The sequence below is a fragment of the Quercus robur genome, chromosome 8 (assembly GCF_932294415.1).
Source record: "Quercus robur chromosome 8, dhQueRobu3.1, whole genome shotgun sequence".
Taxonomy (NCBI): Eukaryota; Viridiplantae; Streptophyta; class Magnoliopsida; order Fagales; family Fagaceae; genus Quercus; species Quercus robur.
The window spans coordinates 62928088-62995589 of NC_065541.1; the positions used below are offsets into that span (position 1 = coordinate 62928088).

A 67502-nucleotide genomic window follows, 5' to 3' on the forward strand; every position below is an offset into this window, starting at 1 on the left:
CTATTTTAGAATAATAATAATAAAAAAAATGAGAAAGAAGAAGAAGAAGAAGGAATGTTACTCAATCACTTCTATAAGAGTGGTTTATCAAAAAACTTCTATAAGAGTGTGCTCATTTGTTACCAACTTATTGGGCTTTTTCCCATTTAAAAAAAAAAAAATATATATATATATATATATTGGGCTTTTTGTTATTAGTAAGACAGAATATAAGAGCATCAATATTGAGCATAAAAAATTTAGCAATTTAGCACCATAAAAATTTATTTTATCTATTTTACCACCTCATTTTACAAAACACCCAATATCATTGGTTTTATTTTAACATTCAACACAATAAAATAATATATCTATTACAATAAACAACAACCACCACCACTAGCACAATAAAATAATATAACTTTTAATAAAATATTTTTTTTACCATCTTAGCTACAATGCACAACCATCTTTTGTTGTGCACTGTAACTCAACAGCCAAATTTTTTAACTTCCCTCCACCATTACAGCATGCTTTTTAGTATTATATTGGTGGTGGCATAGTGTTAAAAATAACAGTATGGCTTTTTAGCACTACCAATGCTAATGCTCTTATAACTAAACAAAAAAAATTAAAGAAAGAAAGTGTGGGGCCAGAGAGTTTGTGACCTCAGCCCATTACATGTTAAGGCCCAAGGCCTGCACCGAGGAAATACAGGGCCGAGGACGCATCATGAGAGTCATGGACGGCCTAAGGAAATGGCCGAGGACGAGCTCCTGCTCGGCATGCCATAAATGCCCCTAAAAGGAAAAGTGATCACAGTGTGGGAACAGCACAAGTAAAAGGCTGCCAAAACTGCAATAAAGCATTCTGCACAGGACAGAGCCATTAACTTAAACTTTCTCAACCACCCCCAACCACTCTGGGTATGGGCTGATGGAACAAGTATCAGTCTTGGAAAAGTCGATCCTACACGTGGACGAAGGATAAAGAACACAGGCTAATATAAAAAGAGGGACAAGCAATTCGGGAGAAGGGGCTGGGAAAAATGGCCAAAAACAAGAGCCTCCCAGCCCGCCTCCAAGAGAAAGATTCCTAGAGCGAACACGATTTAATTATGTATGAACACCACGGAATACCACTGTCTTGTGACCAAGGCCTAGCCTCTCAAACCCACGCTCTATAAATGATATTGTTTGGGCCTTTTTACGTGCGAACCCAACATTATTATGGGTCGTTACAAATTGTGTCCTTACAATTGGCGCCGTCTGTGGGAAGGCTTGTGTCTTGGCACAGGTGGTGGTTTGAGATAATCACTCACATCATTTCCAACAGCCGGGTGTAGTGTTTTAGCGTAAAGTCCCACTAGGGGCTACGTTTCTTCACTAGGGGCTACGTTTCTTCACTAAGGGCTGCGCTTCGTAGCGTCAGCAGCACGGATGGTTCTAGGGGCTTGGCCGAGGAGCTAATCCCCCTAAACAAAGGTCCCGCGCCATAGCCGAGGGGTTAATTCCCCCAACTACTTAAATATTAAGTTTTGGACAGAACCAAGGTATTGCATGGTCCTCGGACTCAAACCTATGGGGAAACCAACTACTTAAATATCAAGTTTTGGATAGAATCAAGGTATTGCATGGTCCTCGGACTCAAACTTATGGGGAAACCAACTACTTAAATATCAAGTTTTGGACAGAACCAAGGTATTGCATGGTCCTCGGACTCAAACCTATGGGGAAACCAACTACTTAAATATCAAGTTTTGGACAGAACCAAGGTATTGCATGGTCCTCGAACTCAAACCTATGGAGAAACCAACTACTTAAATATTAAGTTTTGGACAGAACCAAGGTATTGCATGGTCCTCGGACTCAAACCTATGGGGAAACCAACTACTTAAATATCAAGTTTTGGACAGAACCAAGGTATTGCATGGTCCTTGAACTCAAACTTATGGGGAAACCAACTACTTAAATATCAAGTTTTGGACAGAACCAAGGTATTGCATGGTCCTCGGACTCAAACCTATGGGGAAACCAACTACTTAAATATCAAGTTTTGTACAGAACCAAGGTATTGCATGGTCCTCGAACTCAAACCTATGGGGAAACCAACTACTTAAATATCAAGTTTTGGACAGAACTAAGGTATTGCATGGACTTCGGACTTAAACCTATGGGAAACCAACTACTTAAATATTAAGTTTTGGACAGAACCAAGGTATTGTATGGTCCTCGGACTCAAACTTATGGGGAAACCAACTACTTAAATATCAAGTTTTTGACAGAACCAAGGTATTGCATGGTCCTCGGACTCAAATCTATGGGGAAACCAACTACTTAAATATCAAGTTTTGGACAGAACCAAGGTATTGCATGGTCCTCGGACTCAAACCTATGGGGAAACCAACTACTTAAAAATCCAGTTTTGGACAGAACCAAGGTATTGCATGGTCCTCGGACTCAAACCTATGGGGAAACCAACTACTTAAAAATCCAGTTTTGGACAGAACCAAGGTATTGCATGGTCCTCGGACTCAAACCTATGGGGAAACCAACTACTTAAAAATCAAGTTTTTGACAGAACCAAGGTATTGCAAACCTATGGGGAAACCAACTACTTAAAAATCAAGTTTTGGATAGAACCAAGGTATTGCATGGTCCTCGGACTCAAACCTATGAGGAAACCAACTACTTAAAAATCCAGTTTTGGACAGAACCAAGGTTTTGCATGGTCCTCGGACTCAAACCTATGGGGAAACCAACTACTTAAAAATCCAGTTTTGGACAGAACCAAGGTATTGCATGGTCCTCGGACTCAAACCTATAGGGAAACCAACTACTTAGAAATCAAGTTTTGGATAGAACCAAGGTATTGCCTGGTCCTCGGACTCAAACCTATGGGGAAACCAATTACTTAAAAATCAAGTTTTGGACAGAACCAAGGTATTTCATGGTCCTCGGACTCAAACCTATGGGGAAACCAACTACTTAAAAATCCAGTTTTTGACAGAACCAGGGTATTGCATGGTCCTCGGACTCAAACCTATGAGGAAACCAACTACTTAAGAAATCAAGTTTTGGGCAGAACCAAGGTATTGCATGGTCCTCGGACTCAAACCTATGGAAAAGTCAACTACCTAAAAAGAATTCTAAGTCGCTCAGTCCTCGGACCAAATACCAGAAAGGGTTAAAGCTATAAAAGTTATTAGGAAGATGGCGAAACGCCTTATTACTCAGCGACCTGCAGGGGCTGTACATTTTGGGTTATATATCCTCGGATGATTACTGCCTACATGGCATCGAGCATTCAGCCATCACCTTGTTCAAGTTTGGGGTATACAACCCATTTTCAGGTCGGTCTTATTGTACACGATACCTCTAATAAGTTCATAATGACATCTTTTTTCTTGGTAAGGGATTTCGGCCCTAAGTATTGTTTTCTCAGGTCGGCGTTATTATGTCAGACAGCTCTAATAAGCTCATCATAATATCTTTTCTTTTTCTTCTTAGTAAGGATTTCAGCCCTAAGTATCATTTATTTAAATCGGCATTATTATGTCGAATAGTTTCAATAAGCACAGAGCAAGGTCTTTTTATTAACTGGGATTTTGGCCCTAAGTATCGTTCAGAGTATAAAAATAAAAAAGAAGTTACAGGGTAGTACGTCTATTCATGGCATAACCATTTCAAAAAGAAGAGATAGAATATACGAAATAAAGCAATGATAACTTTTATTAATATAAAGAGGTATTACAGCGTACAATGAAGGGCTTAAACAAGCCCATGTAGGAAACGAATTACAAAAACAATAAAAAACAAAAAACAAAAAAACAAAAAACAAAACAAACAAACAGCCAGAGGTCTTCATAATCTCTGCTCCCAAGTCTTTCCAAATTCTGCCCCAGTAGCACCCATATTGAGAGGAGGACCTTCCTTGGTAGAAGAGGAAGAAGGAAAAGCACCAGGATGGATCTGGTGATGGGAAAGAAGAAGAAGGGGAGGCAAAATGAGGCACCAGTGAAGGAAGAGAGGAAGAAGCAGGGATACTTGTTCCTGCGTCAGTCCTGACTCCTAACACGCTGGTGCCATGTTAGTTATGCTTATAAGAGAGCGGCTGGTACCGATAATGGGTGACCCCAGCTCAGTCGCACCAAAAGTTTGACGCGACAAGCCCCTGCTTCGGATTTTGGCTGAAGGAAGGATGAGAAGTATCTTGAGTCTCTGCCATCCCTGCCCTGACCGAGCTATTTTAAGTTTCAGAAGAACATGGCATTTCTGGGAAGGGTATGGTCCCTTCATTCCCGCTCCTATCTCGAACATATCACAATTCAAGGTGTAAACCAGCGGATAAAGGAAACTCTGGGGGAGGCTAAGGGTTTCAGACTTTAAAAGGATTAAAAGGTCTCTGTGTAAGAGAAGTAACCTCTTACCTTTCTTCTTATATGAAGGGCAAAACGGGAGGCATTCAATCTATCCAAATTTCCAAGAAAATCTGTAAACGAGAATATACCCACTCCACTTCCCCACGCCATCAATAACCGTCGAAATTAAATGGTCTCGTAAAGGGAAGTCATTAAAGGCGCGTTTTGGATAATGAAACGGCAGGAACGCAGCGTGGATGAATTCAGAGGAATGTCTCGTAGTCCGGTGTGTTTCCTGGATAAATGAAGAGACACCCACATTGATGAAGGGCAGATCTAAGCAGACCGCAATAAAGGCGTGGCATCACCCAAAACCGTCCTCTCCAGCCCATTTTGAGGGGCTATTGTGGGGTCAGAGAGTTTGTGACCCCAGCCCATTTCATGTTAAGGCCCAAGGCTTGCACCGAGGAGATACAGGGCCGAGGACGCATCATGAGAGTCATGGACGGCCTAAGGAAATGGCCGAGGACGAGCTCCTACTCGGCATGCCATAAATGCCCTTAAAAGGAAAAGTGATCACAGTGCGGGAACAACACAAGTAAAAGGCTGCTAAAACTGCAATAAAGCATTCTGCACAGGACAGAGTCATGCACTTAAACTTTCGCAACCACCTCCAACCACTCTGGGTATGGGCTGATGGGACAAGTATCAGTCTTGGAAAAGTTGATCCTACACGTGGATGAAGGATAAGGAACACATGCTAATATAAAAAGAGGGACAAGCAATCCGGGAGAAGGGGCTGGGAAAAATGGCCAAAAACCAGAGCCTCCCAACCCGCCTCTAGGAGAAAGACTCCTAGAGCGAACACAATTTAATTATGTATGAACACCACGAAATACCACTGTCTTGTGACCAAGGCCTAACCTTTCAAATCCACGCTCTATAAATGATATTGTTTGGGCATTTTTACGTGCGAACCCAATATTATTATAGGTCGTTACAAATTGTGTCCTTACAGAAAGAAATAAAGAAAAGTTTTAAAACATTGTAGATAATGTACCACAAAACCAAAGGATATTTTTATAAAATGTAAAATTATTAATTTGGTCATCTAATTATAAAATCTCTAATGGTTGAATAAGAGGTCTGAAGTTCAATTCTCGGCTACACCAAAAAACCGATTGGTGTCTTTATTTGATAATAAAGAGCTATCATCAGGAGTGAATGCCATAGGTTGAAACTCTCTTAAAAAGTACAAAAATATTCAACACGATGATAATGATGATATGGTCTTACCTATATAAGTGAGTATTGAGGTGGTCAACTATCAGGGATGGAGCCAGAACTTAGAGTCAAGTGAGGCAGAAGCATAAAAAAAATCATTATAAAGTTCTAAATAAGTATTAATTTAGTATTAACAAACCATCAACAAAGACAAGACATATAATCATTGTTTCATAATACATTACAATGAAATCATTTTACGACAAGGGAACTTGCTTTTTTTTTTCTTTTTTTTTTAATCTTCGAAATCATTTATAATTGAACTTGTACTAATTATTACAACGATGTCCCATTTCAATGAATAACTCCATAGTATCTACAAAAATAAAATTAAAACAAATTAATAAAATAAAAAAACTCATATCTTCCATTTCACTATATGTTCTCTCAGTTAGGTTGCTTTGCCGCATAAGATATAAATAAATAAATATTTATTTATTTATTTATCTTTGATATGTGCATTTACACTGGATAATCTCAAAATTATTTTGTTAAATTTTGTTTAAAGGGTCGAGTTATTTGTTTTGGGTAAAAATGGTTAATTGGGTTTTTTTTTTTTAGCTTTGCTATTGTTAATTTTTGTTGTCATACTATTTTTTTTTTTCTTTGGGTTTGTTAAACTTGATATAAATTTTAGAACTATAAATTTTTTTTATGGGTTTTAAAGGATTAATGATACTGTTAAAGAAGGCGAGTGTAATTTTATTCAACCAAATTGCTAAAATTAGTACCTATAATAGTATTGTTTTTTAATTAAAAAAAAATCTCATTTAACATCAGTGACAATGAAATGGTTTTACATAAGTGGGTGAAATGGTCATCTTGATTTTTGCGCAAACTATTATATCTGGGTCATTTCATACCAAAAATGAAGTAAATAAATATTAACACTTGGAACAAAACTAAACTACAATTATAATATAACTGGACTCAAGTAAATAAAAATTAACACTTGGAAAAAAACTAAACTACAATTATAATATAATTGGATTAAATTTAGATATGATTCATATATATGAACCCACTTTTTCAAAACGCCTATTAGTTTGAGCTGAATTATGTTATGTCAACCCTTCATCCTTATCATTATTACTGAAATTGTGACTTAACTCACACCAATAAACTCAACACTCTCTTTTCTTTTATTTCATTAAGAAAAAAAAAATCTCTTTATTCTAGTTTTTTTTTTTTTTTTTTTGAGATAAAAGGGGGGCGACCATGTGTGACTCACTCCTTTGGGCATAACCATAGGGGCACCCCCTGTTAGAAAATGTTGGATTAAGCCATAGTAATGTAACTGGGTGCCACAGACCTCACCCTAGCACCCCAAGAGAGCTAGCAGTGAGGCACAGCGCATGAGTTCTCCCACCTCCCATCCCCAATACTCGCTAAGGTTAGAACGAGGGATCATTGCACATGTGCGCAGGGTCCTTACCACTAGGCCACCCCTCTTGGGGCCCCTTTATTCTAGTTAAACCTTATAAGAAATGCTAAAACTAAAATCGTGAGTTCAACTCACATTGTCAATTGAAAAAAATTTATGTGCAAGTACAAGTGTGTAACAAACACTTATCCTGCACTACAGTAATCTTTTTTTTTTTTAAGAATGTGCACTATAGTGATCTTGGAAAAAATATCTTCTATCAAACGATACCACATCATCCATATCAAAATCCAATAAATGAGAAACATGTGTTTAAAAATAACTACTCACTAACACATGTCTTTCATTTGTTAGTAAAATAGTTATTTTTTGCTGACACATCTCATACTTATTAGATTGATATTACTGACATGATATTATTTGATACCAAATACCTTCTCTGTGATTTTTCAGGAAAATAATTATAAATTGCATATGCAATGCATATATTCACTAGTGCTCTAATATAAAATCATAATCTAATTATTAAGAATTTAACTGGAAAGAAATATAAATATAATATGATAAAAGTAATTTAATTTTAAAAATTAAAAGATAAAAGTTAGACATAGATTTGTTTCCTAAACAAATAAATAAATAAAGTAAAACAAAACAAAACAAAACTCGAAGTCACGTGTTGAAACAACATTCGTATATGTCTTAAAAGAGGCAGTAGTTTATGACTTTAATCACTTTATGATACTTTTTGGGGATAGATATGGACTTTAAGATAGTACTTGAATTTTTTTTGTTTTTGGTAAACCATGGGATGATATTAAATTAAGAGTCTGTTCAATAATGTTGTTCTAAAAATATTGTTTGTATTTATGATGGGATGAAAAAGTATGTGAAAAGATATATAATATTGTTTAAAAACTGAAAATATATGTTTGCACACATATACCAAACAGAGAGTCCAAATCTTCTGTCCCACTCTTCTTACTCCATTGTATACTACACAAATAAAAACATGTTATATATCCATTTAATTTATTAAATGCTAAATTTATGTCTTCTATTATTTTAATTTTCTAAAATAAATAAATAAATAAATAACCCATCATATTTAGGTAATTAAAATAATAGAAGGCTTAAATTTAATATTTAATAAATTAGATGGATATGCGATATATTTTTATTTATGAAGTATATAATAGAATAAAAAGAGTGGAACAGAAGGAATGCACCTAAGAATTCACAAGTCTCTTACAACGCATATCTAAGAATTCACAAGTCTCTTACAACGCATATCAGCTGTATCCAAAGTTAGAATAGGCTCACAGGCGGTGGATACAAAATACAACAAAATTAGATAAGGCCTGCGCCTCTAGCTTTGCCAATGCACCCGAACACATATATAGAGATTCAACTCAGAAAAGAGCGTGAGACACAACCAGAGATTGAGAGAGAGAGAGATATCAATGGCAGAGTCAGATTTGAGTAGCAAAGTCAGAGGCTCAAGATGGTCTCTCAAGGGCATGACCGCTCTTGTCACCGGTGGCACCCGTGGCATCGGGTCTCTTTCTATTTCTTCTTCTTCTTCTTTCGTGATTCAAATTAAACCCTTTTGTTTGAATTTGGCTTCGTTGATTGAATTAATTAATGAATGAATGAGTGAATATGTGTTTTTTTGTTTATGATCAGACATGCAGTGGTGGAGGAACTAGCTGGGTTTGGTGCATCCGTGTACACTTGTTCAAGGAATGAAGCGGAGCTGAATAAGTGCTTGAAGGAATGGGAAGGAAAGGGTTTTGTGGTATCTGGGTCGGTGTGCGATGCATCTTCACGTGACCAAAGAGAAAAGCTCATCCAAGAAGTAGCTTCTTTTTTCAATGGCAAGCTCAACATACTTGTGAGTCCCTCCCCACCAAAAAAAACCCATTCTTTTTTGTTTTTTAAGGATAAATAGTCCCACAAATAATGTCTTTGAGGTATGAGCTTATATAGTCATAGGCCAATTTAGCTGTTTTGTTTGAAAAGAAAACGAAAATTGGGTTCACTTGTATGTCAAAAATGTTATAGAGAAGCATGAAATGAGTTGGTATTGGCAAGATTGTGTGTGTGTGTGTGTGCGCGTTTTTTTTTTTGCGTCTCATGTTATTAAGATTTAATTTCGATGGTGTGGTACTTTAAATTATCGCTTTTGGGTGAAATTTGTTTTAGGGTTTGTTTGAATAACACTTATTGCTGAAAACACGGTAATAAATTAATTTTTAAACGTGTGAATAGTATCATGAGACCTAATTTCAAAGCAAAATTTGCGTTTTTTGGTATTGCGGGTCTCGTGAATAGTGCACAGGACCAAGGGAAAAATGCCAAACGCAGATGCAGACGTGCAATCCAAACTCAGCTTTAGTGGATGTGGGTTTTATGTTAAATATAATTCTATGTCTCAATTTGAGGTGCATTAGATTTAGTCATAGCATTCTGGGCTGGGGTTACCCAAAGAACCATAGAGGATCTTAATCCAGATAGTATCAAGTTTAAGGTATAATTGAAAATTTGGAATCTGAGGTTAATGAGAAATGTTCTAAACAAATGAATGTGAATTCTAATTAAATTCCTGGTCTATAATTAATCACACATTGCAGTCTGATTTAGGAAGATTTGTTAAGCTTAACAGTTTTAATTAGGTTCACTTACATTTTTTTTGCTTCAACTTCTTAATTTGTGTGACATGGAGACTTTGAATGAAAAGAAATAAACCATTTGACAGCAGCATTATGACCTTAGTCCTCATGTGTAATTATACAAGTATATTGTCATTCAAAGTGCCTGATGCTAAAATCATATTTGCCTTTCGTTAAAGAAACTGTCCAAAATGCAAGAGAGTGAAGTTCCTATGGCTGGTGCATGTATGATGTACCATCATTTAAACTTACCCATTTAACTTTTGACACGCAAATTGTGGACAAACTGCAAAAGGCATTTGATCAACTAGCCATGTAGAAGGCAAACAAAATTGATAAAAATATAATCTAGGATGTTAAACATAGTGTTTCTTGCATATGTCAATGCTATGTTATTGATTTTTAACAAGTGGCTTATTTTGTCCAGAAAGAAATTTAAGCATTCACAAAGTCAAATTGTCTTCTGCTTAATGGCAAATGTTTTATTACAATGTGAATCGTACTATATGGAATTACTCTTATCAAAAATACCATATGGAATTACTGTTAATAATAAAAATATTTAAACAGCCATACCATATTTTTCTTATTGTTACTGAACTCTGAGTGCTTATAGCACCCATTTTATTGAGGTAATAATAACAGTGCATTCTCAAGAATGTTTCTATTTACCAACTGGAAGGCATCAATTTCAAAGGGTTTTTGTATTTGATGGAATTCTAGGATTTTATATCTGTGATGTTGTGGGTGTAGATAAACAATGTTGGGACAAACATAAGGAAGCCAACCAATGAGTACACAACTGAAGAATTTTCTACACTCATGGCTACCAACTTCGAATCTGTGTACCACCTGTGTCAACTTGCACATCCTCTTCTAAAAGCTTCTGGAATGGGAAGCATTGTGTTCATTTCCTCTGTTGCAGGTGTTGTGCATATAGGTTCTGGATCCATCTACGCAGCAAGTAAAGGTGAGTTACGCCCCTGATACATTGTACTTTTGCTTAAGCATGATAGTTAAACATGGTGAGTATGAAAAGGCTAAAATGATTTTCTCTCCTATCTGCGAAACGCAGCGGCTATTAATCAGCTTACAAAAAATTTGTCTTGCGAATGGGCAAAGGACAATATCAGGACCAATTGTGTTGCACCTTGGTATACCAGAACATCACTTGTAGAAAACGTAAGACTCTCCTTTCCTGCTTATCATTGCTTTTGATACTTTAACTTTTAATGTATGATTACTTCATCAGAGAATTTACTTCCATATGGTACTTAAAAAAAGTACATCAACAAATTATTTTGAGCAAACATGTCTTACATATTTGGTAGAAAGTTAGTACATTGTGAAGAATGAATACTGCTATTCTCCTATCCTGTGGTCAAAAGGTTGGCCGACATATGAATCAATGTCATGTATTAGTTACTGATTGTCATTTTTTCATAATCATCATAATGACTCAGTTCTCATACAACAGCATTAATGTACATCTTCTTGGTGCATTTCTTTAATTTGTTTTTGGTTGGCAACTTTGTAGAATGATTGATTTGAATTGTGTAGTGGACTATAAAGCAGATTGGGTTCACATTTTTTAATAGGAAGGGTAAAAAAAAGGGTTTGACATCTGGAGTTTCTTATGTTTGTATGTTATGGTGTGATGTCTCTCCAAAATTGGGGGTTAAGGAAGTCTGCCAACCACCTTTTCCAGATCCTGCAAAAGCAGGAGACTTGTGTATTGGGTACAACATTTTTTATTTTATTTTTTCATGTTATGGGGAAACTGTTTGCAATATGAAATCCACTAGATAGTAAAGATCATCACCAATGTTGTTGATTTATTTTTCCTTTCCTTCGTAGTTTAATTCATTCATAAAGAACACAGCCTAAAATGAATAGTACAAATCCAGAATGTAGGTAACAAGGCTGAAATCGCTCAAATCAACTTCAATTTTACATTCAAAACTCTATCTAATTCATGGTTAAGTATACTTCTCACTGCTTAAGATGATTTTTCCATTCTCACAGATGCTTGCTAACAAGAAATTCTTAGATGAAATGATCTCTAAAACTCCTCTTCGGCGTGCTGCGGAACCAGAGGAAGTCTCATCCTTGGTGGCATTCCTTTGTCTACCTGCTGCTTCTTACATCACTGGACAGGTCATTTCAGTTGATGGAGGAGCGACCGTGAATGCTTTTGATGCAATTGCAGCAGTTGGTTGAGCAATTGCGTCCCCCCCCCCCTCCCCCCTTCCCAAAATAAAAGCACAGCAAGAGACCTCCTAGACTGCGTTGCGTACCGTACTAGTTCATTTCCATATGTTCATAAGCCACAATTTCACATCTGATGTGGGATAATTTTATGATCGTGACTGTTAAAGTTCTTTTGGAATAGTTTGCAGTTCATCTTATTCTTGCATGCAACTGCTTAATACCTGGTTTCTGAGTTGCAATCATTGTTAGTTCTCAATCTAGGTTGCTACGATTAACAGCTTTCTTGGTCATAATCATTGCGATTTATCTTTCCATAAGCATATTGAAAGTGAATAAACTATCACTTGTCTCAAAAGTTTAAGCCAATAAATAAGGGTGAATTAATCATTTAATTGTTATTCTGACAATTTCTCTCATGTGAATTCGTACTCCTCACTAAGTGGGAATTAACAGTTGAAATTCATCATTTTTAATCGGTAAGTTCAAAATCAGATCATCTACTATGATCTTATGATAACCTATAACTAGTCCCAACCAAAAGTTTGAGTTAACAGTGATTGCGTAAGGTGATTTTAATAATTTAGTAATTATTTTAAGAAAAGTTTTGACTAATCAATTTATGGCATTCAACTCGTCTGCCACAATAAAACCTTTAGGGTCCACTTGGATTGAGGGGGAGTAAAGAGGAGTAACATAGAATCGGTTGAGAATAGGTTAATCTTGAGTCAATTTTATCTTGTTTTACTCTACTTTACTATCTCATCATGCTACAGTACATGCTTAGTCAAGTATTTTAAAAATTACATTTTTATATTTAAGTGTGTGCAAGTAGAATGTTGATAACAAATTCCAACAAACATGTCAAAGCGTTCAATTTTGGATTTGGTTATGAAATCAACTAAAAATTCTTAGATTGTTTAATAATCTACAAGAAATCTGATGCTACCCATCCAAAAAGTTGGGAAAATTTTAATGCCATTCTTATTCTCATGTCAAGAGTGACTAGAGATCTTCTTTCCTATTTTCTCAGTAATAATGAAAAAGAAATCTAATGTAAAGTTGTGAACTTTCAGGCTTCAGCTTACATTGTGAAGGAGGATGGGGCAAATGCTATTCTCCTAGGGCATAAACAAAATTAAAAGCAAGGGCCCAATGGGCCATTTCGAATTCCCAAATACTATTACTTTTTATCAAGATTTTGCGTAGTTTCTTCACTTTCATGTAGGGGTGTGCATGAGTTGGGTTGAGGAGATTTTTTGACCCAACCCACCATGGTGGGTCAAAAAAAATTCAACCCAACCCATCACATAAGTCCAACCCAACCTAACCCAACCCACATGGGTCGGGTTGAACCTATGGGTTTGATAATTTTTTTTATTATTATTATTAAATTGAGTAGAAAAAAAATATAAATTTTAATATATTAAAAAAAACCTAAAGATTAGTATCGATATAACTCCTTAAAGGCAAACAACACTAATGACTAAACAACAATAGTAATTTATTAGGATTTGTGTGAACTAATTGGCTTTTATATAGGATAGGAAGAACTGGTTATTTAAAAAAATTTATTAATTATATAATATTATATATATATATATATATATTAAATTAGTATTAGTAGGAGGAACCGAAGAAATGCTGCTCTACAACTGGTTTTTTTTTTAATTATTAAATATATAATAAATATTTAAATATATATATAAGTGCCCTAGAGCTGATTTAAAAAAAAATTATTAAATATATAATATATATTAAATATGGGTGGGTCAGGTTGGGTTTGGCAGGTTTGTAATTTTATGACCCAAACCCAACCCGACCCACTATAAAAAAAAGTTTTTGTAACCCAACCCACCAAGTCTTAAAAACCGACCCAACCCGGCGGGTTGGGTTGGGTCGGGTCAAGTCAATTTGGCGGGTTGACGGGTTTTTTGCACACCCCTACTTTCATGCATAATTGGATCAAAAGGCGACCCAAAAAATAATTAATACATGGATGTATAGAGCCTTTTTTTATTTATTACTTATTTATAACGTGATAGGATTTCAATTTGCGGTCTCATGTATGATAATTGCTCTTTGTTATCAAATCAATATATAAATAATTAAATATCAAAGTAAATGTATTGGTTACAAAAAGTGGGAAGGGGGAATTTAAATTCAAATTCTTCTCTATGAAAAATTGAGTAATATACCATTAAATTACAAAACTCTTCACCAATAAATTTTCTTTTTTAATGGATGGGATTTAAAAAAGTTACCAATTGAATAATTGATTTCCATAGTCTACATATTCTTTAAGAGTAAAAAAAAGTGCAGAACATTATTCTCTTTAATCAAATTTGAATACATAGTTGTATTTACCAATAAATTGTATCTTAGGTTGCGTTTCTTTCACCTAAAAATATTTTCAAGTGTTTAGTTGTGTTCCTGCAAATGTTCTTGAAAATATTTTCAAGCATCTAGTTGCATTTCTAAAAATGTCATGGAAAACATATTTTTTACTATTTTTCCACATTATCTCAGCTCCTAATCACATATATAATAAACAAATTCCAACCCAAAATAATAAAGAATAGAAAGAGAGAATTTTATCCCAAGAAGAGAAAGAGAGGTGGTGACCAGCAATTGGTGACCGACGACGAGAGTAAGGGAGGGTGGTTTGGCTATTGATAGAGAGGGGGGGGGGGGGTGTTGGGGGGGGGGGGGGATATTGGACTGATGAATTTTTGGTGAAGCATAAAATATTAGACCACGAGGCTTAAAACATTTTACGCCAAAACACCCATTATTTTATAGTAAACTAGGAATTATTTTTAGTTTTACCTGTAATTTTAGTCATCCCAAACACTCATTAGTGAGAAAAATATTTTCTGAAAATCAATTTTCATGTGAAACAAATGTAGCCTAAGTTTTATAATTTTTTAAGAATAATAAAACTAACCAAACATTAGGCATGCCAAAATTTTCTCGTCTCATTTTTTCATATATAGCCTTTTTCACCTCAAATGGGATAGGGACAAATTTTGGTCGCCTCGTCCTGTCTTATCCCCCCACACCATCCTGGATGTGTGTAGTAACCCAGAATGAAACAAAAATAAATGATTGATAATTAGAAAATGAAATAAATAAGTTGGTATTGGATGCACAATATCAATACTTTAGAAGCAATATATATATATATATATATATATATGTAGGGACCTGATTTAAGCTCCTAGCCCAACAGGTATATGGACTTAACCCCAAAAAAACTCAAAATAATAAATTTGTAGAGAATGAGTTGGAAAACTAGGCTTTAGTGAATTAGATGATAGACCAATAGATTTTGATGACAAAGAGAGAAAGATAACAGAAGTTTACTAAGGAAAAACGTTCCCGACTGAGTCCGAGGAGACTAATTCTTAAATATTGCTCTTAAAGCTTTGTTACAGGTTTGGTTCCCAGGTTGCTATGATGTTTCTTTCTTTTATTGTTCCCTCTCCCTCTATCAGGGTTTCTCCTTTATTTTATACTATCCTCATTCTTTCATTTCTACCGTCCACGTGTAGATTTAGATTGATAGTGTTGATACTTATCCCATTAGTCCCTCCCTAAAATCTTTGGAAGTAACTGTAAGGCTGAAAAACATGGTTTAGTTAGCTGCAGAGCATTCAATGCGATGGTACCAGCTTTCTCTTAGATATTTTTAGGCCTTCCTTTGTCCTATTCCTTCTTAATACCCATCATCTTCCATGGAATGGTCCGGAATGTTGCTCTTGATGGCAAACCATACCCTCTATCCTCGGCCTTGCCCAGCCGAGGAGGGGTTCTTCCTTGAACCACCCCCAGGATGGCTATGATCGGATTTCATTTCTTCATTGACTAACATAGACGCTTTTGAAAGTGTTTACCCTTCCTCGGGTTGTTTAATGCCCTCGGATTGGGCCCCTGACCCAATATATACATAGATATGGGTTCCTTAGCCTTTCACCCCCACAATATATATATTAATACAATCCTATAAACACTTATTTTTTATTTCTTCGCACTCTCACTACTACTTTTTCTCTTTCTCTTTCATCTTTGTCTTGTTAATATTAAAACCACCTCAATAGGGACCAGGGACGGAGCCAAGACTTAGAGTTAGGGGGGCAGCTTTGCTGCTAGTTATGTGCGATAGCTCTAGCCTTTAACTCTATTGTTTTATCACCAAGGATTTTGTTAAAAAAATTTTAAATGGAAAAGTTGATTGTTTTAGGTAAAATAGATTGATTGGGCTTAATTTTTTTTTTAGCTTTATTATTGGTAATTTTTGTTGTTGGGCTAATTTTTTTAGACTTGTATATTTTGTTTTAGATTTAATACATTAATTTTTATGGCCTTTTAAAGGAGGAAAATGCTAAAAATAATTTTTTTTACAAATTACTAATGTGGTGAGTAATTATTGATAAATAAAAAGTTATGTAAATATGCGAACCAATAAAAATTTATTACCTCCATAGTTTGTAAAAATGTTATAAAAAAATGTATGACTGTAACATTACTCTTAAAAAAATTGATAGCATTATTAAGGGGGGCAAAATGGAATTTTATTAAACAAAATTACTAAAAATACCTATTAATATAGTAAAATTTTAATTAAAAAAAATTGAGGGGAGGGAGGGGGGCATTGTCCCCCTAGTCAGTATATAGATCCGCCCCTGATAGGGACGACAAAATATTTTCAACACATTCTATCATGTTTTTTACTTATCTTACTCGTCTTTATACGTGTTTTCTACCTCCAGAAGAAGGAATATGACAAAAACACTTTATTGTCATTCTTATTAAACGAGAAGATATTTCATAAGAGCTCTTTCTCACATGTAAAATCTTTATCAGTGAAATCTATACATGGTATGATAGAGATGTGTGAAATTACAAAACCATCTCATAAAATAATTGATTTTTTTATGCATCTATGAACTCAAAACTCCCCACACATTTTTTTTCTTTTCAAATAAAAAAATGACCAAAAAAAAGTACTAATAGAAAAGGTACTATACAGCTGCACCATAAAAATATCTAAATGTGGACCATACCTAACTAAAAATAACATAAAATAGTATAATAGTATATGTCCGCCAACAAAGTTAACTTAAATTAGTAATAAATGAGTGGGTTTCAGGTATTTTAATTGATAAAATTTTTTTATGATTGAATAAAAAATTTAAAATTTAATCTTTATTTATACCATAAACCAATTATGTCTGAATTTGATGAAATAAAACTATTATCAAGATGGACACGATAAATTAAAACCTCCTTAAAAAAATGAATAAATAATAATGAGTTGGTGTTAAAATAACGTTGGCAACCTCTTCAAAAAAAAAAAAATAACGTTGGCAAAAAAAGTCCCGGAAAGCCTCGTGTCTCGGACTTTGAACTTTTTGAAGCTCTCTCTTTCTCTCTCTCTCACCCTTACGCTTGCCTTTCTACGTGTCCACCATTAACCATCACTGCCACGTACTCCTCTCTATATATTTAATCAATACACTCCTTTCCAACGTTTTGAGAAAACAAAGCAAGATTTCAATGGGCTTTTTTAACCACAAAGAGGTGGACTTTTAAAACTCTAGTTCATACATTCATGAATCATAACCAAAAAAAAACTCTTAAAAAAGAAGTAACCACAAGGGTTGGGTACTGACTCGACTCTCTGGTTTCTGCGTCACGTGTCACGTGGCTATTTACGTCACCTCATGCAGAGAGAGGAGGCGCGAGTGTTGCTTGACAGCTTAGGCGTATAACGTGGCTCATGAATCATCATCCCTTTCGGTTTATACTATATGATAATAATATCTACCAATTTCTTTTAATTTCACAACTTGTCAACGAAGAAAAAGTGAGTTCATCTAAAATTGCACGTAACATAGTTGTAAACAAAATTGATATCATCGAAGGTTGTGGTTTTAGAATTATTAATACTTTATACTATCAGTAATTTTATGATCGTATCAATAATCATTTATTACAATTGTCCAAGTATTCAACTTGAGCGATGGATCAACCATTTTTTGCTTCACCACGTATGCTAATACGTTAGAGTTGTGATCAAAGTGGTAGAATTTCACTTCTATTATAAGCTTGGTGGAGGAACACTAACCTCCTAGCGATCCAGTGTGGACCAGAGTATCAGCACATTGTTTGTTGTCATGAAAGTTGTGGAGTCAAGCTTTAATTATCATGTAACTGGTTTGAGTATACTGCTCTTGTGTATTGAATTTGGTAGAATGCCAATACGTGCACGAGTACTGAACTTAAACCTCTCCTTTATCAATATTGGAAGGCGTCACTTCCATAATTATATGGACCCGGTTTCTAGCTTGGCATTCACCCTATATGGAATATAATTCCAACTACTTTTGCTATTAAATATAAACCCCCCCCCTTCTTATCAAAAAATAAAAATAAAGATATAAACTCCCCTTATTTCTGTTCTTGAAATGCTTTTTTTTTTTTTTTTTTTTGGAGAAACCCTTGAAATGCATTTTATCCCTAGAAAAACAGACTTTTCTTCTATAATTTAGCAACTTGCTATGCTTCTTTTAAGTTGTGACTTTGAAGGAAATGTCTCAATCACTGCACTTAATCCTTTGAATCTCGTGGGGGATGTGGAAAAATGTGTAGGTTCCTTTTTCTCCTCTATTTAATGTACCTTGTTCTCCCAAAAAAGAAGAAGAAGAAGATATTTATGTACCACATGAAGTCGAGATATTTTAATAGTGTCAATTGTCAATTGTTAAGAGTTTTATAATTTAGTGATATTTACGTATCATCATTGGTTTCTTTTATATAAAAAAATAATACTGAAATGATTTGAATCTCATTCTCTATTGTTGTAACTTGTAATCATGGTTGTCAAAATTTCGATTTGGATCGTAGAATCACACGATTTTACGATTCCCCCTCACCAGAACGTTTAGGATCATAAAATGGTAGGATCGTATGTAGAATCGTGTAGGATCGTAGGAGTTCCTACCGATTCTACCAATCCTACCAAAACATCAATTTTTGGTTTTTATTTATTTATATAAATTTTTGGTTTTAATGAAGTTTTAAGGGTTTTTATTTTTCTATGTTGTGATGGTATGACTTTTTATTTTTTATTTATAAAATTAAGTTAACTTAAGCAAATGTTTTATAGTTTCTAATTCACTTGTAATCAAAATGAAGGAATGCTTCATCATTTTTAAATGAAGAATTTATATTGGCTTTGCGAAATTTAAGCTATAATGTTATTAAATTTTTTTGATCAATATACTAATTTGTGTTATAATATTACTAAATTTTTTTTCTTATATATATTTGGAAATGCTAACGAGTGCCCTTAGCGCATTGGTTAACAATTCATTTTAGGAAATTTTTGACATTACTTTTATGAGAAATGAAAAAAGCTGTCAAAACATTAATTGTTTTTTTTTTCTCATAAAAACTTTCTTTAACTGAATTGTTAACCAATGTTCTAGAGGCACTCGTTAGCATGATCCTATATAATTTTATAAGTATGCTTGTATTTGTATATTGATTGATTGACTGATTTTTTTAAGCATGCTCTGTAATTGTTGCTGAGTGGTATTACTTGAATAGTTGAGTGTGTAGTTGTATCTTAATCTCTTTTATAGTTATAGTATATGAATAAACAATGTCTACAAAGATGATGAAATGGCTGATGATGATTAGAACGGTGGTTATTAGAACTCTAGAATGGAAATAATTAAAAATGTTCACTTCACCTTAATATTAATCTTGCTTTTAGATTTCATATTTTAGTTAACTAGTTTCCATTTGATAATTTATTTTGAATTTAAAACTTGGAACTTGGAACTTAAAACTTGGAAAATATTTCCATATGTGTTGATAAATATTTTGGTATTTGGTTGCTAATTAAACATTTATTGTAGGGGTGTGCTTGGTTCGGTTTCGGTCGGTTTGTATGGGTATGGCCAACCAAAACCGAATATTTTGGTTTGTGAAATTCTCAACTGAAACTAACTGAAATGGCTGGAAATCAATCAGTTTCGGTGTATATCGGTTTCAGTCAGTTTCGGTCGGTTTTCAATTTTCCAAAGAGAGGGTTATTGAGATTTTCAAAACCCTAAATTTAATCACATATAAAAAACAAAGTAATAGAGCAACAAAGTGAGAGCTATTGAAAAAATCAGAATGACAGAGAAAGAAAAACTTCCAACAATATTTGTTCAACAATTTACAGTATTACACACAGATTCCAACAAAAAATTGAAAATATTTTGAACTTTACCGTTGTTGCACCATAGCAGGAGCCTACCACCATGTCTCTGTAGTGATTTTTCAATCTAAATTGAAGATAGAACAGAGATATGTGACTCAGAGAGAAGAGAAAGGCATGGCCATGGTCCATAGGACTCAGAGAACAAAAAGAAAAGAAAAGAATGAGGCAGCTGAACTAAGAAGGGTAGAGACCAGAGAGAAAATTGGGGAAGGACCAAAGGGTAGAGAGAAAAAATTGAAGCGAGTATGGTAGAGAGAGACAGAGAAAAAAATGGGGAAGGGGGTGGCTGGAGAAAAGAAAAGGGAAGAATTAACAGGGGTATTTCCGTATTTATGCTACTACTAGGGTTTTAAAAAATTAAATAGCAAACAATAGCCACATCCCACGCAAAGGCTCAAACCTCAGATCAACTAGCCAAACTGCAAGAAGCATACCACTCAGCCATTGATCAGTTATGTATTTAAGTTACATAAATATATATATATATATATATATATCGGTCAGTTTCGGGTTGAAAAAATTTAGCACCGAAACCGAAACCGAAAATTACGGTTTTTAAAAAATGAAACCAAAATCAAACCACACCAAAACCGAACTGAAATTTTGGACATGGTTTGGTCAGTTTCGGCCGGTTCTTTCGGTTCCTCTATTTTTTGCACACCCCTAATTTATTGAACTTTTTAGATACATTAAGTTAAAACTTAATTATATTTGTTTCGTTAGTATAAATGTAGTGATGTATGATGTGCAAATTACATCATATGATGCAAATCTTTATTATTTTATGAATAAATTCACAATTTACGTGATTATTCAACATACAAAGTTATTATTAATGTGTTTTTTGCTTTAAATCTGAAAATATGTAGAATTTTACGATCCACGATCCGATCTTACAATTCATGATCACAACTGCCTCCCACAATCTTACGTAGGATCCCGATTTTGACAACCTTGCTTCTAACTATAAAATTAAAACAAAAGTATATAAATATATATATATATATATATTAATAATTGTTGTAAATTTTTTTGAAGTGTTTTGAGTCTTTAACCGATAGATGACAGAGAACAACCTTTTTTAATTTAACAAAAAAAAAAAAAATAGCCTCGATTGTAGTTGCTTAATTCTGTTAATGCAAGTACGTTTATTTCAACTCTTTAGTTTTGTGCTCGATTTTGTTGTGCACTTTATTGTTTTGTTCGATTTATTTTATTCATGCAGCTTACGGATAATTCCAAAACCTATGATCATATTATATATGCATTATCACACTTTGGCTTAATTCCTATTAATTGAAGCAATAACGAAAACTTGATCCTTGAACGCATTTTCCACTGAACTTGATACAAACTCCACCTCGAGTCAAAATACTTATCAAACAAATTAGTTTAAACTTAAAAATAAAGACAGATCGACACTGAGTTGACACCATCCTTGTTGAATTTTTTCATTTATAATTAACTTATAGATTCTTTATCTGTTTCATTTCTAATGTCTACGACTTTAACAAGTTATTGATGTCATGTGCATCCTATTACTCAAACACACCTTTCTTATCATCTTTATGCAACACTTATTTCTTTTCAAGGATATACGAAATGTATTTACATTGCGTGGTTTCTTATTATCTAATATCTCATGGAAAACTCATTTTAATTATCATCAATTATTTTATGATGTCAAGAGTCTTGTTGCTTATATGGTACTTCTTTTGTTTCTCATATATAATGTGCTTGAGAGTTTAGAAAGAAAATGTTCGAATTGCGAGGTTAACTGTAATAATTGCTACACAATCTCTAGAATCTCATGTTTAGTAATTAACCTTTCAATTTAAGAACATTATGTTAGTATTTGGATTATGATACTAATATACGTATTATCATTTTATTGAATTTTACATCACTTATTCAATCAAATTATGACAATTTAATTTATAATTTATATATGATTATCAAAATAACGGAATGATGCATACCCATTTTTAGCTATGTGAATTGTGAAGTTGTTAATCTATCTTCTTTGATTAATTCCCATGCGTGACCTACATTATGTTTATGAGGAGATATAATCATCGACCAGACCCCATTTGAATTGTTTAGACTTTAAAAATTATTTAGAAGTTTGTTGGGTGAATACCTTTTTGGATAAAGCAATTGTAGATTGTCTTGTTTGGTTTGCCTTTTTAAAAAAATAATCCCTCGGTCCTACTTTTTTTGTCCTGTTTGAAAAGTTAAACTTTTTAAGAGAATATTATTTATTATTTTGTCTATCTTTTAAAAATGTATAAGTTTTCAAAACTACTCTTAAAAAAAATTATAAAAAAATTGAATTAGTAAATTAATAAGGGTATAATAGGAATATTAGTAAATTAATGACTTTTAGTTTTAGAAACAGGACAATATTTTGGGACATCTCAAAATGGAATAGAGGACAAACAAAGTGGGACGGAGGGAGTATTTTTTTATCTCATTTTTTTAAGTACCATTATTTACGATAAAAAAAACATAAAAAGTCTAGAGTTATTATGTTTTAGATTGGATTACAAGTTTTTAATTTTCTTAATTAAAGTCCAAAGCTTATGAGATTGTTACAATTTGAAGTCTTTGTCCGTCTTTGTTATTCATTTCCATTATGTAGAGAGAAATGGGAGACCCTTGACAAAACTTTGTGTTTTATGTAGGTAGTCATGTACTCATCTTTGAATTTCTAGCAATCGCTTTCTCACTTTAACCAAATTCTTCTTGTGGTGTTCAAGTGATAGTCCATTGTTAATAACATCTTTTGTAATGTTCTATACATGTAGTTTGAACACAATCCCACCATTACCCACCATCTACCCATCCAAAAAAAAAAAAAAAAATAGAAACAAAAAAGAAAAAGACTTCTTTCTTTAAAATATAAAGATGTAGTGTATATATATAAAAGCCCATAGTTTATACCAAATTTTGGATTGGATCTCATGTTTTAATTTATCAATAAACTTTAAAGGCCTTGTGAGTATTTTTTTTTCCTCCTTTTTAAGTTATAATTATACATTTTTTTCCAAATTCTCATTAACATTTTTTGGGGTTTAGTAAGGCCTTTGTTTGTGTGTTAATTATGCCAGGCTACCTTCTTTTATTTTTTATTTTTTGTCGTATCTATTTTTATTTTTTTAAAACAGCAATATAAAGAGAAGGAAAAAAAAATAATTAATATTTTGATAACTTTTTTCATTTCTCATAAAAATGAATGTGAAGAGAAAAAAGAAAAGCATTTGATAAAACTTTTTGTGTTCCACTGAGGTAAACATCTTTGATTTCCGTGCAATCACTTTTGTACTCTAAGTTCCAAGTAAAGCTTTCTCTCTCTGAATGATTGTCTCTCTCTAGTCTCTACCTTCTCTATTTGATGGCTAACAAAATGATGAACATACCCCTGAATGAAACATAAAGTTTCTTAATAATTGATTTTTGTTTTTCTCGGCTCATTATTATTTAGAATGAGTGAATTACGGAGACTGATAAAGGTTTCATATTATAACAACTTTATAATTTTGAAACTTTAATTGACAAAATAATAATCTGATACCAAATCTAGAATAAGATATAAAAAAACATAATACCAAAAGACTAAGGTGGTTGATATCATACTAGTACGTATACCAGTATTGAAATGCCAACGTTTTATATCTATTTAAATACTAGTCATATACCGGCCAATTTCAAGTATTACTGGTCAAAACCGAGCTTACCGACCAGTACAGAAAAAAGTTTTTTTTTTTTTTTTTTTTAGTTTTGTAATTTTTGAATTTTTGTAAGGCAAAATCGTAACTTATTAGTATTATTTGTTTTCTTAGTATGCAATGAACAATTAAACTTTATATTTTTTATATTTTTTATATTGTGTTTTTTTTTTTCTTTTAATTGATACTAAAATCTAAAACCATGAATAATTTGTTCTGAATTGAAGTAATATTTTATAGTAAACTTTTATATTTATTAATATATATATTTATAAATATAAAAAATAACAGTAAATCCAAAACAGTATACCGGTATTGATCGGTACCGAAATATATTGTTCGACTAATCAAACCGGTACAGCATCCGGTACAATATTGACTCCTTTGCAAAAGACTAGAAGATTAAAGACTATTTTGATATAATACCAAAAAATTAAAGACTAAACTGATGCATTTATAACATTAAAAATTATTTTGCAACAGGATATAAAAATTAGGGATTAAAATGATAATTAAACTATAAATAAATAGTGGAACGTTTTCTGTTCTTTTATGGTTCCGGATTTTAAAATCATAGACGAGAGTCAAATAAATTGAAAAAACAATTCATGGGCTAGTTTCAATTTCACAAACTTGTGGGGAGTAGAAGATGCAATTTTGTGGGTATTGGTAAAATTGATGTAAAGGGACGGCACAAAATTATAATTTGGGAGAGAGAGTGAAAGAGAGAGGAGAGGGTTATTTATTTTAGTGGTAGAAACGTGTGTTTAGCGCGAGGAACGAGGGGTGCAGCTTCAACTCCACGTCAGTAAGGGGGCAGGTGTCGAGCAAAGAGCAAAGCGAACCTCAGATATTCCGCAGCAGTTTCAATCGACCTTGAAGGCTTGAAATGTGGTCCCAATCTCTCTTTCTTACGTAGCCACTTTCATTGGACAACTGGAGGGGGCAATCACACAAAAGCTCATCATCTCTCCCTTATTCACACGCCCCCAATCTCACGCTCCCACACTAATTACTCAATTTGTGCTATTATTATTTATTATGAGTAATATGTGATTGTGTTGGAGATCATAACATTTTACAATAATAAAGTCAAAGTAGAATAACAAAAGGAGAAGTTAACTAGTGCTTTAAGCACTTATAATTCGCTGCGATGTTACATTACACCATAATATTGTTATATTATTGTAATCTTAATTCTCAATACAAGAATATAAGAATACATTGTTTAGAAAAGTGATGAGATTAAGGTGATGTGATATATTTTGTAATTTTAGATTATGGTAATGTTAGAAAAATAAAATAAATCAAAAAGCTTAATATCAAATTATCATAATGTGTATTATATCAAGAGTATATCATAGCGAACCAAACGCTCCTAAAGTTATTGATTTATAAATTTTTTTTGTGAGAATGCAAAAAAATCTACTTTTTTTTTTTTTTTTTTTTTTTTTTTACGATCTTTTATATTTCCCATGAAATTGCCATTGAAACTTTTTAAAAATGATCAATCAACCAATGCTGGGGCATCCTTTAACCGGATCAAATAACAAAATATTAGATTGACACCCACTACAATTAAAAACAAATGTGTTATAAAAATATTGTAAAATTTTATTGTGTCTATAGAATTTCTATGTGATTTTATAAGAGCATAGCATTTTCAATAACTTGATGAAAACAATAAATCTAAGAATATAATTGTTGTTTATAACTTGTGAGTAATTCCTTAAAAAAAAGTTTAAACTCATGCAAGACATGTAAATCTCAACAAAAAAACATGCAAATTATTTTAAATTTTGTTGTGCATGTAACAATCCATATGATAAGTGTAAATTTTCTTCCAAAATTATGAAGTACAACTCATTATTAGATATTTAATTTTAAATTTATTGTAGTAATTGGATGTAACTTTGTATCTGGGGATTGAATCCGATTCTCTCCCATGAAGAACATAGGTGTCATTAGATAAAAAGGTTCTTGACTTCTTGATATTGTAAAGGTCAGTGCGTTGCATTGTCAAGAACTTACATAATATGTAATTTTATTTTGAATTTTTGCATGACAACAACTAAATTATTGATTATTTAGTGATAGAGGCCACATAATAAAATATTATTTTATCGTATGTATTTAAAACCATCATTTTTTTTTCATTCATAATCTTTCTTCCTTCAACTTTCTTTTTTTTGGTTTTCCCTAATGTGGTAGTCATAATTTCAAAATTCCTACTTGACGTGGAAAATTAAAACATACCACAATTAGAAAGAGATCATTGATGTCACGTCAGTAGTAAGATAAAGAGACCTTAGTGACCAGCAAAAGAGTTTATTACAAACACAATTAGAAAGACATCACTGATTCTAGAAAGCAACGATTGCATGAAAAAAAAAAATCACAAACATAATTTGGGGGAAACTATTCAGCCATGAATGAAAGTGACTAAAACCAAGAAAACGTTTTACAAACAAACTCACATAAGGAGGAATCCCGATAAAGACAAATATGAGACCCTATTATATTTTGCTGATTTTTTTTTGCCTTTTCATCGGTAGGGTTATGTTAACGGATTTTCTTAATACATTTGTTAATGGACTATTTAAAAAAATAAAAAATTAATACACTTAAGACATCTATTAACTCTTACTTTATAAATATTTATGACTTAAATATCGAAGTTGTTAAATTGGTATACAAAAGTCTCTTTGAATATTTTCTAATTATGGCAAGCGTCCATTTAATCAGCTGACTTTATATTCGACTTCTTTATCATTTTTTTTTAATAATAAAAGTCATTTTTATTATTTGACGATAATAACCAAAATTTCTAATATTATTGTACAAATTTATAAGAGTCAATAATTATTTTTATCAACTAAATGATTCAATCTTATTTTCTATTTATTCTAGACTATTTTTTCCCCATTAATGTTGTTCAAATTCAAAATATTCAGTCAACTAATAAATGATTTTTTGAACAACAAAATACAAAGTCAATATTATTGCACGAATAAATTTTTATTGTAATAATAAATATATTAAATTATTTTTCAAATCAATAACAGCTTATCTAATGGTTATTATTATTCATTAACTTATTATTAATCTTCATAAAAAAACTTACCATTATTTCTTTTTTAGTAAAAACTTTTATCATTAATTTGTAATTTAAAAAAATTATCATATTTTTTTACAAGAGAAAACTTATCATTTAAACCACATGTCTTTGCTTAAGAAAATAAACCATATATGTTTCACCTCATCTTCACCACTGATTAGCCAAAACCCAAGAGATAGATAGAAAGTTGATCAATTGGTGTTCACCGTGCAATGCCTCCTCTCCATCACCGCTCGTCCTCATCCCACCTGCCAAGTGGACACGACCCAAATCGGGTAAGATCTGCTTCTCTATGTTTTTATTTATTTATTTTTGATTTAATTGGTTTATTAAGAACAAGATTGTGTTATGGTTTGAATTCATTTGAGAGAGAGTTTCTTTGCCCCGTAGCACTACCACCACATCATCAAGAAATAGTCTTCCCTATCAAATGTCTTCACAAAAAACTGCATCCCTCCTCTCAATTGAGAGAGAGAGAGAGAGAGAGAGAGAGAGAGAGAGAGAGAGAGAGAGAGTTGATTGTTTGACTTTCATAGTGCAACACCACCTCTCTACTGCCGCTCTTCCTCCTCCACACTTCCAAGTGTACATGGCCTGGATCGAGTTAGATTGACTTCTCAGTCTCTTTTTTTTATTTTATTTTATGATTTAATTGGTTTGTTGAGAACAATATTGTGTTGTTGTTTGATTGTGTATTTCCATTTAGATTCATTTGAGAGAGAGAGAGAGAGGACTTCCATTCAATTTGTAGCCATTGAGAACTTGAGATAAATTTGAATATATTAATTAGTTGTGTAAGAATTGTTATTCCAGTTTAATGTTTTTGCTAATGAACAGTAATCATCAAACCAATGGAGTGGCTCTTCATTAGCAAAAAAACTATTTGCTTTTTAGAGAGGCTATTGGAGCAACATTTTGTGGGTTTACTCTCTAAATTATAGAGAATTTTGGGTTTGAATTGTTTGTTGGAGATCCTCTTAGAAATGTGAGAAGTTTTGTTTTGGCCAAATAAAATTTTAAAAAAATGTTTAATATAACGGGCAAGTTTTTTGCTTTTATTATTGTTGATGTGTAACGAAAATTCGCTAAGTCATCTCCCGTCCAGATGCATCGTCCAAAGGATAGACAAGAGGTAAATCTTTGCCAACTCGTCTGTCTGTCCTTAAGGACAGACGAGCTCACTATCGTCCGTCTGTCCTTGAGGACAGACGGGCTTTCTACCGTTCGTCCGTCCGTAAAGGACGGACGAGCTTGCTACCATCCCCTCGTCCATAAAGGACAAGGGAGGTTACTACGTCTCCGCCGAGTGGAAGAACGTACTGTCACCAGTCAAGCCCAACCGTTGTGAAATGCAAACTTCTACGTCAGTTACGGAAGTTACTTCCGAGCCTGTTGGATTCCTCAACTGTAAGAACGGTTACCAAACAAGTAACCGCTTCCCGCATACAATATAAGCACACGCCAATGAAAGAGTAAGACATTCTGTTATTGGGAAACTGAGTTTACATTTTTCAATCAGAGACTAACTTCATCATCGGAGGGTTCTTGACCGGCTTCCACCGGTCTCCTCTGAGTTTTTGCTTGTTTTCTCAGGATCCAGTTGCAAGTTTATCAAGGCCCGCCATTTTCAGTCCACTGATATCCCAGGGTTCATCAATTGTTATTATTATTTTTGGATGAAAATGAAAGAAAGAAGATTCATTCATTTTTTTTCTAATAAATACGAATAAATCATGCTACTGAACTACGAAATTCATGATAAATGGAATCCTTAGTACAAAGAAATGGTAGTCATGTGTTGTAAGAAAATGATAATCACTCAACACAATTACAAGTTCACAACTTATCAAACATTTTTTATTTATTTTTATACATTAATAGTTGCCTAGGTTTTTTTTTATTTTTATTTTTAAATTAATAGTTGTCTAGTTGGAGTTGAGAGGAAATTAAATTATAGATATCTCTATTGAAAATACTTAACACAATTACAACTTTACAATCTATAAATCACAATTTGCAAATGGGAGGAAGTAAATTCTAAACGTCTTCCATAAAATTGAAAATGCAAAACAAGTAATATCTAGTTAAGCTACAACTTTATTATACCTAATGGAAGCAAATTAAATGAGACCAAGAGCATAGATTAGGCAGGGGGTGTTGAGTACTCGCGGTGAGGGGCGTGGGGAAGTGGAAGCAAGCCCAGAATCTCGTGTCCCACGATCACGCCACGTGGTGATATCCTCAGAGATGTGTGTTTTGTTTAATAATGAGAAAGGTGAAAAAAAAAATATTGGCGGGGTAGACTCAAAAAGTAAGAGAGAGAGAGGAGGGTGGTATATTAAGAACCACATGCGTGTCAGAAAAGGAAGGTCGTTTCCACTACGCGCGTTGCAATATCATTGGGCCACGTATGGTAGGGGTCCCAAAAGAAGGCACACGTGTTGGGACATACAAAGAGGAGAGAAAGATGGACGGTGGAGATGATCCCTTATAGTATTCAGTAGTTCGACGTCATACCAACTGTACAACGTTTGGATCGCTGCCCGGGACGGTGACGGGCAGCCTGCCCCTGATTAATTGTGGGCCCCCAGTACGTGTGATATAGCGAAGTGTTTCTTTGTTCCTCTTCTTTTCTCAAACACTCTCTCTCTCTCTCTGATAGAAATAGCTTCAGTGGGATAACCATTTAATGGGTCCTCTGGAGCGTAACTAAAGATCCTTCATTTCTCTCTTCTATTTGCTATTTCGTAATTCTTGAGAAAAATTTCAATGGCTGGGATTTGCTGTGGAGTTGTGGGAGAAGGAGAAGCAACGGCTGCGATTGAGCCGAGCTCTCGAGCTTCGAGGCGGAGGAGAGTGGAACAGCTCGTCCCTTTGAAGCTGATGGCTGACGCGGCGCCGCAGACACTGGCTAGTCCCGGTAGGAAACGCCAGAAGCTAGTTGCTCCGCGGCGAGGCTACGAAAAGGAGAGCGCAGACGCCGTCGTATTGAGCGACGGGAAACGAGAAGAGGAAAGCGAGGTGTTTTTGCATAAGAATCAAGAACAGAGTTCCCGTGAGAGCCCGAAGCCTTTGGAGGTGAGCAATGAAGTGGGGCAAGTGTGCCTTAAGTACGGAGTAACCTCCGTTTGTGGACGAAGAAGAGACATGGAAGACGCTGTTTCAGTCCACGGTTCCTTCTCAAATAAGTCTCACTTCTTCGGCGTTTTCGACGGCCATGGTTGCTCTCATGTAATTATATTTGAACCCTCAGATCTCTCTGATATAATAATAGCTAATAAAGACGCAGTTTTTTTGAATTGTATTCTAACGGTTATTTTTTGGTTTTTGTTTTTGAAGGTCGCTATGAAGTGTAAGGACAGGTTACATGAGATGGTGAAGGAAGAGGTTGAAGGTAAAGGTGAAGGAGTGGAATGGAAGGTCACGATGGAGAAGAGCTTTGATCGGATGGACAAGGAAGTTCAGGAATCTAGTGGGCCTGTCATGGGCTCAAATTGCAGGTGCGACCCCCAGACTCCGCAGTGCGACGCCGTTGGATCCACCGCCGTGGTTGCCGTCGTGACTCCGGAGAAGATCGTCGTCGCTAACTGCGGCGACTCCCGCGCCGTGCTTTGCCGAAAAGGCGTCGCTGTCCCTCTCTCCGTTGATCACAAGGTAACAAAAATCTCTCGTTTTTGTGCTCTGTTTTGGAAATCTTATTAAAAACTTTAAAAAACCTTAAACTTCGGCAACATGTGTTTTCGGGACAAGTTCAATGAACCTTTTAGCGCGTCATTTCACGTGACTATTATCAAATCGCGGTTGCGCGTGGTTTACACGCGCCACCTTTTATCGCAGTTCTGACGTGTCTCCGCTTTTTTTTTTAATCGACAGCCCGACCGACCCGACGAGTTGGTTCGGATCCAAGAAGCTGGTGGTCGCGTAATTTACTGGGATGGCGCTAGAGTTCTAGGAGTCTTGGCTATGTCCAGGGCAATAGGTACGTGAATTCTAGGATAAAAGAGTATTTTCACTATTTTGTCTTATATTAATTAGCTTCGCCGAGTTTAATAATAACAATTCCAGTACTAATTAAATGATTCTGTGTTTATTTTTTAGGTGACAATTATTTGAAACCGTACGTGATATCGAAACCGGAGGTGACGATAACGGATCGGACGGCTGAGGATGAGTGTCTAATCCTGGCGAGCGATGGGCTTTGGGATGTGGTGTCAAACGACGTCGCTTGCAGTGTGGCGCGCAATTGCTTGAGAGCGCAGAACCCGCCCTCGCCGCCCATGTCGCCGGGAAGCAACGCGGCGGTCGGCGCCGCTTCGGAGAGCTCCGACAAGGCTTGCTCCGGCGCCTCAATTCTGTTAACCAAGTTGGCCTTGGCTAGGCATAGTACGGACAACGTAAGCGTTGTTGTTGTTGATTTGAGAAGAAATCATCACTTATAACCCTCTTCGATTATAGAATACATAAAACCAATCTTTGCCAAAAGAAAAAGGAAAGAAAAGTTAAAAAAAGAAAAAAAGAAGCTACGATAATCGTTAAGTTCCGCCATTAATTGTAATTTTTCGGTTTTTTTTTTTCAAAGAAAAAAAATTATATATAAAAATGTTATTTCTTTCTCTTTCATTTATTTGTTTATTTTTATTTATATATATTGTTGGGATATATTATAATTTCAAAGCGGTGTGAGAGATACAAATTGTAGAGGGGGGAAGATGAGCCTGAATCGAATTGTGAATGATGTACAACAATGGAACTTCTTAGTCCCAAAATCGAATTTTAGAATTATTTTATTTATTATCTCCCTTGGTTTATACTATATTTCTTGGTTTAACACGTACGGAAGATGAGAGAAGGTATTATAGAAATTGACAGTGCTATATGTGTCTACCTTGATCTAGTAGTTGATCAATGATCATAAAAACTATGAAAAGTGGGCAATGCTCTAATTTCTTTTATACTAAGTTTTGATGAATTGCTTTGGAAGTGGACTTTTAAGAAGTTACATATAAGAAATAAGTAAAATAAGTTAATTGAAATAAGCTGATCCAAGCAGACTTAAATTTTGAGAATCAATTTAGAGATGATGAGAGGAAATTTTGATAGAGGAGAACGGAAAGGTGTACCCTGCATTATATCAGATTATGTTTATGCTATATACATGGCTTACCAAATTTCAAAATTTTATATTAATATTAAACATATTAGCTTCCTTTAAAGCTCAATGTTTCTCACGTACCCCTCATAAGAGCTTTTGTATTTTTTCATTATCATCATCACTTTCGTCCTTCTAACCAAGAAATTCCAATTCTGCTGTATCCTTCTTAGCTAAAGTGGTTGAAATCGTTTGTATTTTATCAATAAATTAAGATATTAATTAATTTTTAGTAAAATTTTTTATCATCAAATTAAAATATTAATTAATTTTTAATATGTCTTAACCAGTTGAATTAAAATTAAACTTTAATTTACCTAATAACACAAAATCAAAGTCGATCTTACTTAAATTGCATCAAAGATAGTACATGTGCTTGCCTGCTTGCATCCACTGGCAATAAAGGTTAAAAGTTCCTAAATAGACAGCACTGTCATTGGGTTTTTGGGACCCAACATGGCGTGGACGGATAAACATGAGCTTCCCTTTCATAAAATCATAATTTCACAAACAGATATTCGTAGATTTTAAGGGGGATTTTTATAGAGGTTCCACCATTTTTATTCGAATTCCTCGACAACTTCTTGAGGGGCTCACCAACTCCTATAATCAATGGCAAACACGTAGCATTTGGTCTCGGTTATGGCATCAATGTCACCTCGCTGGACTAGATTTGGTTAGATTTGACGTTGACACCTCCATCGTGGACCAATAGGAACATCGTGTAAATTTGTTCCTTTAATTATTTACTCCCTACTTTTCTTCCTAAGTTGGGTATTCAAAAGTTTTGTTTGATGTACCCGAACAAGAAAGTTGTTTGCTGTAAATGGTATAAGGTCTGTTTGGATATTATAGTTGTTTGGATATTGTTTATGGTTGAAATTTGAAAATATTATAGTAAAATAATTTGTAAATATGTAAATAATGATCAAATTTTAATAAAAATTTTGCTAAATTTTGTAATTATGAGTCTCATGAACAGTGTATGAAATTCACTGTTTAAAATACAAACGAGTTGAATTTCATTTTCAGCGCAATCTAAACTAATACTAACTAAATGAATTTCTGCATAATTTTGGGGATAAAAACACTTGCCAAATGGTTGGTTCTCTCAACGTCTATTGTTGATAATTGTTATTTATCGTTAAATTAATGTAGGAATTAAACCTCAATTTTTTTTTAAAAATATTTTACTAATTAAATTAATTAGAACTTACATACGTATAGTTTTTTAAAAAAGTCATTAAACACGGTACCTATGGTGAAAATACAACGTATCCATTTGCGAGTACTGGATTTACCTATTGCGGAGGCCAGTTAGTCAGGAGGTATTATTATTAAGGCTGTACGAATTGGGCCTATGGCCCAATCCGAGGACATTAACTAATCCGAGAATGGCCGAATGAGATTATAAGGGGAATGGTATAAAAAGAAAAATAAAAATAGTACGAGATAAGTCTAACATACGTCCGAGGATAAGAGCCATCTCGAGAACAAGGATTTGAGGTCAGTAAGAGTGTCATATCACCCTAGACCCTCTTCAAAGTTACATCACAACTAGGAGTTAGACGTTGGACAAGGGGTAAGTTAAGGGAGGCAACAAATATCTTCAAAAGCTGCTACCTTCACATTAAATGCCTCCCAACTAACTCTCTGGCCGCATTAATGTGGAGGTGATATATGAACAGTGACCAAGCAGCTTTACAACTACTATTTGATGGTTCTGGGAGGTGTTGGATGGGACAAGAAGGAGCTCATAAAATCCAACCAATACGTGTATGGTAGGGATAACACAAAGATTGCAATATATAGCATGGGAAGGCAACCTAAAAGAGGGATCGGAAAAAATCAAGAAACCTTTGTAAGAATACAGTAAACTCTTGTAACTTTGTCCAAGTACTAGATATTATAACATAAGCTTCTCAGGCCGTGCCGATGATAGATTTTCTTATTTTACTTATATTCAATAATCTTAATTGAGCAACTTTTATTGTTCATATTTTGGAGTATAACTAGCTCTTTTACCTACACTCTATAAATTCATTGTTTGAACTTGTTGGGGATTAAACCCAATCCTACACTGGGTCCAATCCCAATTCAGTCCTTACACTTATTATGAAAAATTTTAAAAATTATATATAGACAAATATATTAATTAAGAAGTTAAAAACTAAAAGAAAGTTCTTTTGTTGCTTTTCTTTGAAAATAGCTTCACATTGACAAAGAAGGCCTAACATAATGGTAATAATGATGAAAGACATTGATGACTGATTAGATCGTGATTTTCATAAGTGATTCTTAAGAATAATTAATACTAAAAAAAAAAAAAATGAGAAACTTACACTGTGAGCCAACCCGTACATGGTCAGAAATTAGTTTCTTGTCCCTATCAATGAAGGAAGATTAGTGTAATTTGAACCGGTCAACTCAACACTTTTTTTATTTTATTTATTTATTTATTTGTTGTTGCTAAACCCCTGCTTTTGACTATCTAATTGCATCCTCATTAAAAAACATTAACTTGTTATTTGATGCTAATTTTACTAGTAAATAAATGAAAAAGTATAGTATAGTATATAACTGTTTATAGTCCACCATGAAATAATGCTCTTTCTAGTAGCCAACACGTCCCAAATAATGACATTGACATCAGCTACCTATTAGAATTTTATGGTTATGGTTGAATATTTTTGGGGCCTTTGGGCCTAGTCCAAAATACACAACAAAATTCACATGCTTGGGATCAAGCACAAATTGTATGTGACAAGCATCTGGGTCGATTTTGTTAGCCTTTTTTTCTGATGCATAGATGAGATCCCAAACTCAAAACGAACGCAATGGGTTCAAATTTCAATTCAAAGATGGTTACATGATTATTTGGATATACACATCGCAAATTGCAGTTCAAGTAATTTGACAAAACCACAAAAGGATGTCCATGATACCTCGGTTGATAAAAACACTATGAATTTGTAGCATGCATCAGTCAGGAGGCTGAACAAATGTAACTAGAAATTCAAGAGATTTTACATTGTAGACTCGTAAGTTAACATGATTACCTATTAAGTGTTAAAGTTACGAGCAATACTACATACACAATAAATTTTATAATTATTGAGTTGTCAAGTTATGATCGATTCTTATTTTGGTTCATCAACAACATCATTTTATTGTCCACTATTTACAACTTGCTACCTCATTCGTTATAAAAAATTTTGTGAAAAAAAAGAAAAAAAGACTGTAGACTTTAAGGTAACAGCACATTCTCTAGCATCATAGTTCTAATTAATTTTACTTTTCTCTTGAATGGTTGAATTCTACTTCTTGGTGGGTTTGACTCAGTGTATGCCTTCATTGCCTTTAAATTTTTGTACGCTTGTCTATTACAGGGGCGGAGCCACGTAGTGGCTTGGGGGGGCCCGCCCCTGCAAATTTTTTTTTTTTTTTTTTTTTTTTTCATTAGAGTAGGTAGAAAAAAAAAATTGGGCCCCTTCAATATTGGACAGCCAGCCCCCCATGCCCAATTCTCAACTATTCTCCCAAATCCAGCTCAAATATTCTCCCAAGTCCAGTTTTAGTTTTAGGCCTTATCACCTTATGTATTCCAAATAAAACAAGCTGGCCCGCTCAAGTCCAAATACTAAAAACAAAATTTCACTTTCTCTTTATTTCAAAAAATCCACCCACTGACCCACGAAATCCCTTTCTTTACTTCTTATTCTTTTGTTTTGTCTTCTTTGATACACTTTCATTTGCACCGGTACCATTGCCCACCTACCAACCCCCAAAACTCCAGTCCTCTGCACTCACAGTCCCAAGAAAAAAAAAAAAAATCAAATCTTGACCAATTTTTTCTTTCTTCATTAGCTTTAGTTTTGGAACTTGGTGACTGATGAGTTTTCTTCTCTTTCTTAAGCATTAGACATTCATCTCTTTTTAGTGTCTTTTTTTTTATTTTCTCAACTATCTACACCTAAATATTCACATAGTCTTTATATTTTCATAGATTTTTAGAGAAATACATGATTGAAGGCATGGGGAGATTGTTTGTGATGAGTCTTGAAGGGAAGATCTAAAGTTGGAGGCAGTCAGGCGGAGGCAGTAGGCATTGCCACACGGGTGACCCATCTTTGCACTTTGTGAAGACAAAATTTTTAAGGTAAAATTATTTTGATTTATTACCTATTTTTTATTAGTTAGATATCATGTGGCTGTGGATGTGGCAGTGGGTGTTGTTAAATTGTTTGGTTTTGTGTACCAATACTTGTGTGTTTAATTTTTGTTTTTGTTTGAGGGGTTATTATTAATTAAAGTTGTATTAAAAATGAGTTGTATGTTTAAATTATAGTGGAAATTTTGTTTTTTCTTGAGTATGAATAACATCCATATAACTAAGTAAAAATTTCTAATTAAAATTTTATTTTTTAAACTTCTTTTCAGGTTAATTTTTGAGTCATATTCTTAAAGCTAAAAGAATTATGAGCAAACGAAAAACAATTGATGCATTCTTTAAGCAAAAAGATGTTAGCAATTCAAAAATTAGGACACTTGTGGCTGTAGAAACAAATGTTGATACTTCGATGCCTAATGAACACCTTGACCCCTCCAAATGTTCAAGAATTCAATCTGAAGAGATAGATCGTGATTCAGGATCACGTAAACAAATATGTGAATTCCCTATCAACAAACAAAATGAAATCCGACGAGTTTATCTTAAAGAAGGTCCATATCAACCTAAAAATATAGACTATTCATACAACGATGATACTCATTGTCGTCGATTTCAACCTTCATGGTTCGAATCGGCCCCCCCATGTAAAAATTCCTGGCTACGCCCCTGTCTATATCAGAAAGGAATAGGGGTGTAGACACTTTAATCATGTGTGGGAGATATACCGATATAGAACAGGAACCAGGTTCTGTTCCCAATACCGAATGCATGTTCTAATTCTGGGGTAGAAAAAACGTATACGTAGTTATATGATATTGCTCTATGAGATAAGTTGACAGGGAAACCCAGCAAGAAGTCAATGGAAAAATGGAATGAAAAATTTATAAGCTAGATTCCTAAAGCATATACTACCGTTGAAATTCAAAGACAAATTCTGAAATTCAGGGAAGTTCCACTTGAATGCTGAAATCCATTTTGTAGTGAACATTATCCTCTTCATATATATATATATATATATATTTAAACAAAAACAAAAATAAAAATCCACATTAAATATAGATAGACGATGCTATGAGCATTGTATGGGGAATAAGCATTTGACAAACCAGATTCCATCGGCATCAAATTCTAGCAAGAGGCATTTTAAAGGCAAACACTTTAGCTAGACCCCTCTAATAGAATTAGATGACATTTTCCAATTGAAAATTCAAAACTAAGTAAATGGAATGTTGATTTGGCCACAAAAAAAAAAAAATTTTTTGGGGGAGGGGTGGGTTTACAAATACTATTATTCTTGGATTTTTATGTAAGTGTTCATTTGATTTAAATTCTTGATTTAAGCCATTAATCCCATGGAATGGTGATTGTGGGGCCCAATAGTTTGTGGGTTCGGCCCGCTCGCTTATGGGGAGTCCACAGACCCCAAACTGAAGGAGGCCAGGGCCCAAGCCCAAAAATATTAAGCCCAAAGGGGCCCGAAGATATGGCCGAGGACGGCTTAGCCCTCGGCAGACCCAAGGTCTCATTGAGGAAAGTGGCATACAAGCAAACTTAAAATATCATAAAATATCTCGGAAAAATTGTCCTTAATACCCCTCATTGATATGACGTTACACCTAACAGAACCGAATTCTTAGGCTTTATTAACCATGCCCAACAATGCTGGGATGTGATTGACGGGACAAATATCAATCCTGGAAAAACTGACCCTACACGTGGACGAGGGACAACAAACGTAGGCCAGTATAAAAGGAAAGGTAAACTAATTAGGGAGCCCCCATCCCATTTCCTGGAAAAAACTCCAGGAATGAGAATGCCCGGATAATATATGCGCTCCACCATGGAAAACCCATCGACGGGTAACCGGAGAAAAACACCAGTGCTCCTCGGACATGATCCGAGGAGTCCAATCCCTCAATTTATAAAGTTATTGGGCTTGGATATCCAGACTAAAGTCTTTTCTAGTCTAGGTTTATCTAAGGTCCGGCCTGTACTAACGCCCCGTGACCCAACGCTAGCCTTTCAAGCCCACTCTCTACAAATATTATTGTGGGGGATCTTTCATGCGCGAGCTCAATGTCGTTGTTGGGCCGTTTAAGAGTCGTGTCCCCACAATTGGCGCCGTCTGTGGGAAGGCTTGCGCGTTGGCGCAGGTGGCGCATGAGTCAACCCTCTAGCAAGCGGAGATTCGCGAGTTTTTTCCCATCTCCGGTGACCTGAAGTTGTCGCTCTGATATAAACTTGCACTAGGGCTTACATCCTATAGCACCAGCGGCACGGGCATCTCTAGGGGCTTCCGACTCCAAATCAGCCATCCCCGTCATGGTCAAGGGGCTGACCTCCAAAAGAAAAACAAAAAAGTTTTGGACAGAACCAAGGCCTTGCATGGTCTTCGGACCCAAGCCTATGGGGAAATCAAGTACAAACAAGAGATCTTACAAGTTTTGGACAGAACCAAGGCCTTGCATGGTCCTCGGACCCAAGCCTATGGGGAAACCAAGTACAAACAAGAGATCTTACAAGTTTTGGACAGAACCAAGGCCTTGTATGGTCCTCGGACCCAAGCCTATGGGGAAACCAAGTACAAACAAGAGATCTTACAAGTTTTGGACAGAACCAAGGCCTTGCATGGTCCTCGGACCCAAGCCTATGGGGAAACCAAGTACAAACAAGAGATCTTACAAGTTTTGGACAGAACCAAGGCCTTGTATGGTCCTCGGACCCAAGCCTATGGGGAAACCAAGTACACAAAAGCATCATCGGAGTTCCCTACTTCCCAGTCGATTGCTCGGATGGATTATTTAGAGATTATCAGCCTTGGACGGTGTTCACGCGCGTATCATAGAATATTCAACTGTTATCCCGGTTAGTTTCCTAAGTTAGATTTACTATGAATTATCGATATAATGCCTGGTAGTGTTGATAAATGGGAGTTAGTTAGATTATGTTTCAAGCTACTTTGCTCTAAATATTCTTGAAGAAACACACACATAGGGCACACCCATTCACTAAGTAGTGTTGTCAAAGGAACAGTATCCAAAACAAGTAAAGAAATTTCCATTTTCACTAAAACAAAGAAATAGTACAGCATACAATGAAAAGCTGGAATCAGTTTGTGTCAAAGCTCACTACATAACCAAAAAGAAAGGAAGATACAAGAGAATAAAATAAAGCTGAGGAGGTAGATCAGAGGAGAGGTTGGCTACAGCTCCAAGACCTCGTTCTTCCTCAATGCTTTCACATGCCCACAACTCAAACAGCAAAAGAGACCTAACTTGAGCCTGACACCGCTGAAGGAAAGGTGCAGGGAGTTGGAAGTTGAGGGGCTTTCTCTAAATATTCGCCTGCCGCAAAGCAGAGGCGCTGATGGCGGAAAATCTTTCTTCTGACATACCAAAATTCTGGCATGAACAGAACCTGCTTCGGATTTTGACTAAAAGAGGGAGAGAACCCCTTCCCCCTCGGTCGAAATGGAGTGTTCTCCTGAACTTATGTTTCCTGTGCCCATACCTCACTACTTTGAGTCTCAAGAGGACACGGTGCTTCTGCGGCGGAGAGAGTTCTTTCTTCCCAACCCTTGCCTTAAACATGTTGTGCTAAGGGAGGAGAGCTCCGGATGTGGGAGTTATGATATGGGAGAAAACTGAAGGATTTGTGCGTATATAAGGCAACTTTCTCTCCCTCCTGTTTATTTGAAAAGATAAGGTGGTGGCAGTCAACTCACGCAGCATCCCAAGGTACGCTACAGACAAAACAGTTCTGGCTCAACTTCCAACATCAACTGCAACCACAAGATTAAAGAAGCCTCGTAAAGGCAAGCCTCGTAAAGGCGCACCTCGATCATTGTGACATCAGAGAGTACCGCGTGGCCAGAGGTTGCAGAAATATCTCTTAATTCATGAGCTAAGTGGATTCGCGGCCCAAGCCCGCTCTGCGTGAGGGCCCAGGGACTGCGGCCCACGCCGAGAAATAGCCTTTGCCGAGGACAACCCCTGCTCGGCGCCTTATGAAATGCCTGATGAAAGGGAGAATCTGAACTCGAAGAGTTTTGGACAGAACCAATGCCTTGTATGGTCCTCGGACCCAAGCCTATGGGGAAACCAAGTACAAAAAAGAGATCTTACAAGTTTTGGACAGAACCAAGGCCTTGTATGGTCCTCAGACCCAAGCCTATGGGGAAACCAAGTACAAACAAGAGATCTTACAAATTTTGGACAGAACCAAGGACTTGTATGGCCCTCGGACTCAAGCCTATAGGAAAACCAAGGACATAAAAGTTTTGGATAGAACATAGGACTTGTATGATCCTCGGACTCAAGCCTATGGGAAAACCAAGGACATAAAAGTCTTGGACAGAACATAGGACTTGTATGATCCTCGGATTCAAGCCTATGGGGAAATCAAGGACATAAAAGTTTTGAACAGAACCTAGGGCTTGCATGGTCCTCGGACTCAAGTCTATGAGGAAGCCAAGTACATAAAAGAAAAAACGTAAGTTTTAAATAAAACCCAGGCTTTGCGAAGTCCTCGGACTCAGGTCTTTTGGGAAATCAACTGCTTGGATGGAGAAGTTTCTCGGCTCAAATACGGGAAAAAGTTAAGGCCAGTGTGTTAAGAAGATGGCGAAACGAACTGATGATCGTTAGCCTAAGGAAATTGTTCATTGGGAAGGTGACATGTCCTCGGATAACTACTTATTACACCTTATCGAACACTTAGTCCCCACCTCGAATAATTTTAAGGTAAGTCTCGTTCTTCACTGGTCGGATTGTTATGTCGAATAATAATTTGGTTAAAGTTATTATGGCGTCTTTTTATTAGCGAAAATTTTGGCCTTAGTTGTCATTGATTCAAATGTTATACTATTGTGCCGAGCAGTGTTTGCAAATTTATTAAAACATATAAACAAGACATGCGAAATAGAATAACAATAACTTTTATTAATACGAAAAGTTATTACAACGTACAATGGAGGGCTTAAACAAGTCTATACAAAAAATGAACTGCCAAAACAGTAATAACATCCGTAATACAGATAAGTAAACAGTCAGGTGTCCTTTAAACTCGCCTTCAAAGTCTCTCTAAAATCTCTGTCTCAGTACTGCTCATATCAGGAGAAGAACCTTCTTTAGAAAAAGTTGAAGGAGAAAGAGAAGGAAGAAGAATTGGAACACATGGAAGTACTTCGGCAAGCTCTTGTCAGCAAGGAGTGCAAAGGGAAAAGAAGATGGAGGACATGAGCAGAAGATGGAGGAGATGAATGAAGAAGATGGAGGACATGAGCAAGAAGGAGGAAAAGAAGAGAGAAGAGATGAAAAGAAAAAGAAAGGAGCAAAAGAGAGAGAAGGGGAATCAAAGGATGGCGCCAGTGAACAAAGAGAGGAAGAAGCAAGGGCATTTAGTCCCTGCCTCAATCCTAACTCTTAGCACACTGGAGCCATATTAGGTATGCTCATGAGAGAGCGGGTGGAGATGATAATGGAGGTTTTCGACTCAGTCACACCGAAAGTGGGATGTGACGAGTCCCTGCTTCGGATTTTGGCTAAAAGAATGGGGAGGCAGATCTTGAGTCTCCGCCATCCTTACCCTGATCGAGCCATCTCAAGTTTTGTTAGGACATGGCGTTTCTAGGAGAGGAAGGGTTTATTCATGGTTGACTACTATGGTGGAAGTATTATGGGATAGGATATAACCAGAGGAAAGAAGTGAACTTGGGGAAGAGCCTGAGGGGTTCGAATATGAGAGAATCACCTTTTGTCTTCTCTCTTTATATAGGGGAGGAAGGCAAGGGTACGTAACACGTTCTAATCCCCAAGGAAATCTGCAGATAAATGGACATCCGTTTCGTCCCTCACGCTGTCAGTAACCGTTAGATCTGGGAGGTCTCGTAAAAGGAAGACATTAAAGGCGTGCTTCGAATAGCCAAACGGCATAAACGCATCACGCGTAAATTGAGGAAAACGTCTTGTAGACTGGCGCATTCCTCGGGGAGGTGAAGAGTCGCCAACGTTGGTCAATGGCTGAATTAAATGAACCGCAGTAAAGGCTTGGTATTAACAAAACCCACCTTTCCAACCAAGACGTTGGACAGCAGGGTTTTGAGGGGCTAATGTGGGGCCCAATAGTTTGTGGGTTCGGCCCGCTCGCTTATGGGGAGTCCACAGACCCCAAACTGAAGGAGGCCAGGGCCCAAGCCCAAAAATATTAAGCCCAAAGGGGCCCGAAGATATGGCCGAGGACGGCTTAGCCCTCGGCAGACCCAAGGTCTCATTGAGGAAAGTGGCATACAAGCAAACTTAAAAGATCAGAAAATATCTAGGGAAAATTGTCCTTAATACCCCTCATTGATATGACGTTGCACCTAACAGAACCGGATTCTTAGGCTTTATTAACCATGCCCAACAATGCTGGGATGGGATTGACGGGACAAATATCAGTCCTGGAAAAACTGACCCTACACGTGGACGAGGGACAACAAACGTAGGCCAGTATAAAAGGAAAGGTAAACTAATTAGGGAGCCCCCATCCCATTTCCTGGAAAAAACTCCAGGAATGAGAATGCCCGGATAATATATGCGCTCCACCATGGAAAACCCATCGACGGGTAACCGGAGAAAAACACCAGTGCTCCTCGGACATGATCCGAGGAGTCCAATCCCTCAATTTATAAAGTTATTGGGCTTGGATATCCGGACTAAAGTCTTTTCTAGTCTAGGTTTATCTAAGGTCCGGCCTGTACTAACGCCCCGTGACCCAACGCTAGCCTTTCAAGCCCACTCTCTACAAATATTATTGTGGGGGATCTTTCACGCGCGAGCTCAATGTCGTTGTTGGGCCGTTTAAGAGTCGTGTCCCCACAGTGATAAATGAAATCTTCGGTTAATATTTTTTGTTTTATAAAAATTGATTTAATCATGTGATGTACTCATATTTGATATTTCTACCATATCATAAATAATTTTGATATGTTATTATTACCATGTGCACATCACATGTTTAAATTTATTTAACTTTAACAAAAAATGCTAACACACGGTTTGATTTATTGCACATCTTAAAGTCCCAATGATTAATTATTCACATCGAAAATATAAATACTAAATTGACATTCCCATCAAACTCCAAAAATGATATTTTTAAAAGCCTTGAAAAAAATGAGAGAAAAAGATGTTAATCTCTATATATTGTGAAATAGATATTAATTTATATTTAAAATTGTGTTAATGTTCAAGACAAATTAACATACATCAAACCTGGCAAGTTTTAAGGCATTCAGATTCCGGTGTTGCATATGGTGAAAATTAAGCCTGTACATTACAAGTTACAACATAAGAAAATTAATTTGTATATCTATTAATTTGATCATTAAAATTTAAGAGTGAAAAAAAAACTTTTGTAATTTTATTGACACTTAAAGGTCAAGTTAATCATGTAAATGGAAAAAAAAATGATCATTTTGTAAACATAATCAAATTTAATGGGCCAAAATAAACAAATCTCTAACTTTAGGGATCAAATTATAAATAATAGTAGATTTTAATGGTCAAAAGTATAATTTAGTCATAAATTATTGTTCTTTAATCAATTTATTTCTTGTGGTGGTGTTGAAAGTTTTTATCCCAAGATTTGAGATATGGGCCAAGCCCATCTCTAGCTTTGGGGACAAAAACCTTAACAAATACCCCCCCCTCCCCCCCAAAAAAAAAGAGCCCAACGGGCTGCATTGTAATCTGTGAGTGAAATGCCATGAGTGGAAAGATTTTAAAACATTATTGTATTTCAATTCATTGGAAAAATGAAGTAGGAACCAAGAATGGGATATATATTGCAGAGCCTCAACAACACGTGTGGAATCTCTTTCAAAGAGAAAATAACAGAGCTTGTGATGCTATTCTTTCTCACACTTCAATAGATAGCTAATAATACGAAGTCATGTCTCAAAAAAAAAAAAAGTGGAGGAAGGGAAAATAGTCATGGTTTCTGGCTACTTATTTAGTTATCTCTGCACTGACATTATCAAATGTCAAAGAAAGGTTAGCACAATAAGAATGAGGTGGTCATGAGGACCAAGACTCCACTCCTCCAATCGTCATAAAAAATCAAAGTAATTGTTTGATCAAAGACAATGACTGAAGCGAGGGGGAGGAGAGTGTGGACTGTGGACAATTCTAAGATAGACCCACCTTTTCCTTTCTTGCTTTTCCAAACTTTCCAGTACCTCGTCAATGGTATTGGTCCCCCACGAAGGACGAGAAAAAGAAAAGCTCTCTCTTTAAGCAAAGCCCCTCTACTGTACACTCTGCAACACCATCGAGATATGTACAATGTACTGGTGTATTATGAGTAATGTCATGGACATGACAAAATGTTACAACAATGTCACAATATTTTTAAATTAGTATGATAATTCACACGGGTTTACCATTATTTTAAATTTCAAACTTTTGGTGTGTTAATTTGAAAATGTTGTGAATTTTTTGTGAATTTTTGTTGTACCAGTAACATTACTCATATATTGTATTTACAGTGAAGAAAGTTATCAACTTTTGGTTGGCCTTATTATAAAAGGCAATGTGATATAGCGTTTTGACTTGCTTGGACCTAGAAAAAGGTGGATGACAAGGGTCTCAGCTAAAGCTTCAGGTGATGCTTTTTATTTTTATTTTATTTTTTTATTTTTTATGATGATTCTGATATAAGCTATTTTTGCTCTGGTGTTTATAACAATCTGAAAGATAATGTATCTATTTGTTGTTAGTTTGATGACTATTGATATGATTAAGCAAATTTTTGATGTGGGGTCTTATCTTTTTTTGGTAAAGTAATTTACTTCTATTTGTTTATGGGTTTTTAAGTATTGTGTTTTTTTTGTTGATAAATCGAAATTAAGGAAATAGGGGTCTTTATGTGAAAAATTCTTGTTGGTTCATTTGTCCTCAGTTTATGTTTTACATCATTATACTTGGTACGATCATCTCTAAATTTATGTGTAATGTTATTTTTCTTTCGATAAATATAACTGTGTATGACTTTAGATAGAATAGAAGGAAGGAAAAGAATACTTGTGGCCAACCCGAACTAATTTGTTGAGGATCCTTAGCCAACTCCAAAATTTTGAGACTAAAGGTTTTGTTGTTGTAAATTTTAAGTATGTGTTAGATGCAATGAACTCAAATGATATATGATTTACATCTTAACTTTTTGAGCAATACTCAAAGCTCAATTTATGGTTAGTGAACTAAAGGACTGTGAGGTTTTTATTTGATGAAATTCTTCATTTTGGGTATTTGCATTTTTAGAGGTGACTTAAAACAGTTTCTACCTTTTGTTGTGTGCCATTTTTGCACTTGATATTTGACACATTGAACTGCATCTCTAATGTTTTTCAGAAATAAAAATGAGTGCCTAAAATACATTGGAGCATATTCTCAGGGAAGTACTTGAAGTGCTCAAGACTCTGCAGGAGGATTGGGAGACAAGATCTCAATTCATTAATGAATTACGAGGGGTTGTTGAATCTGTGGAAAGTTTGAGAGGTAATTTGTGCTTTCACAGTTTCATGGTCTTTCAAAAGATTATTATTATTTTTTATGGGGATAAGATTCTGTTAAAGACTGTTGCTTATGGTGTTTGCCAACTTTTGAAACATACTTAGAATCAATAAATCTTCCAGGATTTGCAATTGAAGATACAATTAGTGGGAATGGAAAGATTCCATTCTATATCCCATAAAATTTTTATGCACAGATCCATCCACTAGAATGGTTCATGTTAAAAAAGGAGAGCTTCTTGATCTCAGGAATCCTAAGACTGCTTGACCTCCATACTGTGAAAGAACACATAGTTGGCTTGTAAAAAAAAACGTTCCAATTTAAAGGGCTGTCAGGTGGCATTTAAGGTGTGCTCTGCCTCTAGTTGCCATTAATTAATCTATGATATATTAGTAAGAATGCCTGCCAAAGAATCATGGCTGCTGTTGAACCTGTTTGGCTTGTGGGCTCTGTGTAGAGTGCGGGGAATCATTTGATAAAATAACTTATGTTGTTTGATCCAAGATGGCTATGTAGCACCACTGGGCCAAGACTATGTAGTGGCCATGGTTTTCTTTAAGATGTTGAAATGTTAGTTTTGAATTTACTAATGTTTACATCAGCACATACCTTTTGGCCCATATCTATTGGATAATCGATACTCAGTTGGATATTTGAATGTGAAGAGGAGGCTGGCAGCTGACATTATAGTTGAGCAGGTGGTGTGGTAAAAATAGGAGTTTTGTTTTTGTTTGTTTGTTTGTTTTTTTTTTTTTTTAAAGCATGAGTGATTGGTTTTGTGTGACTAGTACTTAAATTAGTTTACTTTTTATTTGGAAAATTGAGCACCGTCTTCTTCTCGCTCTTAAAACTTTTTATTTTTTTTATTAAATAATATATTTTATTTATTATAAAAAGGGAGAGCTCAAGCTTACTTAAGGAATTACAAAGGAACATCCAAATGGTCCAAAAAGGTCAACTAAATAGCTACATGAAATCCCCTGAATCATAATGCAATATTCAAACAAAGTTATCATAAAACTACCCTTAATATCTTGCATCAATTTCTTGTCATCTTCAAAAAACCTATGAATCCTCCCTCCAAATGTTCCACGTGATACAATGAGGAGTTGCTTGCCACACAACCTGGATTCCATGACAGCCAAACACTCCTCTCTGACCTTTCCATGAAAACATCAAGTCTATCACCCGCCTTGGCATTACCCATATCACTCCAAAAGCTGTAATGCAACGGGCCACAACTCTCAAGCTATAGGACAATGAGGAAGCAGATGCTCTACTGTTTCACTACTACACTTGCATGTTATACATTTATTAACAGCCACCATCTTCCTCTCAATAAGATCATCCAAGGTTGTTGTCCACGCATAGAAACCCGCCTTAGGAGAGACCTTGGTACCCCTACACACCCTTCTAAGGGAATGCAGATACAGGCACACGTCTCAAACGCTCATAATAGGATCGTACAGTAAACTGCCCTATTGGTACTAATCCAAAATTTCATGACCTGCTAAGGACATTCCAAGGACATTTCAACTAAATAGCTACATGAAATCCCCTGAATCATAATGCAATATTCAAAAAAAGTTATCATAAAACCACCCTTAATATCTTGCATCAATTTCTTGTCATCTTCAAAAAACCTATGAATCCTCCCTCCAAATGTTCCACGTGATACAATGAGGAGTTGCTTGCCACACAACCTGGACTCCATGACAGCCGAACACTCCTCTCTGACCTTTCCATGAAAACATCAAGTCTATCACCCGCCTTGGCATTACCCATATCACTCCAAAAGCTGTAATGCAATGGGCCACAACTCTCAAGCTATAGGACAATGAAGAAGCAGATGCTCTACTGTTTCACTACTACACTTGCATGTTATACATTTATTAACAGCCACCATCTTCCTCTTAATTAGATCATCCAAGGTTGTTGTCCAAGCATAGAAACCCGTCTTAGGAGAGACCTTGCTACCCCTACACACCTTTCTAAGGGAATGCAGATACAGGCACATGTCTCAAACACTCATAATAGGATCGTACAATAAACTGCCCTATTGGTACTAATCCAAAATTTCATGATCTGCTAAGGACATTCCAAGTGGCACAACAAGTTATATCTGTAAAGGCACTGGTATGTGGCATTGAAGCAGTTTTTAGAAGTTACAAAGCAGCATCCAACAATGCGACAACTGTCATTCAAGCCCAAGAAAAGAGAGACAAGTGAAGGAACAATTGTCAATAACCATCGAGCCTCAAGTATAATAGAGGGCTCATTCTTAAGAAAAGGACACCATTCTCTACTGACAAACTTGCTAATACAGAGATCATATTCTTCTCTTGTAATGTTAGTTCCTTAGGATATTCTCTTGTAGATAATATGGCTTTAGAAGGTGTTCATGCTTGTAACTGCTTCCATATAATCTTGTTACTCTGTTTAATGTTGTTTATACAAGTTTATTTTAGCTTGATTCATGTTTTTAGTTGTTAGTCTTGTTTGATCCATAATGCATTATCTGATTTGATGTTTAGAATCTTTACTTACACCATGATCTGTTCACTGCTTTGTATATTTACCCTCGAAATGTTTACTGCTTAGATTGATTAGGCTTTGACCTTTGAATTGCTCTGTTTACAATCAGATTTAGTGTGGTCCTGAATAACTTAGTTACTTGGAATCCAATGGCATTTGATCTTACTTAGAAGCTTAGTCCTTGTAGGTGGTAACTTATAATTTTATTTACTTGCATTTCCTCCTTCAAGCATGGACATTCCTCTTAATTGAGACAATACCGAACCACATCCCTTTAAACGCGAAGGCAAATAATCCATCACAATTCATAATCAATCAATTCGACACTTGGAAAAAGGCATTGAACTACCTGAAGTCACTTCAAATAGGTCAAAATTAAAATAATCTCAAACACGCCCTTTCTCATCCTGAGTCCAAAATAACAAAATCTTCATTTTCTTTTGAAATCTTCCTGGAATAAAGTAGATCCATTGATTCAATCACTCCTTCTATCTCCCAATTTTGAAAGTCCCTAAGGAACTTAAGTTGCATATGTAGAATTCCCAACCTATATATCTACTGTGTTATAGACAAAACTAGTCTCAAATTATCTCGAGGTTCTTTTGAATGTTGGTCTTGGTGAGGAAGCTTCACCTCCATGTGCATAGAGATAGGAAATTCTTAGCTGCCTGGCACACTAATACCCCCCACCCAAAAAAGAATTCTCTCCCTATAGGCAGGCGGGGCATCAAGGGGATCCCTCTTTACTAACTTGAAACAGGATGGCTAGGTTAGGGTTGATGTAGTTTGGTCCCCAGAGAAAAAAGAAAAGAGGAAGATTCATGCTACAAAGATCGTCAAATTAGGTTTTAGCACCATATAAATCTTTTTCTTCATTGTTTGCTTTGTCTCCTCAAGCTGAAAGAGACATGTATATAGTAAAGATCATCAAATTAAATAAATTTTCCTTTTGGTTTCTTTTTTCACTAAATTTCAATTGTTGAGTCATTATTAATTTTTAAGTCTTATTTACATAAAGAGTAATGCTTGCCATTAGGTAAAAATTTTATGACTAACAACTTAAATTAATGACTTGGCTCAAACAGGTGCAGCAATGGAACCGTTTGGGTCATTTGTGTCTAATTTGTTCACAAGATGGAGTGACATGGATATTTCTATCAATTTACCAAAGGGTGGATCTATTTCATATGTTGAAAATGACTGCAAACAAAGCTTATCAAAAAAAGAAAAAAAAGAAGAAAAAGACCACAAAAAGATTTTACTAGGAGATTTACAAAAAGCTATGCTGAGAGGTAATTTACTTTGAGTTCAAGCATTTTTCATTTTGCCCCCCTCCCCCTTTCTCTCTCTCTCTCTCTTGAATGCTTGTATTCTGTCTTGCCTCATTACTTAAGCATAAAAGTTTCAGAAAATCCATGTTTCTTATATCTTGACAATCTCTCTTGCTTGTTTGTTAACTTTAATTAATGCTTTGTTGTAATTGCTTGTCTCTAGTGCATGTATTGAAACACATGTTCTTGCAATTAGGACAATTTATGATATGGGCAGAAGGTATTTATGAATCCTGGAAATTATAAAAAAGAAAATTATGTATGAACTGTAACATAAAGTGCAAATTGGGGAACTTCAGTCCTTGTACCATCTTCACCTTTTGCAATTTTTTCTTCCAGAATTTATTAAAACTTTTCTAAAAAAGAAGTAAAACTTTATTTAGCATGCAGTCCAGTTGTGAAAGTTTAGTTTTTGTGTAGTTTGTAATAATGTTATACAGTAGACATGGATGGCCATTTTTCCAGGTTGTAATTGAAATTGAGCAAGATTCTATGAGTGGCTTTTATATGAAATTGGAAATATATCATTCCATTGTATTGGACATTGCATCCGTAACTAGTAAACTAATTGCATCCAAAGGATCATTGTTGGGAGTTGGAACTTAACGAAATGACTTTTTTTTTTTTTTTTTCATCATATTGTTTCATCCCTCTTGCATGTGCTTATGTCTTTATTGTATCCGTCTTTAAAAAAAAGTTCTTTTGGAAACTGTGAAGACAAATCTGTGAATGGTGTCAGAGTGGTCTCTCTATAATCTTTGAAAGTTTAGAACCTAGGGTTTGTGTATGATGCTTAATCAAAGTGGCCTTCTAATAATCTTTTCGAAATTGGATGCTTTGGTTCCATTTGTGTTGCCTTCTTGAACTCCAGAGGTTTTCTTTAAAGTTTTAAACTCAGTAATACTTTTTTGTTAAGGGAAAGCGATAGGAGCATAAATGCATGATGTAATGCAAGCTTATTAAATTTTTACGGGTTCAACATTTTTCTTCTTTGTTTGATCATTCTTCATTACAATGCCTCTTTCTTCAGTCATAACAGTTTTGATCTGCAGGTCGATGGCAGATGGTGCAATTAATCCCTGGGAGTGTTCCAATTCTAAAATGCAAGAGTAGCCACTATGGCTTCTCTTGTGATATATCAATTGATAGCCTGAAGAGCCAAATGAAGTCAAAACTCTTGTTGTGGATTAGTGAGATAGATGGGTGCTTTCGTGACATGGTTTTACTGGTATGTTCTTGTAGTAATCTGATACTTGCTGTTGTGGGATAAGTTGTAGTGTTTGATGCATTCTTTCTAGTATGTGTAGGTCAAGGAATGGGCGAAAGCACGCAAGATAAATGATGCAACTCCAAAAAGTGGGACTTTCAATTCATACTCTCTTAGTTTGCTTGTGATCTTCCATTTTTAGGTAACTCTTGAATCTTGATCATTATTTGTCAAGTCCCAAACCTGATCAGGGTCTAGAGAGCATGAGATAACTACTTGGTCAATTTGTATAAGTATCTGTGTCTATATAATTTTTCAAATTATCTAATCCATTAATAATAGTCTGTTCAATTGGAGAAAATCCATAACGAAATAAAATAAAATTGAACCATTATTCTAAAATTCATGTCACAACTGTTAGAGCTCTAATCCCAATTACAAAACATCAGTCTAACAAAAAGAAAGTTCCATCAACAAAAGACAAACTCCCTAGAGTCCAGATTACTCAATAACAAGTATTACATCAAATCCCAAAATATGATATCCTCGAAAATCTGAAGGAAATAATCCTCAAGTTCATAATTTGACTGCAGCTGCCTTCATCCACGGAACCTCTAATCTGTGAGTGCCTCTAAGTATCTGAAATGAGGGGATAAAAAGGGGTGAGATAACTCAATAAATGGAATTTACTAACATGGGTTGTGGGGATGAACCATTTCCAAAAATAGTACCTTTTTAACAAAATGACAACTTTACAATCATTCAAGATTTCAAAAGCAATTATTTCATAAATTAACAGTGGGAAAACATATCACACTGCTTCAACATGGTCACAAAAATGTGTCATATAACAATACAATTTTACTGTGAGCACATCATGACATATCAAACATAATCACATTAAAAATTCCCCACTAAGCCTTTCTATTTGTGGTCAATGTTTACACCCCGTTGACAGGGTTGTGTGGTCCCCTTTTTGGGACTGGGACCCCTTCTTTGGGGCGACTGCTTCTTTGGAACCTAAAGTTGGCCAAGCTCCCTCTTTGGAACCACGTCCGGTAAACTCCCCTTTGGATCTACCAAAGGTCCAATGGTGTACTATCTCCCCTTTAGGAACATCTCCTCCTTGGGACTAGTTACGGTACCATGCTTCTCCTCACAACATGTCCTAGGGTTTCAAAACCATTTCTCAAAATGCCCTCAGCCAATATATTCCAAAACAAATCTCACTAAAAATATTTAGAATAACCTTGCAAAACAGATATGTTGATATCATGAAATTTCTATATCCTGGCAAGTAAAAATGACTCATAACAAATCATAAAACATCATGAGTAAACGAATAGTAAGTTCTCAAGACAACATTTCAACACAATTCTGCAAAGTACTCATAATCACTTTTCTCAAAACATCATGGGTATAATTGAGCAACAACTTTCTCAAGGAAATGTAAAGGCAACTTAAACCATAAGATTTTATAAAATTTCACACTTTTGAAATGTCTCATCCACACATACATAGTTATATAAAATTTAGCTCGTCCCACAATATTTTCAAACAAACAAGCAATCAAGGCTTTTAATAATATCCACATCAAATATTTAGAGAGTAAGAAACAAGATGTATACATAAATATAAATATTTCTTCATTATAACCATAGTTTGATAGTCAAAACTATTTTTGAGAAAATCCCCACACTAAGAAATATTATTTACCTTAAACTTCCTGCAAAACCGACAACTGTATGCTCCAAAACACTGGCTAGAGCCTATAAGGTCGAATTCAAAGGTACTTCAACATACATGACAAAGCATTGTAATATTTACTACTATCATAAAATAGTGTGCTAGTAACTAAGGAACCCTAGTGCTGATTTTTCTGCTATAAATGAGAATCAAGTTATACTGTAATTCTCGTGGTCCTGATTACATTATGAAAATAGTTCCTCCAATTTTCCTTTTATCCATATTCCTTTAACAAACCCAAACAACTGATTGGACTCTAAAATTCACCACTAAGTCTAGGTTTCACAATCCCATCTCAAGACTTCTCAAAACCTAGCCATCTACATCAAAATTTAACCAATTTAACTTCAAGAGAAATTGCATAACCAGCCCAAGGCTGGCTGGTTATTGCTTAAACAGCCAATCAACTCTGACCCTTGAAATCTTATACTCCCCTTGCACCACTTAATAAACTTGATAAAGTGGAATCTTGAACCAAAGATGTTTGCGTGTAGAGAACCTTGTGCTGATATATATTCAATTGACAAGTCCAATTACATAACAACATAAGGCACTTTAGTTGATTACACAATGACAATTTCGAACTAACCACACCTTCTCATCAGTTAGTATACAAGATTAGTGTGTGTATTCCTTACCCATAACGTACCAAATATAATTCAGCCCTTATCATGTGCAACCTGCAGAAGATAATTGTAATTCCTAGAGCAATTACAAATCTGATTTGAAGGTCAGTGTTTAATATATAAGCCGAAAGCCTCAAACACATGATTCCCATATCTTATATTTAAGTATGAAAGTGGATTTCTCATCTCCATGGACCCACCAATATATCTATGAACATCACCCAACAGAAACTATTCTATATCAAAGATGCCCAAGAGACCAACATTAGATTCCATTGACTTATCCCAACGGAACTAACATCAAATGATTTCTAACTTGCCCAACGACAAAGCGATAAAAGCATTGCAAGAAAACTTCAATTGACTTGCCTCAACGACGTCAACCTTTCTCGTTTCTCCAAGATTCAGCTAGGCATTTGGTTGGGTCACATGTTGTATAAATTCTGAACTGAGGGCAAGGTTGTGTTGGCTATAGAGTGAAGGAGAACAAATATGGTGACAAGTGTGGGGAAGTTGTGTTGGCTACAGAGGGAAGGGAAAACAATCTGGTGACACCAGGTAAAAGAAAAATAATATGATAACTAGTGTTTGGTTCCATTGCTAAAATTGCCTACGATCATTCTCACTTTCTATCTCTATAAGCCCACTTAAATAACTTTCCCCCTTGTCTACTTGGTCCTTTGGGCTAATTATCCCATCCAATTTCCTTACCCATGTAAATACGAAATGAACTTCCGGAAAATTTTTTATTTTTTATAAATAACCTCATTTTTTGGTCATTGTGCATGTAGGCTTCCTAAAATGTTCATGAAATTTTAATTTCTCTCGTCAGGGTGTGCACCACTTAATATTGATAATTGATTAAGATGATTAAATTTCAGGGTGTTACATAATCTCGTAATGGTTAAAATTTGAAGGAGATTTACTCGCTTCTCTGTGGAATGCATTTAAGATGTTTGCTCTGGACCTGGTTTGTCAAAAACTTTTGGGATTATCATGCTGTTGCATCAATCTTATTCCTTTTATGATTAAAATGTCTTGTCATGTTTTGAGACGCCAATATATTCTTCTTCCTACTTACATATTTTTATTTATGTATTGATATTCTTGAGTTGGTTTAGTTTCCTGTCTTTGGTTCCATGCATTTTGAAATTTACTTATTTAGTTCTGAGTTCTGACAAGTGGTAGGAAGATTTAATATTCTTTATCACTGTTTTCTTTTAGACATGTGAGCCTGCAATTTCACCACCTCTTAAAGATATATACGAAGGAAATGTTGCTGATGATCTTCGAGGTATCTTTCATCTTTAATCTTAAGCACAAAACATCAATGTCATTCTGGATTCTTAGAGTGGTGGAGATGTAAGCTAGGTTATACTTTTTTCTCTGAAAACATTAATTTCTTTTTCTATTTTGTGTGCTGCTAATGTTATTTTTTTGGGGGGTGATTTAGAAGGCCAATTGCGGAAATTAAAAAAGAAAAAGAAAAAGACTCTTTTGTTTGCCTCACACTTATAATAGGATTGTCTAAAGACACGAGACATGATCAGGTCAAACAGGTTCTAAGGAACATATATTTATGTCCAAGGTTCATATGACTCATGTTCTTTCTCTCTGTGCTTTGGGTTTGGTGTTTCTAAATGTTATACTGCCACAATTACACTTTAGTGGTGTGGTCGAAAGGTCATGGAGCTGGGTTTTTTGTTTCCTCTTCTATTATCAAAGCCATATGATTGGTTTGGCGAAGTACTAGGGTAAGTGAGGCATAGATAATAAAACTAGTGCTAGTATTCTTGAAAGAGTGATAAATGGTAATATAAAAGGTGCAGTTTACGTAGAAGAGGAGCCATCTAGAATCAGATTGTTTTGTCATAACATAGATATTGAAGTTAAATTAATCACCATATTGGTTTATGAAAGCAGAAATCTTGTCTCAATTTAATTGATATTTAACTTGCTTTAAAGTTCTTGGTAACAGAATTTGTAGTTGTAAGGATTGTGCTAACCATATGACCCATGTGATGGTTGTTGGGAGTACCAAATGGTGCCATGTCATGATTAATTAGAATATATTAGAACAAATATTTATGATATAATGAAAACACTGATTAGCCAGCATTCATTTTTCTTCAAAAATATCCATATCTGTAGATGGGATGAGTCAAACTGATTATCTACGTGTCAATGATGGAATTGAAACGTGGTGTTAGAGAGAAGTCACCTACCTAGCAGAATGAAACATTTGGAAAATGTAAGAGGGAAAAATCTGAGTTCAATTAATGGTATTGCATTGCTTCCTTGCTTTTTGGGGGTTTCTGGAAGTTACAGTGACGTAGCTATGGGTTATTTCTTTCCTTGTCAAAATTGGAGGATTAACCAACTTGGCTGTAATGGATATGCGGGATAGATGCATTATTTTGAGTCAATTACAGGTTCTTTAAAACAACTGTTTCTTTTTTCTTTTCTTTTTTGAGGTGGGGGGGGGGGGGGGGGGGGAGTGATGTTATATATCAAGGGATCCTATTCTCTTCATACCATTAATATTCAATGCCTCTTGTCACCAATTTGCATTGCATTGCAGTATTTCAACATGCTTTGTGCAGGCGAGAGAGCTGTTGCGGAGAGACATATGGAAGAAGCATGTGCTGCTAACATAAGAAGGTTCAGACAAGTCAGACAAGTTAATCACAGTTCTTTGTCTGAACTTTTCATTTCGTTCCTTGAAAAGGTGATAATTTCTGTCATGCTTTCTACCTTAATGAAGAATCTTGGTTGTAGACATTTATATGGTTTGAGATATATTTTTCCTGTTTATTATGCGTTTAAATATATCTAGATTATATAAATTCATTTTAAAATGCTGATTATGTGTTTCGGGCAGCACACCTTATTGGATTGGGTTTCTTATGTAGTTGGAATAGTTTAGGATTTCATTTTGGTTTGAGTTCAAATAGGGATTAGTATTTTAGATTGTTATCTGTTGAGAGTTTTATGGACATGATCTTTTATTCCTGTGAGCTCAATAAAAAGGCTTCAGGTGGTTTATTTTATTATAGAGATGACTGATTAATAAAATTTCAGATTGGAGATTTCCAAATTGTTGTGTGCTGATTCCTAACAGCTTAGGTACTGATGCCTAAGTTTTCTTGCTTGGGGCTGATTGTAGGCAACCCCCAAGTGTTGATTCTTAGGGTTATCTTTTTAATTTTTTATTCTTTTATTTTCCTCTTGATTTTCCTGCATCATTGTGCCCCAGAATCCGATGTTTATATACTTGGGAGGTGCCCTTTTCTATATTAGTTTGTTGAAGTTTCCCTGGTATCTTCCTCATATCTGAGGTTAGGATGGCTGCTATGGCATCATATGTACTTCCTAACAGTATTGATTATAATTTTTTTTGGGGGGCAGTTTTCTAACATAGGTTTCAAGGCCTCAAATGAAGGAATTCGTACCTATACAGGAAAGTGGGAGCTCAGGAGCAATACAAGATGTTTGCGCAAAAGAAGGCCAATATTGGTAACTCCCTCTCTCTCTACACACATGCACATTATTGTCAACTCTCACACTTCATACAATACTATTATTACCACTGCCACTGCCACTGATTTAATTATTGGCACTGTTGATGGCTGGTTAGATTGAGGATCCTTTTGATCAGCAAGAAAATTCCGCGAGGGTTGTTTGCAAGAGTGGATTGGCAAGGATATCTAAAACATTCGAGATGAGTTCGGTTATTTCAGCTTCTCAGAATGAGGATTTACTGCTTGCCACCCTTTTTCGACCACAAGTATCACAGGATATTATTGCCAGGGCACGTCTTAGGAATCCAGCTTCTAGTGTTGGGGGCTCCCATGCCCACCTAACACGTCCACAGCTACAAGTGGACAGGAATGTGAACTTACAGTCAGAAACTCAGAACCAATTTCAGAACTTGAGGCTAGAAAGCTGTTCTTACAATCCAATCAAGACAGAAACTTTGAATGTGATCGAACAATTTCAGTCAAAAACTTGGAACCAATTTCAGAACTTGAGGTTAGAAAGCTGTTCTAACAATCCAACCTTGACAGGAACTGCGGTGGCACATCACCATCAAGGCTAGCACAGGTGGAGACCAAAATCTGATAGATAGCTTCAAATGGATTTTTACAGTAGTCCATTGTTTCTTTTGAAAGTTTAATGGCACCTGGGTATTTCCATGTCTCCCAGAATAAATTGTTAAATATTATATGCTGCCCACTGCCAAATCAAATGAGTGTAGCACATTTTGACTTATGTGATTTATCAGGGCTTGAGAAAGAATGACATTGATCAAGTCTCCAGAACGGGTTTGATTGCCTATTTATAAATGTTTTCATGTGTTCGATCATCAATCAAAGAGCTTACAGAGGCTGGTAATGTATCAAGCGAAATAAATTTCTTATGACAGTCGAATCTTGCATGCCAATTTTGGACTTTATTATTATTATTATCATCATTTTATAATGGAAAAGTTTGGACCTTTTTAAGCTTATACTTATAGCTCAATTGATTATTTTCAATGGGTTCAAATCACATTATCAATTAAAAAAGAAAAACTTTCTCAAAAAAAAAAATTAAAAAAGAAAAAGAAAAAAAGAGAGACTTACCAATTTAAGCCAACATGGTGCCACTTCATATTGATATGAACAGCTATAATTGCAATTATGCTGCAAATTTATGATTGTGGGGACAATTTAAGGGGTGCACTTTATTAAATGCATTTACAAATATAAGTTGAAGTAATGAATTTCCTCTTTAAACTAAACTAACAACCCCCCCCCCCCCCCCTCTTCCAAAAAAAAAAAAAAAAATAAATAACAAAGCTTCTTTCTTCTTCCCCTTTTTTTTAATTAAATTTTTTATCCCAAAAAAAGGAAAAAAAGTACCAAAGTTAGAAATACACACATGTCATTTGAGTAATTATTAGATATTCTTAGAGCATGGTGATGTGGTGCTTCATTCTCTTAAATATTTCTAACTTCGTCTTCTTTTTTTTTTTTTTTTTTTTTTTTTTGGAGGGGGGCTAGTTTGGGTGGGTTTGTTTGGTTAAAAGTAGAAACAATTCTTACAACAATTAGAAGACCGAATAAAAACCACATTTTGTCATAATCCTTGCTTCCAAGTCGGTTCTTTTGCACTATATGTTGATTTCCTTGTAGGTAAAAGAGAGAATTGAGGGGAAAAAATGTTAATTTTACACTTTAAAATAAGGGATTTTTATAAATATCACAATTGAATCTTAATGTGAGTGTCAACTTCATTTCTTGAACTTTCAATTTGAACAATTAATTCATAAACTAGATTTATAACAAATTAGAACATTTGTAAGTATTTACATCTCTAATTAGACGGTATGCACATGATAAATATGATATTTTAAACCCATCAATAATTTGATAGGAATCATATATACATCACATGATTGAGTTCATCTTCCACCAAAAAAATAAAAAGAAGTCAAATTGATATTTTGTTTTTTGATAATTCAATAGTTGTTGTTGTTGTTGTTGTTTTTTTTTTTTTTTTTTTTTTTTGAGAAGCTGATAATTCAATAGTTGGGTGGGAGATTTAACTTTTTTTTTCTTAAAAAAATCAACAAAACTAGAATATATATTTTTTAATTTAAAAAAACTTTCTTAAAAATAAGTTAACTGTAAGCTTATTTTTTAGAAAATTAAAAAAACAACTACCAAAAACTATATAATTTAATAAATAATATGCAAATTAATTATCCGAAACTATTCCTGGATGTCTTGGTGAGTCGATGCACAACAGTGGCAGTCTTCTCTTTGATATGTGATGGTGTTTTATTTTATTTAGCGGGCACAGTAGAGATTTGAACCTAGACGTAGGGGTGTGTAGTGAACTCACCAACACACCAAAACCAACCCGACTCGACCCAACCCACCTGATTGGGTTGGTTTTTAAGGGTTGGTGGGTTGGGTTATGTTTTTTTTTTTTTTTTTTTTTTTTTTTTTTACAGTGGGTTGCGTTGGGTTCGGGTCATGAGATTCACAAATTCTTCTAACCTGACCTGACCTACCTATATTTAATATATTTTAAAATTTTAAAAAAATATTATATAATTATATAATTTTGTTATTTACTTTTTTGCCCATCTCCCTAAATAGAACCCAAATTTTAAGTTCTTCTCATATAATTTGTGTTTGTTTGGTATTATGCTTATGATTAATTGGTTATAAATTTGCTCTTATTTGTGATTATGTTGTTTTAATGCTCAATTTAATAATAATAACAATACTAATTAAAAAAAAACTGTCCAACCCATGGGTCCAACCTGTCCTAACTCGATTCACGTGGGTTGGGTTGGACTCTTGTGATAGGTTAGGTTAGGTTGAATTTTTTATAAACCCAGTATGGTGGGTTGAGTTGAAAAAACTCCTTAACCTGATCCAACTCAACCCATGCATACCCCTACCTAGACGTATAAAATATAAAATATAAATACAAAGAAGTGGCACTGTGACAGTTGAGCCTCTTGAGATAGTGATGGTATTCATTCCCACACATCTAAATAGCAATTAATGCGAAATCATGTGACCCAACAAAAAAAAAATTGCATTAAATGAGAAGTGTCTGTTTTACTAGGACTAGGAAAATTCTCCTTCATATTCCTACGTCTCTGTTTTTCTTCAGTGTGAGGATCTAGGATGCACGAACATGGGTTAAGGTACTGGTACCATACTATTGACTACACGGGTACGATATGGATATGGTACGGATATGGAGCCCCAAATGAAGTGTTCGTGCATTTTAGGTTAGGGCGAACACGGATTAAGATACTAATACCATACGATTGACAACACGGGTACGATGATACAGAACTCTAAATGAAGTGTTTCGTGCATCTTAGGTTAGGGCTGAGGAGTACTAATAGAGGAAGGGGAAATGGGCATGGCTAGTAGTTGCTGGCTACTTGATTTTGCACCTCCATTATCAAATGCCATGCAAAAGAAAAAGGAAGGTTAGTACAATGAGAATGAAGGGGTGAAGACCAAGACTTCACTCTCAAGTCTCCTACCATCATCAAAATCAACGTCTTTGCGCGTTTGACCAAAGTCAGTATTTGTAAGTCCACCAATGACTGAGGAGGAGAGTTGTGGACAACCCACCTTTTCCTTTTCCTTTTCCATTTCCTTTTCTTGCTTTTCCAAAACCGCAACTCGTCAAAGGTTTCCACAAAGGAGGATAAATGATAAATCATAAAAGTATAAAACCCCTCTCGCGAAGCAAAGCCGCTCTACTATAAACTTTACAGCTCTGTATATTATAGTATTAGTGTACGTATGAGAATAGTTTTTTTTGCTGAAAGTGTGCTAAAGTATATTTGTACTTTGAAAAAATTTGAAAAAGTGAAAAAATGTTGGAAAAAGTGAGATTTTAAAAAACTGTACATAACAAATAAAAGCTAAAAGCTAAAACCTGAAGTTAATGCCAAACAGGCTCTGTAAAGAAAGTTCTCAACTTGGCCTGCCTAATAAAAGGCAATGTGATGGGGTGCCTTGACCGACTTGCTTGAAGTCACAATCTAAAAGATTATGTATCTATTTGTTTTTAGTATAATGACTATTGATATGAATAAGCAATTTTTTTGATGTGGGGTTTTGTTATTTTGGTAAAGTTATGTTATTTTATTTGTTTATGGGTTTTTAAAGTAATGTGTTATTAGTTGATGAATTGAAAATAAGGAAATAGGGGTCCTCACGTGAAAATTCTTGTTAGTTCATTTGTCCTCAGGAGGGAAGTCCCACTTGAATGCTGAAATCCATTTTGTAGTGAACATTATCCTCTTCATTTTTTTTTTTTAAACAAAAACAAAAATAAAAATCCACATTAAATATAGATAGGTGATGCTATAAGCATTGTATGGGGAATAGGCATTTGACAAACCAGATTCCATCGGCCTCAAATTCTAGCAAGAGGCATTTCAAAGGCAAACATTTTAGCTAGACCCCTGTCATCGGATTAGATGACATTTTCCAATTGAAAATTCAAAACCAAGTAAATGGAATGTTGATTTGAGCAAAAAAAATAAAAAATTTTGGGGGGGGGGGGGGGGGTGGGTTACAAATTTTATTCTTGGATTTTGATGCAAGTGTTTGATTTGAATTCTTGATTTAAGCCATTAATCCCATGGAATGGTGATAGATGAGATATTTTGTTAATATTTTTTGTTTTTAAAAAAATAATTGATTTAATCATGTGATGTATTCATATTTCTACCATATCATAAATAGTTTTTGATATGTTATTATTACCACGCGTACATCACATGCTTAAATTCATTTAACTTTAACAAAAAATGTTAACACATGGTTTGATTTATTGCATATCTTAAAGTCCCAATGATTAATTATTCACATTGAAAATATAAGCAATAAATTGACATTCCCATCAAACTCCAAAAGTGATATTTTTAAAAGCCTTGAAAAATTGAGAGACAAAGATGTTTTTTTTTTTTTTTTTTTTTTTTGAGAAGGGAGAGACAAAGATGTTAATCTCTATATGTTGTGAAATAGATATTAATTTATATTTAAAATTGTGTCAATGTACAAGACAAATTAACACACATCAAACCCGGCAAGGTTGATGGTATTCATATCTTGGTGTTGCATACAGTGAAAATTAAGTTTCTACATTATAACATAAGAAAATTAATTTGTATATCTATTAATTTGACCATTAAAACTTAAAAGTGAAAAAAAAAAATTATGTCATTTTATTGACACTTAACGGTTAAATCAATCTTGTAAATGGGAAAAAAAAGATCATTTTGTAAACCTAACCTAATCAAATTTGATAGGTCAAAATAAAAAATCTCAAACTGTAAGAATCAAAATATAAATAATAATAGATTTTAAGGATCAAAAGTATAATTTAATCGTAAATTATTATTCTTTAATCAATTTGTTTCTTGTATTGGTGTTGAAAGTTTTTATACCAAGATCTGAGATATGGGCCAAGCTCATCTCTAGCTCTGGGGACAAAAACCTTTAACAATTACCACAAAAAAAAAAAGGAAAAAAAAAAAAAAAAAGAGCCCAACAGGCTGCATATATATATATATATATATATATATATATATTTTGGTTGAATAAACATCTTTATTTCACAAAAGGAAACCAAGACTGGTACAGCAAGGAATTCATGGGCCTTTGCCCATCTCTTTCCAAAACTTGAGTCACTAACAAAGATGGATCAGAGATGGAGACAGGCCCTGAGTTGTTACAAAAAGCAGCCCAGAGGGCTAACAAATGAGCTAAGGAATTACCCTCTCTTTTCACAAAAGAAAAAGAAACATCATCAAACAAGCTACAAAGAGTTAAAATATTCTGCAATATTACATCAATAGTCCATTCAGATGATGACTTTTTGTCTTTAAGAGGTTCAATAACATTCCAAGCATCACCTTCTATTATAACCTTTTTGAGCCCAGCTTCAACTACTTTATTTACCGCTATGTAGGCCGCTTTAGCTTCACCCCACAGGGGGCTTCCTAGGTCCAAAATGTCAGTCCAAGCAAAAACAACTCTGCCATGATTGTCTCTGCCCACCACTGCAACTGAAATCTTATTCTCTCTTATGGCAGCATCAAAATTTAATTTCACCCAACCAGCAGGAGGAGGGATCCAACTAGACTCAGTCAATTTTAGTTTTTCCCCACGAACTTCTTCCCAAGCGGCTTTTTGTTCGTTATAAGAGCTTTGGATTTTCCTAGCTAGATCTACCACCGAACCAATATCTTCACCCAATCTAGCCTTATTCCTCTGCATCCAAATCCTGTCACACACAATTGAGGCATATAATTGGAAATGAAAGGATTCTTCGTCCTTCATTCCCAATTTCATTTTGGGATCAATGATATATTTTACCCATCCTATAATATCAATATGAGATAAATTAGACATATTTAAAGGCCATGGAGCCATAAGCCATACCTGAGAGGTCCACGGACATTGGAGGAAAATATGTTCAATTGTCTCAACGGCATTCTTGCATAAGTAGCACTCTGTGGATGAGATATGAGATCTTTTCTCCAGCTCCTCACCTACAGGTAGCATCCTCCAAACCATCTTACACAGGAGATTCTTGAATCTGGCATGGACCTTAAGCTTCCATAAACCTCTCCATTCTTTGATACTAAGAGGATTTGGGCCAGATAATTGGGGTTGGATGATTGACATATAGGCTGACTTGACTGAGAAAGAGCCTGATTTTGACAAACACCAAAAAATCTGATCATTGTGTTGTTGATGTGGAATATTGATCTTAAGTATTTTCATTGCTGTCTCCGTATCAAAGAACTCGAATAGCTTACCACGGTCCCATTGTCTTAAGTCCTGATCAATGAGACAAGCCACATAAACATCACTGCTACTTATGTCATTGGAGCTGGTGGGAATAAATCTTGGGATTTCAGGAACCCATGGGTCTTCCCATATACACGTACCCCATCCATTCCCAATCTTATGGCAAAGCCCATTACTCAAGACATCTCTGCATTTGAATATACTCATAGCTGCCCAAGAAGCAGATTTGGGGCACTGCATCTTCATAAAATTTCTATGCTTCACATATTTCTTCCGAAAAAGTTGAACCCATTTTTTCCCAGAGTTACTAGCCACTTCCCAAGATAATTTAGCTACTAAAGCTTTATTTAAATCCTCTGTTTTCCTTATACCTATACCACTAGCCCATTTAGGGAGGCATATTGAGTCCCAGCTTCTTAAAAACAACCCATGCTTCTTTTCATCTATTCCCCACTAGAATTTTCTATTGATACCATCAAGCTTATTACATACAGACTTTGGCAAAAGAAGGGAAGACGTGTGGTAAGAAGGGATGGATGATGGATGAAGATACTGACCTGATCAGAGCCTCTCTTGCTGCTTGAGATAACACTTTCATTTTCCATCCTTGAAGACGACTATTAACCTTATTAATAACCTCCTGAAGTGCCAACCTTTTCTCCTTGCCCGAGACTAAAGGAAGCCCAAGATATTTCTCCCTCCTGTTTGAGGCATTTATCTCTAGCATATTTACCAATCGACCTTTGAGCAACGGTGAAACATTTTTGCTGAACATGATAACAGACTTTGACAGGTTTATTTTTTGCCCCAACCATGCTGAAAATAAATTAATACACTCCATGATGCCATTTGCTTCAGTCTCCCTTGCATGGGCAAATAAAAAAAGATCATCAGCAAATTGTAAATGAGTAATTGGTTCACTATCTCGAGATAATTTGACCCCCTTGATTCTATCATTTAGACCTGCCCTTCCAATCATTCTAGATAAGACCTCTCCTGCTAGAACAAATAAGAAAGGGGATAAAGGGTCCCCTTGCCTAAGGCCTCTTTCAGATTTAAAGAACCCATAGAGAGCTCCATTGATGAGAATAGAGAAAGAGGGTGTTGTAATACATTGAAGCACCCACTGGATCCATCTCTGGAAAACCAAAACACTTCATGACTTTGTGAAGAAATTCCCATTCAAGCCTATCATAGGCCTTCTCCATATCTATCTTGAGCCCCATCCAAGGACTTTTCCCTTTCTTCTTCCTCATTTCAAACATGATCTCTTGGGCAATAAACGTATTTTCCTGAATAATCCTTTCTGGAACAAAAGCAGTTTGCCAGGGAGAGACAATTTTATCAAGAACCCTCTTAAGCCTATTAGCAAGTAGCTTAGATATTATTTTATACAGGACATTGCATAGGCTTAAAGGCCTATACTGCTGGACAGTTGCTGCATTACTGTTCTTTGGGATTAATACAATAAAAGAGTGGTTTAACTCTCTAAGCATGAAGCCCTTAGTAAAGAAGCTAGACACAGCTTCAACCACCTCTCCCCCTATGATGTTCCAATAAAATTTGTAAAAGAGGGCCGACATTCCATCGGGGCCTGGAGCCTTGTAAGAGCCCATACTAAATAACACCTCTCTTATTTCCTCCGGAGAAGGAATATTAACAAGCATTTCCCGGTCATCATCCGAGAGACAAGGAGAAATCAGATCATCCAAATCATTTGGAATAGAAGGATGGGATGAAGAGAATATTCTCTTATAAAATTATTCAAAGCACTTACCAATGTTATCCCTTCCAGATATCCAATGCCCCTCATCATTTTTGATAAAGTCAATGCTATTTCTTCTCCTTTTGATTACTGTTGTCAAGTGGAGAAATCGGTATTTAACTCAGCTAAAGTGTGCCATTTTGTTCTTGCCTTTTGCTTCCAAAGAGTCTCTTCCCTTTCCAGCCATTCTTGCAGCTCAAGACTTATACTTGCTTCAAGCTTCACATTTTCAGGCGTTGGGTCTTTTGCTTGGATTTCTTCTAACCTTCTCCACGACTCCTTGATTTTTGACTGAATATTTCCAAACCATTGTTTATTCCACTTCCGGAATTCTTGCTTTGTTACCTTGATTTAATTACACACTTTGAAAAGGGGTGACCCATGAATGCTCTGCCTCCATGCTTTCTCAACCACAAAAAAACTGGATTTATCCCTTGTCCATGCTTCTTCAAATTTAAAAGGCCTCTTAATATTTCTTTCCTCCCCTTCTGAAAGGAGAAGAATTGGTGAGTGGTCAGATGTAGAGGCTAGAATGTGTCTCACTGCAGCTCTAGGGAATAATATTCTCCATTTTTCATTTGAAAAAACCCTATCAAGTCTTTCTTTGATGTTAGCTAGCCCTTCCCTTCTGTTTGACCATGTGAATGGATTTCCTGCAAAATGGATATCTATTAATCCATTATTATTAATGACCTCTCCTGGTTTGTCCCTTGATGAACTTGCCACAGGCCTTCCCCCTCTTTTTTCTTCCTGGCTAAATACTTGATTAAAATCCCCTATGCATGCCCATGCCCCACCAAAGGCATTGCCTACTTTATCTAATGCTTCCCAGAACATCTCCTTTTCACACTTCTGGGGGGGACCGTAAACTAGTGATAAAAGCCATGGTTCATTAATGGGATCAGAAATACCAAGCAATTCACCATATTTTTACTTTTGAAAATCACCTCAATGTCTACTCCACATTTCCAGCCCACTACAAGCCCTCCTTTCCTTCCTCTTGGGTCAACAAACTCAGAATTATAAAACCCCATAGACCCAATCATCTTGGAAATTCTACTAAAAGGAATCTTAGTTTCAGACAAAAAAACCACATCTGGGCAAGTGTCCTTTATTGTGGCTCGAAGAACTCTTTTTGCTGAGGTTTGAGCCAAACCTCGACAATTCCAACTTAAAACAATCATGGCTGGGTTGGGGGCATGGTAAGGCCCGCCTCCTTAGCCATTTTGGATATTGGAGAGTTACCTGTACTAGCTTCAACTTCTTCCTCCATAGTAGATAATTTGGCCCTTGCTGACCCTCTGATTTCTCTTGTCCTTGCCTTCAGTTTTTTCCTCTCTTGTTTCTTCTTTCCCATATCCCTTACGGGATCTACCAGAATTTCTAACCTCTGTAGCTCCTTACTAATATTTTCACAGTTGGCTCAATTTACCTTCACTATGTCCCCTGACCCAATTTTAGAGAGTTTAAGTGCTTTATTTAATGTTGGGCCATCCATTACTTTTCCTTTCCTTTTACCACTAATACTTAACTGGTAGGTCTCCGTGGGCTTTGATGAGATAGCTATTGGGCCTGGATCAACTTCAGTTATCTCCTCAACTTCTCTACTTCCTGATGGCATCCTTTGACTCCTCTGCTTTATTGAAAAATGCAATCCAAGCTAGCCCTTTTAATTGGGCCTTTGAAAGCCCAACTACATTAGGAGGGTTCAACATTTCTAGAGCTTTTGGTTGGGATGTTTCAGTGGAATAGGAAAGTGGGTTGGGACTTTCTGGATGATTCTGACAGTGGGTATTTAAAGGTTGAATTTGTGGGTCCGAATTTGGAGTGGGATTGTCTAGGTTTGATGTGTTTTGGGACTCAATATTGCTTGGGTTTTGTGTCTGGTTCAGAATTAGCTGACTATAAGTTGGATACTTTGGATTTTCGGTTTGTTCAATGTCCATTGGGATTAGGGAGGTTAATGCAGATTGAACCAAGCATGTGCTAATGGGATTGTTTTCTTTGAATTTGACGTGGGACTCTGGGTTGGGTTTGGTTGTGGAGGTTGATGATTTTTCTAGG

At 35.3% G+C, this 67502-nt stretch overlaps 2 protein-coding genes, 1 long non-coding RNA gene and 1 pseudogene across 3 annotated transcripts; 3 read left to right on the plus strand and 1 right to left on the minus strand.

Moving 5' to 3' along the window:
* Window positions 1–8238: 8238 nt before the first annotated feature.
* Window positions 8239–12129, plus strand: LOC126697561 (tropinone reductase homolog At5g06060-like). The gene is made up of 5 exons (XM_050394599.1): window positions 8239–8562; window positions 8691–8898; window positions 10430–10646; window positions 10752–10858; window positions 11702–12129. Exons 1-5 carry the CDS (start codon window positions 8468–8470, stop codon window positions 11894–11896), a joined length of 822 nt encoding a protein of 273 aa, XP_050250556.1. The 5' UTR covers window positions 8239–8467; the 3' UTR covers window positions 11897–12129.
* A 17507-nt stretch (window positions 12130–29636) lies between these two features.
* On the plus strand, window positions 29637–31527 carry LOC126697562 (protein phosphatase 2C 37-like). Its single transcript, XM_050394600.1, has 4 exons — window positions 29637–30239; window positions 30348–30662; window positions 30882–30987; window positions 31107–31527. Exons 1-4 carry the CDS (start codon window positions 29778–29780, stop codon window positions 31445–31447), a joined length of 1224 nt encoding a protein of 407 aa, XP_050250557.1. The 5' UTR covers window positions 29637–29777; the 3' UTR covers window positions 31448–31527.
* Window positions 31528–45725: 14198 nt separating this feature from the next.
* Window positions 45726–57670, plus strand: LOC126697566 (protein HESO1-like; annotated as a pseudogene).
* LOC126697571 (uncharacterized) lies at window positions 51318–53962 on the minus strand. The gene is made up of 2 exons (XR_007646222.1): window positions 52669–53962; window positions 51318–51591 (listed from the first exon to the last, which is right to left on the minus strand). It is a non-coding gene; the product is annotated as an uncharacterized LOC126697571 (long non-coding RNA).
* Window positions 57671–67502: the final 9832 nt, after the last annotated feature.

Coding starts and splice junctions, on each gene's coding strand:
- LOC126697561 (XM_050394599.1), top strand. CDS start 8,468: ATGGCAGAGTCAGATTTGAGTAGCAAAGTCAGAGGCTCAAGATGGTCT. Junction 8,563..8,690: donor GGTGGCACCCGTGGCATCGG/GTCTCTTTCTAT, acceptor GTTTATGATCAG/ACATGCAGTGGTGGAGGAAC. Junction 10,647..10,751: donor CATCTACGCAGCAAGTAAAG/GTGAGTTACGCC, acceptor TGCGAAACGCAG/CGGCTATTAATCAGCTTACA.
- LOC126697562 (XM_050394600.1), top strand. CDS start 29,778: ATGGCTGGGATTTGCTGTGGAGTTGTGGGAGAAGGAGAAGCAACGGCT. Junction 30,240..30,347: donor ACGGCCATGGTTGCTCTCAT/GTAATTATATTT, acceptor TTGTTTTTGAAG/GTCGCTATGAAGTGTAAGGA. Junction 30,988..31,106: donor GGCTATGTCCAGGGCAATAG/GTACGTGAATTC, acceptor TTTATTTTTTAG/GTGACAATTATTTGAAACCG.